The sequence below is a fragment of the Sus scrofa genome, chromosome 6 (genome assembly GCF_000003025.6).
Source record: "Sus scrofa isolate TJ Tabasco breed Duroc chromosome 6, Sscrofa11.1, whole genome shotgun sequence".
In the NCBI taxonomy this organism is placed as follows: domain Eukaryota; kingdom Metazoa; phylum Chordata; class Mammalia; order Artiodactyla; family Suidae; genus Sus; species Sus scrofa.
This window is the reverse complement of record NC_010448.4, coordinates 113,315,238-113,387,326: the sequence shown is the minus strand read 5'-3', so window position 1 is coordinate 113,387,326 and position 72,089 is coordinate 113,315,238.

Below are 72,089 nucleotides of genomic sequence, written 5' to 3'. Positions count from 1 at the left end.
GCAGCCACATTGAATGCCACAGGACAAGAGAGCAATTCCTTCCAGGCTCCCAAGAAGAATTATTTTTGCCTTAGAATTCTATTCACACCCAAACTATCAATCGTGTATGAAGAAAAAAGTCAACAATTTTCAAACGTGTAAGATCTCAAAAAAATCACCCCAACACATCCTTTAGACAGGTACTTGAAAATGCAGCTCTTTTGCTCTGGTAAAAAAAACAAACTGAGGATGGAAATTTAGGCAAAAAATGGATTGAATCCAGGAAAGCATTAAATGCAGTCCATCCACAGGATGACTGCAGTTCAGAAGTATCCCAAGAAGTCAGTCTTTGCAAAAGTTGAGGATATATGAAAATAGAAGAGTGAAGCAATGGGGAAAAATGGCCTTAGAAAAAAATCAGAGTGGGGAAATCACAAAAATTTTATGAAAGCCCATGTAGTCATCATTTATGACTTGGTTTTGTGGTCAACATTCTTAAAGTAATTTAAAAAACACAAACATTGTGAATTCTACCTATCTTGAAATTTTAAATATATACACAAGAACAGGACTGCATTAAGGTAAAGAAGTACAAATGGATATATCTTACAAAATGAGAGATAAAAATACTTCTTGATGAAACAATAATTAAAAATAGTTAAAAAGGTAACCAATAGAGTAAAAGAAAAGTGATGTATCTATTGTGATTCGTTTGCCAGTTGAAATACAGATTATTCAGTTAAATTGGATTTTAAGATAAACGAGTATCTTTTTAGTATAAGTACATCTCATGTTGTCTCAGGCAGTTCTGGCTGCTATAACAGAATACTTTAGACTCATGGCTTAGAAAAAGAGAAACTTATTTCTCACAATTCTGGAAGCTACGAAGTCCAAAGTCAAAGTGCCTGCAGATGGTCTGGTGAGAGCCTGATTTCTGGTCCATAGATGGCCATCTTCTCACTGTGTTCACCATGGCAAAAGGAATGCAAAGCATGCTTGGGCCTCTTTTATAAGGGCACAAATCCCACTCACAAGGGCTCCATCTTTGTGACCCGATCACTTCCCATTAGGCCCACCTCCCAATGCCCTCACATTGGAGAGTAGATTCCAAACTATGAATTTGGGAAGGGGCATTTAGTGTATAGCAGATGTAATACTTAAGACATACATTTTGAAGATATTACTCTGTTTGTAGCAATTTTAATTGAGTTAGGCATTGTGTATATTTATTCATGAGCTGTGGCAACTCTATATTGTCAGAATAGGGGAGGAAATTTGGAGGTTGGTATAAGGGAGCTATATCCTTGCCTATTAAAGCAGGAAATTAATATGTAATATCTAAAGCAAGTCAATATTAAAATGTAAATATATAATACCTAGGAATATTTAGATATCAGAAGAAAAAAATTTAAGGTGATAATAGTCTTGCCTCTGAGGACAGACATTAGGAGGGGCTTAGTACAATAGTGTTAGCTTAGCCATGTGCATCTGTTAGTTTAATCGTGTTACACAACTTTAAAAATTAAGTAACTAACTAATGGGTCCCATTTTACTGGGTATATTAAAGAAAAGGAATAGCAGTGATGAAGAACAATGAAAATTCTTGATAGTAAAACTGTGTCCAATTATAGACTGGAAATGAGAATAGTTAGTACAATGAATCTCCAAAATAGAAAATGACTATTCAAGAGTGTACTGGCCAGGTATACAAGAATAGTATGAGATACTGAAGTTGAAAGGTAGATGCCAAATTTAGACAAGGATAGATTTAAAGACAAGAAAAAAGTGTTTCCTGTCCTATATATGGTAACCATGCTGTTAGTGAGGATAAATCATGGGTCCACAGATATGATTATATTAGATGGATTATGTGTAATGAGTACACACTTTCCATTGTGTGGTGTGAGTTCGATCGGCCACCCTGTGATATTCCTATCTCCCTGGATGAACATTCTGACAACGCTACAGGCAAATACCTGACCCTGAAGGATCCTGCCTGAGAGTTGGGGTAAGTGTCTAATCCAGGGAGGAGGTTCCTCTCAGGAAACTACTTTTATCAGAATTATGTTTGAGCTATTTGTAAGAAGGTATTAGAAAAGTTCCTCCTGCTGTTTCCATTAATGACCCAATAAAAAGAACATTCTCAGTAATAAAGATTCTGCCACTGCTATGTGTAATCTGAGGCCTTGGAATCTGGGAGAAAAATTGGGGGGAAAAAAAGATTTGCAGAACCTACCTAAAGTTTAGACATGTTGTTACTAAATACAAGCTTAGCTATTCTCAAACCAACATAGTTCCTAAATGATTTCCAACACTACCTTTGTCATGTCCTTCATTCATTTACCACATCATTAATTTGAGGTGTACTAAAGTCCACTCTCTGCAAGGTAAGAACTTCATATTCATACGTATTCTTTCTTCTTCCATGGCTTGATTGGATAACAGGTCACCAGCGAAAAAGGCCCAGGCATAACAATTACTGAAACTCAGGAAAATTCTAGAGAAACATGAATGGTATCTATACTATCAGTTCCATATTTCCTTCAAATTATCCCAGCTTTATTCCTAAACAGGATTCTAATTCACAATTCATGCTGCAAGTCCAGATTTCCACAATATAGGAGTGATGCTATTTCAAGATTTCATTGGACAACACAAAACTCAACAGCAGTTGTGTGATAGGATATTAGAGGCAAGTTCATGTTAATTCTGCACAATATCAATAAAAAGCAAATAAGAAATTTTGAGTTAGCTAAGGAAATGCATCTGAATGCCTTTTTTTAAAAAAATCTGTAACATTTTTTTTAAAAAAATCTGAAGTCAAATCTGTAACATAAGTTGACTTCAGAGGAAATTTTCCCTTAGAATATTTTAACAGCCTAAAGACAGATTTAGAAAACAGCTGAAATTTTCTTTTGTCACTAAGATAAGAGAAAATCATGTGATTATTAAGTAAGACAAATTTAGAAAGAAAAGGTAACTCTATAACCACTTTGGAAAACAGTTTGGCAATTTTCTATGAAAGTAAGTATAAACCTTATATATGACCCAGCAATCCCACTCTTAGATACTTATGTAAAATAAATGAAAATCAGAGTTCCTGTTGTGGCTCAGCAGTAACAAACCTGACTGCATCCATGAGGATGTGGGTTTGATCCCTGGCCTTCCTCAGTGGATTAAGGATCTGGTGTGGCCATGAGCTGTGGTATAGGTCACAGATGTGGCTCGGATCCTACATTGCTGTGTCTATTACATCGGCTGGCAGTTGTAGCTCCAACTTGACCCCTAGCCTGGGAACTTACATATGCCATGGGTGAAGCCCTTTTAATTTATTTTATTAAATAAGTGTACTTCATGAAAGACATATATGCAAAAGTTCATAGCAGCTTTATTCTCAATAAGCAAAACCTAGAAACAATCCAGGTCTCCTTCAGTGGGTAAATGAATTTACTGGGTCCCATCCACAATGTGGAATATTACTCAGCAATAGAAAGAAAAAGGACTATTGATTCACCAATTCACACATACATGTAGCTCAGGCACTTTATGCTAGGTGAACAAACCCAGTTTCAAAAGGATACATACCATATGATTCCATTTATTTTGGAAAAGGTCAAAATACAGGAAGAGAGAACAGATCAGAGGTTACCAGGAGTTGGGGTGGATGAGGATCTAAATATAAAGGAACAATTTGAGGAAGTTCACTGGGATAATGGAATTATTCTGTATTCTGTCTTTGGTGGCTGTTACAGACATCTATTTACATGTAAGAACTCATTGAACTATGTTTTGAAAAAAAATACAGTAACAAATTATATCAAGGTTAAATGAAGAAGGGATGGCAGTTCAAAGGAGATAAAGCACTGGAAATAAAAAAAGTCAAATACCAAAAGCAAAAAAATCACCTTTAGGTAAGTCTAAACAAAATGAGTCTGAACCCAAAGAAATATGGCTGATCCTAATTGGAGATAAGTATTGATCTTAAGTAGTGGTGATATACATGTATGTATAAACTATTGTACTGGTCACCAACCACACCACAGCAGAAAACCAATAGATCTAATCAGAAGGAAGCATGGCTCACGTATTCCCAATTTGTAAGAGGTCACAAGGTGTCCATGGAGTTACTTTCTAAAGTGTTGCTGAAATTCTGAAAGCAGATAATTACACATATACAACAAAAATGGAACCTTATTTTAGCTAGAAAGATAACTAAGGATACTGTGCTTTAAAAAAATTTGTTAGTTCTTCAGAAGACTAAGAGCAAGTGACAAGCTGCTCCTTACAAACATCCAAGAGAAGGCTCGGAGCGTGTTGGGTAGGCGAAAGTCAATATATTCAATAGCTAATTTAAGTAATTTAGGGAACACAATTTATATTCTCAGAACCTATTAAAATAATTCTTTTAATGGGAAAAAAATTCTTTTTTTGAAATTGATAACCTATGCCAATAAATGCAAGCGTCTAAAGGTAGGGTTGAACCAGGTACCCCATTTTCCTAAAGAAAAGGAAAGCTGATCTTCATGGAACTGGTAGAGACATCTGATATTTCAAAAGGGGAGGATATGAGATGGAGGTAGAAAACAGGAGTGTCGTTCTACAGTTAATGGAGGGAAGAGTTACGGAAAAAAGCACCACTTGTTGACTACATGGCCCAAGGAGAACTTTAATGAGAGAGAAAACGTGTGTGTGTGTGGTATAAAAAGAAGTTTTATCTTATGCAGTATTACTGCTAACACTATCTCCATCCACAGCCTTCTCCTCAACACAAGTTTCTGCTACAAAATATTCACCACAATCCACAAATACATGACACACTGAAAAGCAGAAGAGACCAGGTCTCCACTCAAGTTGGCACAAGGTTAAACAGAGTTGGTCCATGTAGGCTAGGCTACAGCTGGCATTTGAGTTACCTAAATATTTGAATGGTCGCTGTGAAAGCTTTAAAAAATCAATAAATAAATGACTGCTACAATATTTCTATAAATTACTTTCTGCAGCTGTCCTGATGGATTGCTGACTGAAACGTGTAACCTCTGTCTTTCCATGGAAAGTGCTTTTCTAGGATAAATTTCACGTGGGAGTTTCTCCTGTTCTATTCAGAAATCCCTTATTTTTTCAGGAACAGTTCTCTTTCACCATCAAATGCCTTCTGCTGCAGCTTGAGAGGTTGAAAGGATTTTGCTTGCTGCCTTGTACAGGGTATTAACATGTGTTTTTCCTTTATATTCTGTCTATCCTTTTCATATTATATTGCCTCATTTGATACAAACATGAATCAAAATAAATTAGTAGAGCAGACTTTCCTATTACCAATTAAAATATGAGAAAATTGAGGGCCAAGTATTGATGTGTTCAAGGCCACACTGATTGTAGTTGATAGAGCCACAAATTAAATTCGAAGTTTTTTCCTTTTCCTTTTTTCTTTTCTATTCATTCTTGTGATGGTTTTATTTTATTCACATCAGAATAACACTGAGTTATCAGGACAAGTCTTAACAAATTTAGAAAAGTTCAAAAGAGAAATGCAAAGTGTCTAAAAGTGAAAATATTAGGGGCGAGGTTAACAATAATCTCTGAGGTAGGAATAACATCATATCCTTATCCAGATGTATCCAGGAGCTAAAAAACAAACTGGCATCATATATACAGTATTATATTCTTGGGTTAAGAGTAAATAGCCACAAGGACAAATTATTGCTTTAAATTAAGGGAAAATGTTGTACTTGCATTTTAGTTCAGCAAGTAGGTATTTTTGATGTTGCTTTAATTTTTTCGAGATTTGATTTTTTTAGACTGTTTTTAGGTTCACTGCAAAATTGAGAAGAAGAAACAGAAATTTCCCATTTACACCCTGCCCCACAGAGGCATAGCTGCCCTTCTGTCCCCCCTCTACTCCCATTATCAACTTCATCCAGCAGAGTGTTTCATTTGTTACAATGGATAAACCTACACTGACACATCGGTATCATCCAAAGGCCATAGTTTTCTTTAGGGCTTACTCTTGATATTTTTCATTCTACGGGCTTGGACACATCTATAGTGACATATATCCATATTATAGGATCTTACATATGAAATATTTTTACTTCCCTGTACATCCTCTGTGCTCTGCCTATTCCTCCCTTCCTCACAAAATATGTTTTAACTATATCCATAGTTACCTCTTCCAGAATGTCATATAGTTAGAACCCTACATTATGGAACCGTTTCAGATTGCCTTCTTTCATTTAACAATATGCATTTAAGATTCATCCATGTTTTTTCATGGCTCAATAACTCACATCTTTTTAGTGCTAGAATTATATTCCTTTGGCAGAATGTATCACAGGTTCATTTATCTGTTCACCTACTGAAGGACATCTTGATTGTTTCAAAGTTTTGGCAGGTACAAAGAAAGTTGCTATAAGAAACATCCATGGACAAGTTTTGGGGTGTACATAAACTTTCAACTCTTTTAGAGTGAATTACATTGAGTGGTATGATTGCTGGATAATATGGTAAGACTGTGTTTAGTTTTGTAAGAAACTATCAAATTGTCTTCCAATGTGCATTTTGCATTCCCACCAGCAATGAATGAAAGTTCCTGTTGTTTAATTTAATAACCAGCATTTGAAATTGTCATTGTTTTACATTTTCACTCTTCTAACTGGTGTGTAGTGATATCTCATTGCTGTTATATTTTGCATTCCCCCGATGACATATCATGTGGAGCATCTTCTCATCTGTTTATTTGCAGTCTGTACACCTTCTTTGGTAAGGAGTCTGTTGAGGTCTTTGACCCTTTGATTAATCAGTTTGTTTTCCTTCTGTTGAGTTTTAAGAAGTCTTTATCTATTTTAAATACCAATCCTTTATCAGAGGTGTCTTTTGCAAATATTTTCTACTAGTTCATGGCTTGTATTCCTGCCATCTTTGCAAAGAGCATATGTTTTCCACAGAGCATATGTTTTAATTTTAATCAAGTCCAGCTAATGCATTATTTCATGTTTCAGTATATATAGAGTCATCCCCATACCCAAGGTTATCTAGGTTTTCTCCTATGGTATCTTCTAGGAGTTTTATTGCTTTGCATTTTACTTCCAAGTCTACGATTCATTTTGAGTTAGTTCTGGTAATGGATATGAGTTCTGGTAACAGATATGAGGTCTGTTTTGGGGTCAAAAACCCCCAAAACATATGGGTTTTTTGTTGTTTTTTTTTTTGTTGTTGTTCTTTGTTTTTTGTATTTTTTTCATGTGGATGTCCAGTTTTCCCAGGACAATTCGTGGAAAAGACCATTTTTGCTACATTAACTTGGCTTTGCTTCTTGTGAAATATCAATTAACTAGATTTACGTGGGTCTGTTTCTGGGCTCTCCAATCACTCTGTTGCTCTGTTTGTCTATTCTTTGTCTAAATCCACACTATCTTGATAACTGTAGTTTTAGAGTAAGTTTTACAGTTGAGGAATGTCAATTCTCTTTGCTTTTCTTTTTCAGTATTGTGTTGATTATTCTGGATCCTTTGCCTCTCCTCATAAACTTTAGTTCAATTTGTCATTATCTGTAAAGTAACTTGATGGGGTTTTGATAAGTGTTGCATTGAATCTTTAGATCAAGTTGGAAAGAACTGACATCTTGACAATTTTGAGTCTTCCTATCCAGAAACATGGAATATACCTCCAGTTATTTAGTTTGTTGATTTTATTCCTTAACATTTTATAGTTTTCCTCACAGATCTTTATATATTTTGTTAGATTTACAAAAGTATTTTATTTTTGGAGTGCTAATGTAAATGGTATTATATTTTTATACAGATTCTATTTGTACATTGCTAAAGTATAGGAAATAAATTGATTTTGATATATTAATCTTCCAACCTTGCTGTAATAACTTGCTAGTTCCAGGATGCTTTAATATTTGCAGTTGAACAAAGGATCTGGTTTCATGTAGAAATAATTTCTAAAACACTACAACAATTTAAATTAGTTCATGACATTTTGAAACAACATTTAATTTTTTTAAGGATATCCTTTTCAGATAAATAATACTTGATGTGACTTGTGAAATTTTATTGTTACTATTATATGTTTACTTTTCCTGAGTATTATATGAAAATACATCTTGTTTAAGTGCGAAGGTATGACTTTGTCTGCCCCATATGCTATCCTTCTTCTAGAAACTGCATCTTTCTTTTCAGGAATTGTTCCTCTCCAATTTTAATCATATGGCTCTAAAGTGGTGAGTCAGGTTCTATCAGAGGCCATCTTTGCAAAGATATGATGTTGGCTGATTTGCTAAAATCTCACCATTTTCCAAAATGAATCAGAGACAAGAGTTAGAGAAAAGTACATCCTGGTTATGTCAAATCTCTTATTTCAGTTGTAAATCTGGCTTCCTATCTGTTTCAATCCTGAGCTGAGTCATCAGCAACCACAAAAGAACCAACATAGACACAGACATACACACACAATCCAGACTTTCATACACACACACAAATGTATATACATATATACACACACAAACACACATTCACACTGGTAATAACATATAGAAGCAGAATCAAATGTTCTCTAAATTGTGTTTTTTTAATACAATGTTTTTGGTTATGTTTAGTTTTATATTTTTATTTGAAAAATAATAATACCACTTTAACATACAATATCTGTTTTCAGGGTTGTTAGACTTCTTTCTTTACCATTTTATTTTAAAATAGTTTTAAACTTGAAAAAAGCTGAAAAATATTACAGAGAATTATGCATGCTTCATGTAGCTTCCACTATATAATCTTAGTGTCAAACTAAGGAAATAACAATGATAAAATACTATTAACTAAACTACAGACTTTTTTTTTTTTTACCAGTTTTTCCACTAATATCTTTTGGTTTGTTTTTCCAGAACCTTATGCATTTAATTTGCATTGCATTTGTTTCATATCTTCTTAACTTTCCTTCAATCTGTGACAGCTCCTTTGTCTTCCCTGGACTTTCATGAACTTGACACTTTTGAAGATTATAGATCAATATTTTTATAGGATATCCCTCAATTAGGGTTTTTGATATCACCTTATGATTCCATTCAGGTTGTACACAGGCAGCAATACCACAGAGGAGAGATCTCCTTTTCATGCCATTACATCAAGGGCTACATGATGTAATTACGTTTACCAATGGTGAGGTTAACCTTGATCAAATGTCTAAGAAGATGTTTTTCAGGAGTCTCCACTGTAAAGTTAACATGTTTCCCTTTGCAGTAAGTAATTATTTAGAGGAAGATATTTTTATGTTATGCAAATATACTTCTTCTAATTAAATTTTCATCCATAACATTTAGCATCCATCACTGTATCATGCCTGCAACAGTTATTACTGGGATTCTCTAATAGTGATATTTTTCTCATTCCTTTTATACTTATTAACTAGAATTCTTCTCTGAGTTATCCCTTCTCTCCTTATTATTATTAAATAATAAAAATTTTATTACTTTATAAATAATTTATTAAATTATTTATTCATGTTAATACTGACTCATAGATATTCATTTTATTCTATAGTCAGTATAATCCAATAATATTGTTATTTTGTTTGGTGCTAAAATTGTCAGAGCTTTGGCCATTAGCAGCGCCTTTCAGATTGGTTTCTATGCCTTTCAATATGTTCTCATCATTTTAATAGTATTCTCTTACTTTGGAATCCAAGAAGTTCCAGACTCCTCTTTTGTTTTTCCTGTCCCATCTCTGGAAATAATGATTTATCTAAGGAGTCCTGGCTTCTTCTATTGGAAATAATATTTAAAAACAAGATATAGGCACTATTTCTTGCTACTGAGGTGTCATTGATACTTGGCTTTCTCACAATGCAGGGCTTGAATTTACTTCTGTATGTATATGTGTTCTATATATGTACATATTTGTATATTTAAAGAATAAATTAGTACTAATACTTCCAGTTAAACCTCCAGTGAATGCCACAGGGTTTATTGTGGTCTTCAAGGTTCCGTATTTTTAGCTTTTTTTTTCTTTCAATCCTTATTCAAATATAAAACAATTTTGGAATTACTAAAACAATTTTATTAACTTGGAACTATAGTATTTGTGTGTTATAGTATTTGTGTCTTTATACAGTATCTGGGCAAAACACTCTTTTCCAAAATTGATTTTGGTGTGTTGACTTTGTGTCTTATGACCTTATAGCCTATGACCTTGACAAATAAGTTAATTACTTCTTAGACCTTTCTTGTACTTTGCAGTTTTCTACATAAGTCAGTTATGTTGTGTGTTTTATTTCTTACTTTATTTCTTACTTTGTCTATGCATTTATTTTTGCCTTGCCTATTTGCACTGGTTAGGACTTCCAATAGAATACCGGATGGGATTGATGAAAACACATTTTTTTTTTTTGTCTTTTTAGGGCTGCACCCACAGCATATGGAATTTTCCAGGCTAGGGGTTGAATTGGAGCTGCAGCTGCCAGTCTACACCACAGCCACAGCAATGCAGAATATGACCTACACCACAGCTCACAGCCATGCTGGATCTTTAACCTACTGAGCGATGCCAAGGATCAAACCCGTGTCCTCATGATTACTAGTCGGGTTCATTACCACTGAGCCACAGCGGGAACTCCATGATTTGTGCTCAGTCTTAACAGAATTCAATCTATCACCATGAAGTATAATCTTAGTTATAGATTTTTGTGAATGCCCATTATCAAGCTAAAGGAGTTTTTATCTATAAAAAATACTTTTTGGTATTTTATACATATTATTAATAGTATGTAATACTATACAACACCCAAACTCAACTTTATGTATAATCAGGTAAGGCTTTTGATAAAATCTAACTCTAGGTTACAGCAAGAGGGAGAGAGAGTACAACAAGCATCAAAGGTTAGAGAGAGATCAAGGTGCAGTTCTGCAGGGTCCTTATTCACACAAGATGCGCTTTGTCTCCAGATTAAACAACCAAACTTTGTGCAATGAATCTTGGCCTCAGGAGAGCTCAGAATAGAGGTTTCCAACAGGGACTGGCATCCTTGGTGGCATCTCTTTCTCTGCAGATATCTCCTAACCCTAACCCTAACCCTAAACCCTCTGTACTGTGACCCCCAAGTCTCTGATAGACTCAAAAAAATTCATGAAATTGCAGCCTGTCCACCTATTTTTTAATGTAAGTGTGGAAATAATACTATTTCCAATTCTCTTTATCCCCAGGAGAAACCAGAAAGAAGTATACATCAATCTTTTTACATAATTATTTTTAATTTTCAAACAATTTCCTAATGATTAGGAAATTCCAAATGATATAACCAAATTAAGCAAAATTCTAGTAATCTCAACTTCTCCAATCTCTCAGTAAACCATTTTACCATCATCTACAAAATTGAAACAAAGCTCTCTATTTGTTTTCATAGTTATTCATATTTCAATAATTTCATCTGGGAGTTCCTGTTGTGGCTCAGTGGTTAGCCAACCCGACTAGCATCCATGAGAAAGCAGGTTTGACCCCTGGTCTTGCTCAGTGGGTTATGGATCCAGCGTTGCTGTGAGCTGTGGTGTAGGCCGGCAGCTGCAGCTCTGATTGAACCCCTAGCCTGGGAATTTACATATGCCGTGGGCGCGGCCCTAAAAAAACAAAAGACAAAAAAAAAAAAAAAAAAATCATCAGTCAAACTCTGCCAAGTAGTAAATATGTGCTCTTTAGTGGCTCTCACACTTTGTGTCAATCCTTAAAATTATTTGATGGTGTTTATTAAAATGAAACTTGCCTAGTTTACCCATGGGAAATTGGATTTCCTAGATCTAAGGTGAAGCTAGGCAATTTGCAATTCTAATAAACTTCTCCAATATTCAGATACAAGGCGGTTCCTTGACCATGCTCTGAGAGTCTATGTCCTAAGCATTTATCCTAGAAGGCTGCTGATTTTTCATTTCTTTCTTTCTTTTTTTTTTTTTTTTTAGGGCCACACCCACAGCTTATGGAGTTTCCCAGGCTAGAGGTCAAATCAGAACTGTAGCTGCTGGCCTACACCACAGCCACAGCAACTCGGGATCTGAGCTACATTTGCAACCTACACCACAGCTCATGGCAACACTGGATCCTTAACCCAGAGAGAGGCCGGGGATGGAACCTGCATCCTCATGGATGCTAGTCAGATTTATTCCTGCTGAGCCACAATGAGAACTCCAGCTTTTTAATTTCTTCTATTTGCATTTTTCTAGGTGTCATATCTCTTTTTAGTATTTTGTCCATCTTTCAAAGATATTTTTCTACTCCAAACCTCTACCTGGAATCAGGGTGATGATCAAATACTTAATAATTGGTGAACCTTCTGCATAACCAATCAGAACAGAGGCTACCCCAATCAGAATAGAATTCAACATTAAAGAATATTATATTGAGCCTGTGCCTACCAGTCAATAGCAATCTTCAGAGTCCACTTTGATCAGTTGTATTTCTATAATCAGTTTGCACACAGTGCATTTTTTTTTTTTTTTTGTCTCTTAGAGCCTCACCTGCAGCATATGGAGGTTCCCAGGCTAGGGGTCCAATCAGAACTACCAGCTGTTGGCCTACACCACAGCCACAGGAACTCAGGATCTGAGTCCCATCTGCAACCTACACCACAGCTCACAGCAACGCTGGATCCTCAACCCACTGAGTGAGGCCAGGGATTGAACCCACATCCTCATGGATGCTAGTCGGATTCACCAACCGCTGAGCTATGGCAGGACAACAGGAACTCCTGCTTTTTAAAAATGCTTTATCATGCTTCATTTACAGTTTCTGCTATATAGCAATGTGTGCTTTTTTTAATAGATTTATTGAGATATAATTTGTATACCATAAAATTGACCCATTTAAAGTATACAATTTAATTGCTTACAGTGTTATCTTCTGCTTTGCTGATTTGTGAATGAGTATTAACTTTACCAAAAATAAGATATTTGTCTTCTTATCTTGCATTTTCCACAGTCACTTGCCAAGTCCCTCCACCTAATAGATGGTCAATAAGCACAGCTTTTCCCAGTCTACTTGAGTGTATATTTATGTTCCAATAGCTGCAGTACTCAGGAGTCTGAATATATAAAAACAAAACAACAATGACAAGAATTAAAATAAAAATTTAATTACCAAGTTTAGTGATATAGTCATAAAAAAACTTGAATGAGTCTAGGAGCAGGATATTGGTATTCGAATAAAAACAAAACATTCAAAAATAAAAACATTGAAATGGAAATATTATATACAGACATCCATAAATAGTATATGATAAGTATATAAAGTGTTCTGCATTCCTCGAATGCAACTAAGCAAGATGTATGCTTCTCTAGTCAGTGTCTAAGATAAAGTCTTTGTAGACATTGTGATATGTCACAAATCTTCTGGAAGTGTCAATATTCCAACATAAACAATCTCAATACTACTATTTTGTTATAGTGCCCACACAACATTAAAAAAATACTCCAATAAGCATCACTGAGGGACAATAGCATACTTTGCAGTTTAACAAGTTATTTTCTTCTCTCAACCAATTCTCTAAGGTAATTATAAGACTGAACTATTTGATATACACTCATAAATCTAGGACGCATTCTTTAATCTCCATAACTGTTCTTACCATTCCTCCTAGTTATAACTCTCCTGTCAAGTATACTTTATTCCACTGAGACTGAAATCCTTTACACAATCTGTGTTAAAAATATTCATAAATCATCTAAAACACAGCTGCCTGTATTTTCAGTCAGGAATGACAAAAATACTCTAGACTTAGCTTATATTTTTGTCTCCACCAAGTTAAAAGAAAGTAGAGTTAATCAAAGCAAGTCAATGAAGTCTGTCTTCTGTGTCACTAAATCCACAATCCTCTTGGGGAAAGTTTCTTCTCTTAATATTTACTTCCCTCCACAGTTCAGGTCTTAAGTTTTCTTCAACCTTTATCATTTCCCCTTTGTCATGCCTAGTAGGCATCTAATAGCAGTCATTTAGATGTTAGAGACAGGTAGTTTTAAATGAAGACCATTGTTTCCCCTTTGGTTACACAAACAACTCTGAACTCATAGCTGACCTACATATCCTGGGGATAAATGCTTTAATACTTTTGGTATAATATCCAACAAGAGTGTAAGGATTCTCATCAAAGAAAGAAAAAGAAAAAAATCCTTAGGAGGATGAACTTTGGAATCGTTGAACTTCTGCTCATCACTGAAAGTTGCCAAGGATATGGAAAGAGCCCTGTGTTATTTTTTATGACTTTTTCCAATATCTGAAGCATGTCATTTCTTAACTCAACAAATATTGGTCCTTCATTAAGAATATAGCAGTGATTATGATAGACAAGGTCTCTACTGTTATTTGGTTTATAAGGATAATAAGGAAAAAGATCTTATAAAAGGAAATGAATATGAAAGATAATTTCAAATAAGATGCGTTTTATATTGACACCATTCCCCCAGCTTCCACCTAAATATTAATGTAATAAATTGCTTTTGGGAAGGGCCCAGGGAAAAGCATGGCTACTTTACAGAAAAGAATCATGAAAAAAAATTTTTTTTTTCTGTGAAGCTGATACAGCAGTGACCCTGTATGAACAGAGGGCCAACCAGTACAAGAAACAAAAATCATCCTTTCATAAGTCTTATCTCCAGGGATAGCACAGCATGAAAAAAAATCAAAAACAAAAACAAACAAACAAACAAACATAAACTCAATGTATTGGATTAACAGCGAACATGCCAGTGTTGCTCAAGAATCCTGGACAGGATACAATGATGTATGTATGGGGAGCAAAGCAAGGTGCAAAATCTTTTAGGGTCTTATAAATCAAGATACGAACTTTGGATTTTTTTTTCAAAGTAGGAGATGACAAACCATTGGAAGATATTAATTAGGGAAATGGTATAATTTGATTTACATTTTAAAATATCATTCATATGACTTCAGGAGAAATGCATTGCAGATAGGAAAGTTGGAGATGGGAAGATCAATTAGAAGGGGATTATATCCAGGTCAGAGATCATGGCTTGACTTAAGATAATTCAGTAATGATGAAAGAAGGAAGAGGGGTAAGATATATTTAAGATCTTTCAAAAGATGGATTCAACAGCTTTGGAATCAAATATATCTTGGCTTGAATCTTTCTTTAAAACTGCCTAGGTATAAGACTTTGATCGAGTTATTTAATTTTCTGACATTCTATTCAGGCGACTAGTAGTCATGAGTAGTATCAACATATGATGGAGAAAACTTCTCATTCCAGCATCTATGCTCCTGTGATGTGATTTTACAGGTCTTCCTATTAAGAGATGGAGCCTGTTATTTCATACCCTGCACCCGGGTTGACCATGTCACTTTTATTGGCGAATGCAACATTAGCATTATGATGCAAACAAAGTTGTTGCACAATGGAGTTTTCCCTTTACTTAGGCTCTCTGGACTTTTGCCACCACCACCACATGACAAAGTCCTGGCTGGCTTGCTGTTTGATGGGCAATATGTGGTCCAATCTCTTTTTGTCATCACAGCCTATAGCTTGCCAATCCCTAGCAGCAGAGCCTTTCAACCAACTGACTATCTACATAAATGATATTGGTTGAGACCAAAAGAAAACCCAGCTGATGCCAGACTACATGGCTAACCCACAGAATCATGAACTAAATAAACTTTTTTTTTTTCAAGCCACAAGACTCTGGGGTGATTATAAAGTAATGGGTAACTGACATGTGCAGTCAGTGAGAATTAGGGTTGGCAATGATTAGAATTGAGAAATGGTAATACTGGAAGTAAAAAATTCTTCCTGATAATTCACAATATGTATTAGAAGATGGCAATGGCTTGTTTCATTTGAAAATCAAGGAAAGGAGCATACCTGAATTACAACAGAAATAAATAAAGGAAGGAAGGCAAGATGATGAAACAGTAGGGGGACACGCTTGCCCCTCCTGGAAGCACACACACAAAAAAAACACATCTGCAGGTTAAACGACTTGCACAGAACAGCAAAATCGCTGGCAGAAGAACCTAAACTCCAATAATGGCAAGAATCTTGTGACATAACTGGGTAAAACAAGAGAAGAGAGAGAGAAAGGGAATCGGGTCTGGACGGGCACTCCCGAAAGGGAACTGTGGAGGAGAAAGGGATCCCACACCCTGGAAAGTTACCTACTCCATGTTAAGATCAACCAAATTGGAGGGATCTCCAGATGCAGAGAAGAGCTCAGCAGTAAGTCTGAGATGTGAAGAGCAGAGTGAGAACCAAAGAGATCATCTGAACTGCTGGCACAGTCACCAAAAACGGAGATACTTGGGTGGGGCTGGGCACCAAGACCTCAGCTCTGGAGGTTAGTTCCCAGGAATGGGCTGGGGTGGGTGGTGTGTAGACTGCTTTGGGGACTAGGAACCAGTTGGTCGTGTTGGCAAGACAGAGACCACCCCAGGGGACTAGGAAGCAGTCTGTCAGATTGGCGGGGCAGAGACTGCCTGGGAGACTAGAAAGTGGAGCATCGTGGGTAGAGGGAGCAATACCCTAAGGGCTGGGGAGTGGAAAGCCACATCAGAGGGAACCTGGGAGAAGAGCTGGATCTGCAGGAGAGACAAGGCGCCAGTGTTGGGGAGGGGAGAGGAGAAGGGGTGGGCCACCATAGAATATTCCCCACACCACAGTGAGCTCACTTGCCCACCAGCTATCAGAAAGCTGTGCTTCCCAGTGCATCCCCCTCCCCTACCCAACTCGTGCGTGCTGGACCTGAGGCTGCCTGCAATCCTGGAGGGCTGGCCTCACGATTTGCAGGAAGCCAACCACTGCAGGGGCTTTCCCCATCCTGGCCCGCCTGCCCTCTGGAGGGGCTACACCCCCGTGGAGCAGCACCCAGCACCGCCAGACCCCTGGAAAAGGCCTGAAGCCCAGAAAAGCTGGAACAAGCTCGGCTCAGCTGTGCAAAACCTGCCTCCATTGAGGGTCACTCCTGCCAATTTTGGCTGCCCTGGGGAAGAGCCCCTTGGGTTCTCAGTGGACCAGCTAGCTGCTCCTGCCCTTGGGGGGTGCTGCACTCCCATGGAACAGCTGCCCAGCACTGCCAGCCCCCTGGAAAAAGCCCACCACACAGAAAAGCTGGAACAAGCTTGGCCTAGCCATGCAAAATCTGCCTCCATTGAGGGGCGGTCCTGCCAATTCTGGCTGCCCTGGGGAAGAGCCCCTTAGGTTCTCAGTGGCCTAGCTAGCCACTCCCACCCTCAGGGGGTGCAGCATTCCCGTGGAACAGCTGACCAGCACCGCCAGCCCCCTAGAAGAGCCCCACAGCCCAGAAACACCAGAGCAAGCTCTGCCCAGCCACGTGAAATCTGCTTCCATGTCAGTGCAGACCTCCCAGTCCTGTCTGCCCTCAGGAAGTCCTCCTTTGCTTCAGAGAGATCCTGTCAGCCCCGTCCACCATCAGTTAAAGCCACACTACCTCAAAGAAGACTGACCAACAATGCCAGCCTCTAGGAAACATTCCACAGCAGTGCCAAAGCAAATCCTGCCTGGCCATGGGGAGTACAAATCCACCAAGAAAAAGAAAACAACAAGCAAGATGAAGAAGTTGGGAAACCACCCCCAGTTAAACCAACAGGAAATCTCACCTAAAGCAGTCAACAATGAAACAGAGCTCTGCAGTATGACAGACTTGGAGTTCAAAAGGGAAATAGTGAAAATACTGAAGGAATTAAGAGAAGATATGAACAGTAATGCAGATGCCCTCGGAAAGGAACTAGAAAATATAAGGAGGAGCCAAGAAAAACTAGAACATTCATTTGCAGAGATACAAACTGAGCTAAGGGCAGTAAAACCAGAATAAATAATGCAGAAGAACGAATTAGTGATGTGGAAGATAGAATAATGGAAATCACCCAAACAGGTCAGCAGACAGAAAACCAAATGAAAAAAACATGAAAGCAATAAAAGAGACCTATGGGATAATATAAAGTGGGCCAATCTATGCATAATAGGAATTCCAGAAGGAGTAGAAAAAGATAAGGGGATGGAAAATATATTTGAAGAAATTATCCCTGGAAACTTCCCAATTCTAAAGGATACTGATTTCAAGACACAGCAAGAACAGAGGGCCCCAAACAATTGAACCCAAATAGACCCACACCAAGACACATTATGATAAAAATGGCAAAAGTTAATGATAAAGACAGGATCCTAAAGGCAGCAAGAGAAAAGCAAAATGCTACTTATAAGGGAACCCCCATAAGGTTATCAGCTGATTTCTCTACAGAAACTCTACAGGCCAGGAGGGAATGGCAAGAGATCTTTAAAGTGCTAAAAGGAAAAAATATGCAACCTGGAAACTCTATCCAGCAAGAATATCATTTAAAATAGAAGGGGAAATAAAAATTTTTTCCAACAAACAAATGCTAAAAGAATACAGCAACACAAAACCCAGGCTAAAAGAAATATTGAAAGGGCTTCTCTCAACCAAAAAGAAAGGAAGGAAAGAAAGGGAAGAAAAAGAAAAAAGAAAGAGGAAGAACTAGGATTGAGGAAACCACAATCAGAGAGCAGTCACTCAAATAAGCCAGCATGTAGATTTAATCATAAACATGTTTAAAACAAAATAAAATTAAAAAGAAAAAAAAAGTCATTAAAACCATAAAATGTGGACAAAGGAAGTAAGGAAATAAACAGACTCTTCTTTAAAAAATTTTTTTTCTTTAATTTTCTCTCTTTTCTTTGTTTTTGTTTTTCATTTTTTATTTCTCTTCTTAATTTTAATATAGTAATGAAGTGTTTTGAACCTACAGGACCATCAGGCTAAAACACAAATTATAGGAAGGGGTTAACACACTTAAAAAACAGAGGAACCACAAATCAAAACCAAACATTGCATTCGCAAAAAATGGAAAAAAAAATTCTCAAGCAGAAAATAATCAGAGACCATCCAACCACAAACAGAAAAGAAGAATGGAGAACCATAGAATGAACTGGAATGCGAGGTTTAAAATGGCAATAAATAGTCACCTATCAATTATCACCTTAAATGTCAATGGACTGAAGGCTCCAATCAAAAGATGCAGAGTGGCTGAGTGGATAAAAAAGCAAAAACCTTCAATCTGCTGCCTACAAGAAACCCACCTTAGGACAAAGGACACATATAGATTGAAAGTGAAGGGGTGGGAAAAAATATTTCATGCATATAGACATGACAGGAAAGCAGGAGCTGCAATACTCAGACAAAATTGACTTTAAAACAAAAGACATGACAGGAAAGCAGGAGCTGCAATACTCAGACAAAATTGACTTTAAAACAAAAGACATAAAGAAAGACAAAGAAGGACAGTATTTAATGATTAAGGGATCCATCCAAGGAAAGGATATTACTATTGGCAACATATATGCCTGAAATACAGGAGCACCCAGATACATACAACAAATACTAACAGACATAAAGGGAGATATTGATGAGAATACAATCATAGTAGGAGACTTTAATACCCCACTCACATCAATGGACAGATCCTCTAGACAGAAAACCAATAAAGCAACAGAAATCCTAAAGGAAACAATAGAAAAGTTAGATTTAATTGACATCTTCAGGACACTACATCTAAAAAAATCAGAATACACATTCTTCTCAAGTGCACATGGAACATTCTCAAGAATCAACCACATATTGGGACTCAAAGCTAACCTCAACAAATTTAGAAGCATAGAAGTTATTTCAAGTATCTTCTCTGAGCACAATGGCGTGAAACTAGAAATCAAAGACAGGAAAAGAAATGAAAATAACCTACTACATGGAGACTAAACAACATGCTACTAAAAAAACAGTGGGTCAATAAGGAAAGCAAGAAGGAATTTAAAAAATCCTTGAGACAAATGACAATGAAGACACAACCTCTCAAAAATCTATGGGACACTGCAAAAGCAGTGCTCAGAGGGAAATTCATAGTGATACAGGCCTTCCTCAAAAAAGAGGAAAGATCTCAAATTGACAACTTAACCCTCCACCTAAACAAATAAGAAAAAGAAAACCAAAAGGACCTAAAGTCAACAGAAGGAAGGAAATCATAAAGAGCAAAGAGGATATCAATAAAACAGAGATTTAAAAAACAATAGAGAAAATTAATAAAACCAAGAGCCAGTTCTTTGAAAAGGTAAACAAAATTGACAAACCCCTGGCCAGACTCACCATGAAAAGGAGAGAAAGAATCCAAAGAAACAAAATTAAAAAGGAAAAAGGAGAAATCACTCTGGATTCTGCAGAAATACCAAAAAACATAAGAGAATACTATGAACAACTATACGGCAACAAGTTTGACAATCTGGAAGAAATGGACAATTTTCTAGAATCTTACAGCCTGCCAAAACTGAATCAAGAAGAAACAGACCAACTGAACAGACCGATCACTAGAAATGAAATTGAAGAGGTCATAAAAACACTCCCTACAAATAAAAGTCCAGGACCAGATGGCTTCACAGGCAAATTCTACCAAACATATAAAGAGAATCTGGTGCCCATCCTCCTTAAACTTTTTCAAAAGTTTGAAGAAGAAGGAATACTCCCAAAGACATTCTATGATGCCACCATCACCCTAATTCCAAAACCAGACAGAGATACCACCAAAAAAGAAAACTATCGTCCAATATCTTTGATGAATATAGACACAAAAATTCTCAACAAAATCTTAGCCAATCGAATCCAACAACATATCAAAAAGATCATACACCATGACTAGGTGGGGTTCATCCCAGGTTCACAAGGATGGTTCAACATATGCAAATCAATCAGCGTCATATACCACATTAACAAAAGAAAAGTCAAAAACCATATGATCATCTCAATAGATGCAGAAAAAGCATTTGATAAAGTCCAACATCCATTCATGATCAAGACTCTCACCAAAGTGGGTATAGAGGGAACATTCCTGACCATAATCAAAGCCATTTATGATAAACCCACAGCAAATATAATACTCAATGGGGAAAAACTGAAAGCCTTCTCACTCAAATCTGGAACAAGACAGGGATGCCCATTCTCACCACTGCTATTCGACATAGTTTTGGAAGTTCTAGCCACAGCGATTAGACAAACAAAAGAAATAAAATGCATCCAAATAGTTAGAGAAGAGGTAAAACTGTCACTGTATGCAGATGACATGATACTATACATAGAAAACCCTAAGGACTCAACCCAAAAACTGCTTGAACTGATTAATAAATTCAGCAAAGTAGCAGGATATAAGATTAACATTCAGAAATCAGTCCCAATTCTGTACACCAACAATGAAATATTAGAAAAGAAATACAAAAATGCAATACCTCTTAAAATTGCACCCCAGAAAATCAAATACCTGGGAATACACCTGACCAAGGAGGTAAAGGACTTATATGCCAAGAACTATAAAACATTAATCAAGGAAATTAAAGGTGATGTAAAGAAATGGAAAGATATTCCATGCTCCTGGGTTGGAAAAATTAATATTGTAAAAATTGCTATACTACCCAAAGCAATCTACAGATTCAATGCAATTCTTATCAAATTACCCATGACATTTTTCACAGCGCTACAACAAACAATCCAAAAATTTATATGGAACCACCAAAGACCCAGAATTGCCAAAGCAATCCTGAGGAACAAAAACCAAGCAGGAGGCATAACTTTCCCAGGCTTCAGGCAATATTACAAAGCCACAGTCATCAAGACAGTGTGGTACTGGTACCAAAACAGACATATAGGTCAATGGAACAGAATAGAGAACCCAGAAATAAACTCTGACACCTATGGTCAATTAATCTTTGACAAGGGAGGCAAGAACATAAAATGGGAAAAAGAAAGTCTTTTCAGCAAGTATTGCTGGGAAACCTGGACAGCAGCATGCAAATCAATGAAATTAGAACACACCCTCACAGCATGCATAAAAATAAACTCAAAATGGCTGAAAGACTTAAATATAAGACACCATCTAACTCCTGGAAGAGAACATAGGCAAAACACTCTCTGACATCAACCTCATGAATATTTTCTCAGGTCAGTCTCCCAAAGCATCAGAAATAAGAGCAAAAATAAACCAATGGGACCTAATCAAGCTGAAAAGCTTTTGCATAGCAAAGGAAACCAAAAAGAAAACAAAAAGACAACTTACAGAATGGGAGAAAACAGTTTCAAATGAGGCAATGGACAAGCACTTAATCTCTAGAATATACAAGCAACTTATACAACTCAGCAGCAAAAAAGCCTATCACCCAATGGAAAAATGGGCAAAAGACCTGAATAGACTCTTCTCCAAGGAAGATGTACAGATGGCCAACAAGCACATGAAAAAATGCTCAACATCGCTGGTTATAAGAGAAATGCAAATCAAAAAACTACCACGAGATACCACCTCACATCAGTCAGAATGGCCATCTATAAGTAAGTCCACAAATAACAAGTGCTGGAGATGTTGTAGAGAAAAGGGAACCCTCCTGCACTGCTGGTGGGAATGTAAACTGGTACAACCACAATGGAGAACAGTTTGGAGATACCTTAGAAATCTATACATAGAACTTCCATATGACCTCACAATTCCACTCTTGGGCATAGATCCAGACAAAAGTTTCCTTAAAGAGACACATGCACCCGCATGTTCATTGCAGCACCCTTCACAATAGCCAAGACATGGAAACAACCCAAATGTCCAAGACAGACAATTGGATTAGGAAGATGTGGTATATGTCCACAATGGAATACTACTCAGCCATAAAAAGGAATGACATAATGCCATTTACAGCAACCTGGATGGAGCTAGAGACTCTCATACTTAGTGAAATAAGTGAGAAAGACAAAGACAAATACCATATAATATCACTTATAACTGGAATCTAATATACAGCACAAATGAACATTTCCAAAGAAAAGAAAAACATGAACTTGGAGAATAGACTTGTGGCCACCTGGGGGGAGAGGTAGGGAGTGGGGGAAATCAGAAGCTTGGGGTTATCGGATACAAGTTGGAATGGATTTACAAGGAGATCCTACTGAGTAGCATTGAGAACTATGTCTAGATACTTATACTGCAACAGAACAAAGGGGAAAAAAATGTATACATGTAAGTGTCCCCATGCTGTACAGTGGAAAAATAAAGAAAGAAAGAAAGAAAGAAAGGATATTCCTTTTTAAGATCATGAAGGGATTTATATGCCATGCTAAGGATCTTGCAAAATATAATATTGGGGCCAATGGTTCATAAAAACAGCATATAGTAGTCAGATCAACTGAGATTCCTTAAAACACAATTCCAGTCCATATCACACACTTACTGAAGTTAAAATTTTGTCAAGTGGAAAGTATAGACATACTGTAGAATGTCAATCTAGAAAAATGTGTTAGAAATTTTCTTCATTGGGACTATTTAGATTTATAAGGAAACACTTTAGATTTCAACTTTTTCTTCCTAAAGTTATACAAATCAAAAAGGTTTTTTCAATCCTCATTTCATTGCAGAAGGAAAGATGGGTTTTGGCATGAAAACTTTTATGGACATCTCTGGAGATTTAGTTTTCATAAGCAAAATTCTATTTACAGTAAAAAAGAATAAAATCCCAGAAAACTCTTAAAAGTGTCTTTTGCAATAGAAATATTGTGTGAGGTTTAATTCCTAAATATTATATATATAATGTCAGAAATGCAAAGAATATTGTCTTGATTTCTAGATCTAGGTTTTACCTATTGCTTTGGCTTGTTCAATTCATTTATCTATTCTGCATCTTTGTTTCCACATCAGTACAAGAAGAGTGTTGAATTAGGGTCTCTAAGGTACCTTTTGCTTTCAAGATTGTATGATTTATGACACAGCTTTCTGTTTTCAATTTCATGTAATTCAACGTATACTAAACATTTAATTTAATAATGCCACTATTCTCACTAGAGTATTTCTTGTTTGTGTATGTAATTATGTATACTTAAGAGGACTAATTCATTAAGCCTCAATCTTTTTTTGTGGCTAGAAGAAGTGAATAGCCCAGACATCAGCATAGCCCATCTATTCAACATAAGCTTCTTCCCAATCAATATTATGTGGTCACCTGTCAGGAAAATGCAACCAAGACTGATCACCACAGGTGCACCTTCAGCCTTGTTATCGATTTTCCATCTTTGATTTGTAAACTATACCATGATTTCCAATTAATGTTATTCAGCTGTGTTTGATTGCTTCAATGTTTAAAGAGTTTCATTATTGATTTGTTTTAATGGCAATCGTATTAAGCATCTAATCTATGCTATGCTATGTAAATCTTTAGCTCATGTGAATATATTTTTTTACATTCAAATTTGTAAACAATTCCTATAATGGAACAAAAGCCTATGGAATGATTTTCATTCATACATAAGATTTCGATCCTTGTGATTGCTTGGTATTATTTTAAAGATAAAGATCAGATTAGCCTGAGGGGAGGAGAATTATGATATAAAACCAAATTGAGTTAGACTTCTTAAAGGATGTGGTCTCTAAAAGTGATAATAGATTAGCCACACACAAAAACAATTAATCAAGATAAAAGTATTACTTCAACAAAAATACCTTTTAAAATTGCACCCCAGAAAATCAAATACCTGGGAATACACCTGACTGAGGAGGTAAAGGACTTACATGCCAAGAATTATAAAACATTGATCAAGGAAATTAAAGGCGATGTAAAGAGACATAATGCCACTTGCAGCAACGTGGATGGAACTAGAGACTCTCTCACTGAGTGAAGTGAGTTAGAAAGAGAAAGACAAATATCATATGATATCATTTATATCTGGAATCTAATATAAAGCACAAATGAACCTTTCCACAGAAAATAAAAACATGAACTTGGAGAATAGACTTGTGGTTGCCAAGGGGGAGAGGGAGGAAGTGGGGTGGATTGGGAGTTTGCAATTAATAGATACAAACTATTGCCTTTGGAATAGATTAGCAATGAGATCCTGCTGTTTAGCACCAGGAACTATGTCTAGTCACTTATGATGGAGCATGCTAATGTGTGAAAATAGAAATTAAACATGTATGTGTAACTGGGTCACCATGCTGTACAGTAGAAAGAAAAAATTGTATTGGGGAATAACAATTAAAAAATAATAAACACAGTGACACATCTTTTAGGTCACAAACAAAAAAAGATAAAAGTATTACTTAAACAGTCTAGTTCACAACCTAGACTTCTCTTATTAATGTAATCTTTTGTTTAAAGCATTTTCTCAGAAAAAATTAAACTGCATCCACCTAATCTATAAATGATATATTATCTAAATCACACCTGTTGCTCTAATGGTATGCATAAATTAGATTCCTTAGCTGGAAATTATGTGTGATTTAATGGTTATCAAAAAGGAGCAAATAGACTCTATGAATTAATGGCAATGCACATGTTTAAATATTAGGACTAGAAATTTGACTTGGCAAACTTGGGCCTATTAAGAAGCCAAAGTTAAAAATCAGTGCAACCAAGGAATGTAAAATTTGTTGTGAACATGAATAAGACCAAGCAGGTGAAAACTCACCCTGGATTCTCCTGGTGATGCATCCTGTGCTTTCTGTGCCTGGGTCCCACTCAGGATCTGACTCAGAAGCTCTTAAGATGTGTCGGTAGCAGCTGTGTTAAGATTCAGATATTCACCAAAATCTGAGAACCACTGCTTTGGTCCAATTATCGCAAATGAACTAGAGGAAAGTGATCCATGAAAGGCTGGACTCTTGAGATTAAGTAAAAATAGGGCTCTCTGTTAACACAGCACCTTTCCCTGATGTGCTTCAGAGGAGTAACTGCAAGAGTAAAAAATCGAACCATAGTGAGACGGTATTAAATAGGTGTTTAAATAAATAATCAAAATCCAAGCAGAGTGGCCTTGGGGCTTGGGATTGGCATATGTACAGTGTGGTATATGGAATGATTGGCCAGTGGGGACCTGCTGTATGGCACAGGGAACTCTACTCAACATTCTGTGATGATCTATATGGGAAAAGAATCTGAAAAATAACCTCTGTTTGTATATGTATAACTAAATTGCTTTGTTGTACAGCAGAAAGTATCACAACATTGTAAATAAACTATGTATTCAATAAACTTAAAAAAATATCCAACCAGAAGCAAGCAATATAAATAAAGGAAGGTAGAAGTTGTTAAGAGGCAAATGAGTTAGTTAACAAAAGAGTAATTTTTTGAAAATTTAAAGCATACATATAAACCAGTACAAATGGGGTACCATTCTCTAACTATTCAAGAGTATCTAAGTTGACTTTTTTCCAGGTTGGAAAATAGTCTTTAATGTGACTGGGGGCAATTACAACTTATATTAAATCAATTAATGTAATATAATGATATAATAACAACCTGAATTCATCAATTGTTTGCAACTGTTTTTGCTGTTTTGTTTGTTTTACATTTCAGTATAGCTACTGAATATATGGAAGCTTATCTAACACTATTTGTGTATTGGTGTCTTACTATTGCTCAGGTAGCAGTTTTGATGTAATTGCTAAATTTTTTCTTTTTATGCCTTCTGGTAAGATCAAGAAAGTACTGGAATCATTGACTCTCAAATTTGATATAGTAAATATTTTACAATTATCGTGATATCCTTAGTAGGAAGCCAAGACCAAAAGACATACTTCCAACTAAGCTATCCATTGTAATTCCATCAGTATGTTTTTAACTACTACTTATGTAAAAATAATTTAAAGCTGAGACTTCCCATAGTTCATTTCAATTAAAAATCTGGGTACAAGTGGACCTAAGGAAAATCTTGAAATGGGTATCTTATTTTTTTATTTTTGTTAATTTAATTAAATTTAAATTGAATTAAAATAAATTAAATTAAATTTTTTTTGTCTTTTTAGAGCAGCACCAATGGGATATGGAAGCTCCCAGGCTAGGAGTAAAATCAGCAGGACAACTGCTGACCTACACCACAGCCACAGCAACACAGGACCAGAGCTGCATTGGTGACCTACCCGAAATCTGCCACAATGATGGATCTTTAACCCACTGAGCGAGGCCAGGGAACAAACCTGCATCCTCATGAGTACTAGTCAGGTTCTTAGACCACTGAGTCACAACAGGAACTCCTTATTTTCTTTTATTTATCTTTTTCCAAGTTCTCAAATTTTTTGGAACTTTAAAACCCAGAACTTATCTAATCATTAAAACACATCATGGAACCCTTGATAAGAATATATACTTTCAGAACCTTTCCATGGAAATTCTGATCTGTATTTTGGAAGGAATCTGTGTCTTGCAAGTAAGATCTCTAAGGTGATTTATGATCAGGAAAGTCTGATGAGACAGGTTTATAATTTTCCAAGTTGATATGGACATAGGAGACAGAGAAGATTGCCATGAGTGAAAAAAGAAAGAAGAAAACAGTTTAATAAACATCTTTATTGTTGCCTCTTCCCTGGGGACAACTGACATCAGATACTGGGAACCGGCAATGTGTGAAAACAGAGAAACTGCTGGGCAGGTAAATGTGGTTATCAGTGGTCTGAACCACATGCAGGATTCTGAGATGACAGAGCATCCAGGCTGTCCAGTCTCACTGGGTAAAGGGACCCATCTGTTCCAGCTTCAGAATGGTTGGTACTCCCAATCTTCCAAATCATTTTGACACCATATGACAATAGATATTCAAGTCAACCAAAAGTATCTAGGAGCAAGTACAGTAGAGCAGAAATTGCCTCCTCCGATTTTTTGTATTCACAACCACATAGGAAGTACTTTATGACACGGACTCTGACATGTTTACCACTGGGAATATTTAAGGAACTCATTAAATAGTCGATCCTCATTATTTGTGAATTTTTCATTTGCAAATTTGCCTACTCAGGAAAATTTATTATTATTATTATTATTATTATTTTCTTTCTGTCTTTTTGCCATTTCTTGGGCCGCTCCTGTGGCATATGGAGGTTCCCAGGCTCAGGGTCTAATTGGAGCTGTAGCCACCAGCCTATGCCAGAGCTACAGCAACACGGGATCCGAGCTGCATCTGCAACCTACACCACAGCTCACGGCAACGCCGGATCCTTAACCCCTGAGCAAGGCCAGGGATTGAACCCTGTAATCTCATGTTTCCTAGCTGGATTTGTTAACCACTGAGCCAGGACGGGAACTATTTTTAATTTCAAAACCAGTATGCAAGGAGTTCCCATTGTGGCTCAGTGGCAGCAAACCCAACTAATGTCAATGGAGATGCAAGTTCAATCCCTGGCCCTGCTTAGTGGGTTAATGATATGGCATTGCCGTGAGCTGTGGAGTAGGTCACAGATGTGGCTTGGATTCCGCATTGCTGTGGTTGTGGCACAGGCCATCAGTTGCAGCTCTGATTTGACCCCTAGCTTGGGTATAGCCCTAAAAAAGACAAAAACAAAAAAACAAAAAATCAAAAACCCAGTACACAAGACAATTTTGTAGTCATTTATAGATATGTTCAGAGCAGCAAGAAATTTGAATTGCCAGTGTGCTTATTCCTAGCTGAGGTTGAATGAGGCAATACTCTGCCTTCTTGTTTCAGCTTTCATACTATTATAAACAATTGCCCTTTTCATGGTCTTTATAGTGCCACACTTTTGCATATCTATGTTTTTCTGTTGGTGATTTCGATGTTTAAAGTAGCCCCCAAGGGAGTTCCCATCATGGTGCAGCAGAAACAAATCCGACTAGTAATCATGAGGTTGTGGGTTCTATCCCTGACCTTGCTCAGTATATTAAGGATTCACCATTGCCATGAGCTGCGGTGTAGGTTGCAGACGCAGCTTGGATCCTGCATTGCTGTGGCTGTGGCGTAGGTCAGCAGCTACAGCTCCAATTAGACCCCTAGGCTGGGAACCTCCATATTCCACAGGTTCGGTTCTATAAAGCAAAAATAATAAAATAATAAAATAAATAGCCCCCAAGTGCAGTGCTGAAGTTCTGCCTAGTGTTCCTAAGTGCAAGAAAGCTCTGATGTGCCTTAGAAGGAAAATACATGTTTAGGTAAGGCTTACCCAGCCTGAGTTACAGTGGTGTTACTTGTGAGTTCAATGTTAATGAATCAATAGCATATACCAAATAAAGTATCTTGAAGCAGAAACACATGTAAAACAAACTTATATATTGATTGGTTAAGGAGAATGTGACCAGAAGCTTGCAGGTACCTAACCTTTTGTTTCTCCTAGGAGCAATGGTTCAGTATTTGCGAATTCAGTATTTGCAGTGACTTTATAGAATATTACTGAGAATTGACTATATCTGTGGAATACTAGTCTTTGCAATGATAGGAAGGGAGGATAAAAATGGCTTCAGACCCACAGGAAATAGGCTAACTTGGTTGCAGAGCTATACCCTTCTCTCCCAAAATATCCCAACCTTCTATCAAGCAGCTTGTTTAACTGTGCGGTCCAGCTTTGGAGGATAGTCTGGAACCAGATAATACATATTTTCTTCCTCTGAGATGGAGATGAAAGCAGAAGCTGAGCCCTTTATTCTGGGTAAACATAAAAGGAAGAGAATGCTACCAGTCTGTTTTGTGAAAACCCAAGTGTCAGCTATAGAGGATAGCATCCAAGATGCAAGAAGTATGTCTTAACTCCAAGCTCTCGAAAGAAAGAGTGACAGAGTGATGAGGTCATACTATGTGTACACATTCTACTTGTATTAGTTGTCTATTGTTGCAAGGGATTATCCTATACTGTAGTAGCTTATAGCAAAAAGCATTTATTATCTCAAAGGGTTTCTGAGGGTCAGAAATTCAGGAACAGCTTAGTTGGATGGTTCTGGCTCAGAGTGTTTTGCAAGGATACAGTCAAACTATAGGCTAAGACTTCCATTATCCCAGGACTCAACTGAACCTGGAGAATTAGCTTTCAAATTTCCTCAAGTTGTTGTTGGTAGCTTCCATTCTTTGCTAGCTGTTGGCCAGAGGCCACTATTCTTTGCCACATGGTTCTTTCCACAGGCTACTTGAGTGAACTTGTCTGCTCATTTCCCTTATATATGGCAGCTCACTTTCCTTAGAGCAAGTGAAAGCACACACACAGAATCAAGGTAGAAGCAATAGTCTCTAGAATCAAGACTTCATAATGATTTACTTCTGCTATATTCCATTGATCACATAATCTTTGGTACTATCTGGAAGGAAACTTCACAAAGGTGAGACTACCAGGAAGTGGAGGTGAATGGGTAATGTCTCCCTTAGGCTGGCTACTACAATGCAATTTTTTGAATGTTTTAATAAGATCAGATCTATACCTGAAAGCAGGAGAAAGGGAAAAATGGGTGCCCATCAGCGAGAAACTATAATAACAAAGTAGAGAGGGCAATATCAGATAAATACACAGAAACAGGCCAAAGAGCATCCCCACTAACAAAGTTTTTAGTCAGTGACCTAATGACCTTGGTACTGACTAGAGTCAGAACCAATTCAGGTTCATCTGCATATAGATCAAAAGTCAATGTTTGAGAGACCAGGGTTGGTGGAAAAAGAAAAAAGCTTTCTTTAAGAAGCTGGAAACCTGGAAAGATGGCAGATTAAAATCCTCCAAACCATCTCCTAGTTGCCAGTTTGAGGGAAAAAAAGGTATTATAGGGAAAAACCAGAAGTTTTCAGGGGTGTGTGGTGTGGGAGTGGTTAGAACAGCACAGTCAGCTCCAACAGTCATCTGGAAACTGGTCATGAGGTGATCTAATCAGCATCATTTTGACTGTTTTAATAGATATGTTCCCATTTCCCTGAGGCCAGTTCCTGCGATTGTGCTAGCCAGAGATTCAGTATTGCTCAAGATGGAGTAGCTTATGTCAATGGCTACAGTCTGGTCCTCAGGCAGTTAGATTTTCCCTTCTGGCAGTAGTTTTAGTATCTGCAAAACAACTCAGGAATGTGCATCAAACACTGCTAGCTATGTACTTCAGGGAGGAGCTAAAGATTCGGAGATGGCTATCTGACTGATCCCTTGTTTAAATTGTTACCAGTTTTCCTGGCCCAATTGATATTTTTTATTGTTCCTATATGTTCCCATTTTTTCAATTCTTGAGCCAGGCTTTTTTGACTCTGGGGAAGCCTGGAAGACTAAAACTTTTCCACAAACAAGAGGCAGGTAGAGGACATGGGTAGGGGAGTTGTCTGTTCCAGGAAGGCGCCATAGTGTTCCTGCTCTGTTCTAAGCCTTAGGAAATTCATTGTCTACAAAGTGTTGTTGAAATGAGAGGAGAAAGACGAAAGAATTGAAAAATATATATATAATATTGGTCCTTTATTTAGGGGAAATCTGATCCATGGAGAATCACCTGTCCTTGCCAAGCCCAATTAAAAACAAAAAAACAAAAAAAGGAGGATTTTTTTTAATGAGTGGGTAAATGGTTTAAAATTCTGAGAGACTAAAATCAAAGAAAAGGTTTTTTAGTCAAATGCTTCTACTTTTACTCAAGAAAACATCACCGTAATACCATATTTACCCAAACTAGTTACCCAGGTCTTAGATGAAGATATTTTTCCTTTAATTTCTGAAAAGACTGATTCTCATGCTCAGAGAGAGGGCTACAAGATGTTTTTGACTTTAACAAAGTACATTGGACATTATTTAGTTCTCACTTCCTTACTAATTCCCTACCTCTCTTTTATACCAAAGATGCCATCCAACTATATTTTCCTTTCTCATTTGGGACTTTGAAGGGGTGCTTCTTGAATTATCTATCATAGAATAACCAGATTAAGAAATGTAACCTATAATGACCTAGAAAATACCTAATGCTTAATTCCACTGCCTCCAAAGTTATAACTTAATGAATTTCCTAAAGCAATAGCCTGTTTTCCAATGGCTTCCTAGATTGTTTTCCAAATTCATGTTCATAAAGAAGCATTGCTACTAGCAAGTGGCCAAGAAGTCCTCACCCCAGTTCTGCAAGATGCTCCATTATTGAGTTTTACTAGATGGCAAACTATGCTAAGTGATAGGTAAACACTTATATACCTACAGGAAGGTATAATTGGTTTCATTTGCTAAGAACAGCCTTGACTTGAAACAAGGTTTGAAACTTATCTATTATATTGCCTGGGGCAAGGTGATAGTTTGCTCAGCTGTCACTCACTACAGCTATACATTTTGGAAGAAAGTATTTATCACTCTCATCTGTTGCAAGATTGGAAGCTTTTGGAGGTCAGAGATATTGTTATCTCTGCTCTTCCATAGCATACTAATATACAATAGGTGATCCACGAGGTTGAGTAATTGCCGCAAACCTCTTCTACCCTGTCATAATATTAATTACATCCAGTAGTGTTCTATTCAAATCAGTTCAAAAAATACATATGGACAACTTCTCATTTTTCAAGCATGAAACCAGTTATCATTTTGAGCTTTCTGACCTAAGGCAAATTCTAAAATATTTCCCCAAATTGAAAGTAAAATGTATCAGATCCTTTTGCCAGATCAGCAGGAGCCAGGTTGGAATTAGCAGTAACAATGAAAGCAGCACTGAAAGTGCAGCAAGCATTGTTTTCTCTGAGCTAAGTTTTCCACTTCTGGCATTTTTTCACTCCATTACTTGTCCAGGCTAACATAACCAAGCCAGGGCATTAGATTGGCTAAAACTGCATCTTCTGGCCACAGAGTCAGGTGAAATATCTCTGTGGCATATGAATAAGTGGCTGCCACTCACATGGTGAGATCTCTGATAATTTACTATTTTACAAGGTTTGTCTTTAGTATTTGGTATACTCTTGAATAGACCTTACTTGTGCAAATAAATATATTCATACTCCTAAATAATGACTTGGAAAGTCTGGCCACAGGTTATTCTAATGATGTCACCTTTTGAAAGCTCTTTCTCTAGAACTACTTTCAGAACTAGTTTGTGAGGTGTAAAGCAAAAGTAAAACAAGCACATCTTTTTTTTATCAACTATATAAAAAAAGCAGTTTTCTTGCTCTGCTATCATAGTTTATTTTTCTTAATAAATATTATTATATATGACTCTCAACCTTAATCACCTTGGTTGATAAAATTTGGCTATTAAAAATAATAACAGCAAAACTTGTTCTCAAAAGATAAGATTTTGGACATATCATATGATTTTTAGTTTGTGAACATCTGCTTATCACTTGATCTTCATAAATATAGCTAGTCCCACTAGGAAGGACAGAAGAGGTTAAAATTTATTCAGGCACTATACAAAAAAGAAAACTAAGCATAGAATTCAAAGAAAACAATAGATAAAATTCTTTCAGTTTAGCAAAAGCCAGTAAATACAGAAAGCCATAAATAGATGATTTTCAGAATATATATGATGAGATCTATTAAATCTTTGACTTGTTAAGAAACTTAAGAAAAAACTCAGTCTGGACTGGAGTTTAGAGCAAGGCAGAAATAAAAATAATTTCTCAAGGACTCAAGGGAAGATGACCTTGTATAGGTAACAGGTTAGACATGTGTCAATATGAGATTAATCAGTGCAAAAACATGAAAGTTGTTAGCTTCAGATGAAAAAATAAAGTCAAAGTGAAGCAAGTCTGCTCTTTGCAATGGAGTCTAAATGGAGTCATTGCAGAAAGAATGGGATGAATTATCAGAAGGCAACCAGAGCAAATACTTTTGGCCCTGTTCTCTCCTTCTGTGTTTGTAACCAGTGTAACCACACCACCCTATTTTCACCACTGCTTGAAGCTGATATTTCCTTTCCATTCCCAGCCATCAGGGCCTGTCATATCCACAGTGGATAACAGTAATCTCCTCTCCCCTAGACTACCTAGTGTGAACAGATGCTGTGATATCTCAAATTGTTATCTGTTACAATCAGAAAAAAATACAGTGATGAAATATACTTTGCTGAGGGAAAATAAATTCCAGATCTTTTTTCTTTACCAATTGAAGAATTGTATGGAAGCTGAGACCATTAGAAAGTCTTACTTGAGAAGACCTCTGGTATAATAAAACCTCATATATAAAGATGATAAATAATCTTAATTATGGAGGGGACAGAAGTAAACATAGTCTATACATAAATGTTCACAGGGACCCAAATAAGAGAAGGAATAAAAAGAAGTTACATTCTGAAAAATATTTATTAAGATTCTACCATTTGCATAGACGAAAATCAAGATAAATGAAATATCATTACTAACATCAAGGAGCAGTCACTTTAGTTGAAAGAGATGGTTTTTTTTAAAATCCAAAGTGACGCGTGATTTTAGCTAATAGATGATTAAAACTTTAGAAGGAAATGTCTAGGGAAAAAACCCAGTAGATGTTGACTTCTCAGTTGTCGGAAGAAAAGGCAGTTTCACACTAAAGCACTAGCAAACAAAATATCAGAGCGCTGTATGAATCTATTTTTGAAGAAAAATCTTGCAGTTACCTTGTACAGGATTTATCAGAGCAGGGCATGGTCTAGGACTGGCTCTGATGTAAGGCTGAGACAAGTGCAAAAGACAGGAGAGTAAATTAAAAATAACCTAGAAAAACAAACAAACAAACAAGTGAAGTAGTTTTCTAATTAAACTTTTGAAAAGGTGCCACTTGGTCAAATAAGTTTACAAAATGAAACATAGGTTGTTTTGCCACCCTTTTGGAAATGTAATTCATACAGCAAATTAAAATATCAAGAAATCTTAGTAAAGAAATCAATAAGTTTCTTGAATCCAATCTATATTTCAAACTTAGAGCAGAGTTGTTTTCATCTTTTTCTGATTATTAATAACCAATAAACTAATTTACGCAGAGTGTACAATTTATGTGCGATACTCCTGTAGCTCTTAGGAGCAAAGGTGTGATCAGTTAGGACAAGGATGAAATCCCAGGCTTGCCACTTATTAATAGTTTGATCTGAGAAAGTGTCAAAATCTCAAGCTTTTGTCTGTTTCATTTCAAAAAGTAAAAGTAGGAGTTCCCATTGTGGCTCAGCAGTAACAAACCCAACTACTATCCCTGAGGACTCAGGTTTGATCCCTAGCCCCACTCAGGAGGTTGAGGGTACAGCATTGCTGTGAGCTGTGGTGTAGATTGCAGATACAGCTCAGATCCTGCATTGCTGTGGCTGTGGTGTAGGCTGGCAGCCGCAGCTCTGATTCAATCCCTAGCCTGGGAACTTCCAGGTGCCACAGGTGCAGCCCTTAAAAAAAAAAAAAGTAAAAGTAGCATTCACTTGGATTGAGAAGGAGTCCTGAGCTCAGTTCCTGTTAATAAACACTGATTATTATATTAATTACACATGAGGCACTTAATATTATGCTAATTAAAAAGTGTATAAAAGTCTTGGAGGAGCTTGGCTCTCTGGAAATCATCCTACCTTTTCCACATGCACAATATGAAGCAAGACATTGAAAAAGAAGGCTCTGGGCTGCTCTAGGCAGACTGCCAGTCTCTAAGAACTACGTACCACACCCATTCTCCCATTTTCAACACTTCCTCCTCCATTTTATAATATACTCCAATATAAATTCTTGCCTTAAAGTTTCTTCATTAACTTCTCTTCTCAACAACTCAAACACTTTTAAACAATGCATAGCTACTGTATCCACATTTTACCCAAGACAAAAGCAATGAAAAATTGAACTAAACCAAATCCTCCCAATTGCATGAAGTCCAGGAAATACTGCAGTGAACTTCACTACTAGATCCTGGATTCTGGAGACAGTAACGTCACACCCAAACCTTGGTAAAGATATTTAGTGTATGTGAACTACAGATGCTTCACATATAATATAAAGCTATCTGTGTTCACCTTTCAAATTCATAACAACTGTCAATTCCTCTCTGCTTCTCTTACCAGAAAAATAATTGACTTTTTAAAAACTTGTGCCCTGATTACTGAGTTTACACATCTAAAAATTCTATACTTAGAAAATGAAATTAATTCTCTTTTAGTCATAGTTGTTAAATGAATACCTCTAGCTCCATGTGATGACGCTATGCATTTGTGGACACCACATATTACATTGTCTTTTTTTGATTTTATGCTTATGAAAAGCAGGGCAAATGATGCTTTTCTTTGAATTTCATAGCACCTGAACTAACATCACACATTTAGTGACAACTTTAATAAAGCAATGAAAAAATTAGCAAAATAGAGACTATCTAGAAAAGGTTTTTAAAATTCAAAACTTTTTTGGGGGGCACACTTGCAGCATGTGGAAGTTCCCAGGAGAGGTATCGAACTCTTGTAGCAGGTGGACCTGCATCGCAGTTGTGGCAATGGCAGATCCTTAACCCACTGTGCCACAAGGGAGGAGACTTCCTAAAAATCAGAACATTTTTTTCCAGTGTTTTTTTCTATTTATCCTGCCATAAAGCTCTTATCTCATAATGAAAGTTGAGATATTATGGAAACCTAAGGAAGATTCAGAATTGTATTTCAAATCTTATCATAGTAGAAATAGCATATACAATAAATAAAAATATATTATTCTTTTCAGGATATATTTTAGAATATCTTTAGAATACATTTTAATGTATAATCTAATTTTAGGATATCTAAAAAATAATATTGTTTCTGCCATTGGCCATTTTAACTGTGAATTAAAATAATAACTTCCATTCAGCATAATAATTATTTATCTTTTTAATTCTATGATGACTAATATTCCTTAATTATTTCATTAAATATATTTGAAGGTGCTGAAAAAATGTAAAGACAACATAATCATAGTGTGAGCTCTCAGATGCTGGCATCACACTATGCTTATTCGATATATACAACCTCTAGACATTATCAATATTTATATTAAGAAATCAAACCATCAGAAAAATATTACATTTCTGAATTCCTCCTTTATAAAAAACATTGTTATATATCATAAAATGAAGATGCATTATAATTAAACTATCACAGAGTAACTTGCCCAGAAGAGTTTTTCACTGGTAGTTTAAGCAAATATCCCAGAAGAAGGGAGACATTTAAAGAACCAAACCAGACTGCCTCTTTTACAGATTAAACCCAGAGAGGCTGCCACAGCTGGTAAATTGTGGATTTAGAAATAGAATCCCTGTCTCTTGGCTTCATAATCTATACAGCATAATTTACTCCATCCTTTGTCTTATAGTCCTTTGAATTTAAATTTTCCCACTATAAGATATATCTGTTCAACTCCTGAAATATTTTAGATCATGCAGTTCCCCATATTTAAAGTTTCCATTTGCATGGCTATTCAAAAGTAACATTGTTTCATTCAGTATTCACCAATGGTGGACTGCATAATGCTTCCCATTTAAACACAAGCCCTGTAATAGCCAAAACATTTATTGAAGAAAAACCACTTTCTACTCCACTGTAATATTATATTCATACACTGAGGGTTTTCTCCCCAGGCGAAAGAGTTAAGCATTCTGATAGAGAGAAAGCAATTTAAAGACCATTTAAAGTGATTTAACTTTTTTTAATGTTCAGTTTAAATATGAAGGGGAAAAACTCATTCCCCAAAACTAGTATTTTAATTAGGGCAAATTGAGAATTTTGTTTCCGCCATTAGGAGAAAAGTTCACGGAAATTGGCAATAATGTTTAAAAACTTTCTGATCACAAAATGAAATAGGTCACTGTATGAAAGCCTAGGAAAAGGGCTAAATCTACTAAAACAGCATCTCTCTATCTCTCTTTCTCTCCCTATCTATTTCTTTCTCTCTCTGTCCCAGTCTGTGTGTCTCTCTCTCCAACTGTCTCTTTTTCTTGGCTCCTACATCAGCTATTGTGAGCTGATTGTATGCACAAGGTATACGTGAAATATGTTCTTTGGTTTTGCAATGAAATGCATTCCTCCAGTGACTTTCAACAGTGTACTGTAGACTGGCAGCTTGCCATCTGGAAAAACTGACTCTTGGCTCCCTTGGGCCCACTGACAGCAATGCTGCAAGATAGTATTAGTAGCTGAAGAAAATGAAAATGGGAAGCACAAACTATTTGACACACATAAAGTGGCACAGCTAGTCTGCTTTTAAAGTAGAAGGAGGGGGAAAAAAACAAAAACAGGAGCAACAGACATTTCAAAAGAGTTTTATTCAATGTCTTTTCTCGAAGAGACCATTTAGAATTTAAGAAAGAGTGCAACTAATTTTTATTGACTTACTGAAAAGAACAAACTGAGTAGCTCATTAATGGGGAATAATCTAAAGCGATTGGTGTAGATACAATACCGTTTGAGATTATAACAAGAACTGTGGGTAGTTCATTTTCATTTCTACTATTAAAGACACATGGAAATTAAATTTTGATTTTTTGATTGATTAATTTTATACGGTGTGGTCTTTGTTGCTTTTATTTTCAAAAACTTTAATTTTCATGAACTATTTTCCTCAAAGATAAAAATATGGCATTTACATATTTCTTTAAATTTAAAAAAATTACTCATATTTTAAATATTCAATAAATTCACTATTCGCTTAAACAAACAAAAACTATTTTATAGTAAAATTAAAAGTTCTTAAAAGTACTGCAAACTGTTTACATTGCAGTACTTTTCACCTAGTTAATTTCATTCAAAACGTGCTCATTTCCTAGATTTTGCAAAGTTGCTCTTATTGATAACTATTGTTTATACTATTAAAATTAATCAAACTATCAATTCCTCTTTGATTAAATACTCACTACAAAAGAAACATAAATACTATGATATATGATACCTATATCTAGATGTTGGGTCTGGACTTTATATCAGGGCTCTGATGTTAAAAACACATTGTTGTTTTATAATGCTCTAAAGTTTACAAGCCAGGAGTTCCCTGGTAGCCTAGTGGACTAAGGATCTGGTGTTGTCACTGCTGTGGCTTTGGTCACTATTCTGGCATGAATTTGAGCCCTGGCCTAAGAACTTGTGCATGATGTAGGTGTGGCCAAAAATAAATTTTTAAATTAAATTTATAAGCCATTTAATGATCTCTAGTTCTAATTAAGTACTTGTTCGTAAAGTAAATAAGTACTCTACATGGTTATAATTAAGTTAATGTCCTCATGATCTATGAAATTGTAAATGGTATATAAGTAAGCAAAAATAACCCTCTGAGAATACTTAAAGAATAGACAGAAACAGGAATCTGAGCTAGGTAGTTATACATGTTTCTTAATATATACATATAGTTATATATAAAATATATATAGTAAATATAAATATATAAATATAAATAATTGAATGCCTGAGTATACCTTTCCATGTGTTCCATCTCTGTAGTTCTTACTTGGATGAATGAAGAAGAAAAGAGCAATTTAAGAGTTATAAATATGAAAGTACCCAAACCTCCAAGAAGTACCACACTCTAAGATTATATTTTACACTCAAAATCTAATTTTCCAATCTGGTGTGTACCTCAATAATTTTGTCAGGTAAGGTTTTTTGAGCTCATGTTTACTTGGAATTCACTTTGACATACTAATCTTTCACTTTCATCTTTAAAACTATTCAATAATGGTAACTTGGTACAGCAAAAGGGGAGCATTCCTTGATCCAGATAAAATTATACAATTTGTATCAAGCAATAACAGAAATAATGGGTACATTCAGAAACATGAGGAACTCAACTCCAGTGTTTCTTCCTTTGTGGAAAAAAAAATTTAATTATTTTATTCCTGTGGTTCTATAGGAGTCATATGTCATATTTCAAAAAATATGTGTGTGTGCATATATCCTATGCTATTTCAAAGTTCCACATAAAATCTGGTGGAAATAACTACTCCTACGTAAATATTAATTGATGAAGTGTGATAATTCTCAAGTTCTGGTTCAGTGGACTGTAACCTTGGCTAGAGTATTAATATAACCCTGGAAGCTTTTTAAATCCCAAGACTCAGGCTACACCTCATTTCAGTTATATCAGAATCTCTGGGAGTGGGAAAGATTGTTTTTTAAGTCCTTTCAGGTTGATTCCCTTTGTACAGCCAGGATTGAACACGGCTATCTAATTTGACTTGACTCTGCTCACTCTATTTCCCTAAAACTACCTTAATTAGGCACTTACCTCCAGGTTCCTGTCTTAATCAAGACAAAGAAGCAAAGGAGCAATGAGCCATCAGACAGGTAGTAGGGGGCGCTAGGACTTGGAAAGGTGAGATTTAGTACTTGGAAAGGTACAATGTTTGCTAAACTCATCTGTAGCTATAACATGACCAGCTTAGCTGCTTAAACATTTGGGACTCTAGATATATTGGATCTTTTCTTCTTTCTTTTTTTTTTTAGCATTTGGTAAGGCACCAAAAGTAACTTAATAGGAAATTTCAGAATTAATGCCATAATTTTTTTTAGCGACATGTTACATGTATATGTATACATATATATTACATATATTTCTAACATGAATTTCACATCCTAAGGCAATAAATATATTTTTGATTAATTGTAAGCCCCCAGAAAGTAAAAAAAATGAAAACAAAAACAAAAACAAACAAAAAATTCTTGAGTGCTGTATAGCTGGCAATAATCACTTTGAAACATAACGTCTTTATCTCAGATTAGCTCAGTATAGAGCAATTTTTTAAGAATGCGCCCAAAGTTTGACAGGAGAGCCCTCATGAAAAGAGAGTAAAAGAAGAGAGTGATTTGTAATATGTTAGAAAAAAACAGATGCAATAGTAGATACAAGTTTCCCTGCATATTTTATCATATTACTTCAGCCCTGAAATCACCATTACTACTGAGCTGGTACTTATTTTCTGAAAGGAGTCAGGTAACTAGCAGGAAATATTTGTTAGAACTTCGACTAAGAGAAAGGGCTAAAACCAGAAAACCCTGAAGGTTTTTAGCCTCTTAATTTTCTGCTAGGACTACAGGTTAAGAAAGCAAGACATCGTGGGCTAGTGCATTTGTGTTACTAGGTAAAGTTTGGGTCCCCGATGATACCTTAGAGAAACCTGTTTAGTCTAGATTCAGGCTTAGGTAGCTCTCTGCAATTTACCTGTCCCTGAACCCCTCCTGGTTCATTTCGGGCCTTCTATGGGCAGTGGTCATGAATCCCATACAGGATTTTCCCCAAGCCGGGCTGTAACACCGGCAACCAAGAGATGGGTTGATCAAAGGCCATGTGGATGTGATCCAAGAAAAATCTATTCAAACCTGTTCTATTTATGCTCCTATAGCTCCAGCTAAGAGCTTCCCCTGGCAGAGTGGTGAAATGCTTATGCCTAGAATAGAAATCTTGCATTTAAATATAATCAGCTTCCCTTTTCCCTGGGGACAGAGTAAGTTTGAACTTCCCCAGAGTTTTGAGTGTGCTGCTAATAGCATTTACTTTAACTGTTAGTTGATTTACTTTGGTAACACCTATTGGCAATAAAGAGAGAAAAATAACCCAAATTTGTCAAATATGCCTTTATTTAAGGCACATGACAAAACTGAAACCCTTCAAGAAAGGTAGATTTTTCTCTTTCCCGCTTGAACCATTCATTATGAAATCTTTTCCTTTTAACACAATTTCTAGCTTCAGTCTATTTCAACTCAAAAATATAAGCTGAAAAATATAGTGTGTTAGAAGACAAGTATGAATAATACTACTAATTTTTTTTAAACTTTCCCTTGAGGAGCTTCCAGTATAGCAATGCAGAAATAATTTATGCCATGGTAAAATGGGAAATTGAGAACAGTTTAAAAGCAAAATTTAAAAGCAGGGACTATTAATTAAACTGTCTTCAAGGATCAGTGGGCTTAAACATTGTGCCTTGGTTAACCTCCCAATTTCTCAAAGGATTGATGAGGATTTAGAATATAGGTAAGCTCTGTTTTTCTCAAACCCCCAACACTTCATTTAACATGAATAGAAAAATTTCCCCATAAAAGTTGAATGCGCTTTATAAGTGTCAGACAATCTATTAGGTTTCACTGGAAATATAAGTTTTTTTCTGTAAGCACATCAGTTATTAATTTCCTACCAAAATATCTGTCTTTCCTTGCTTATTGCAAAATGACCCATGGCCAAATATTACCCTCTTTACTGACCATCAATAGGTATTTAGTCTGCAATGGGATCACCCACTGAATGACAAGGGTGCTTTAGTTTCCAGACAATTTACTAAAATCCTAAATTTTCAGTGTCTTCTTGTCAACCGCTCACTAGCAGCATTCGAAAGTGAATTAAATTTTGAAAGTGGAGATATCTATTTTTTAGGACCTGAATTTAGAACTAACTCATGATCTACCAAAGTGTACTTGCATGTATTTTTACTAAAGGAAGAAAAATGTGTTAGTTAAAAACAAACAAACCAAAAAAAGAAAAGAGGCCTAGATTACAGGAAAAGTTCTGGCTCTCTCGATTCTTCAGTAAATCTCTGATGGTATGTTGAAATTACATTAAAGAATTGATCACTTGTAAGGTAAAAGGAAAAAGATTGGAGACCAGTTAGTACTGACAGAATGGATTCTATTCCTAAAATAAAAGTCATCTTGCATGAAGAGAGGTAGGCAAGGGAGGAACCAATGGTAGGTAACAGCAGCTAAGAATGTCCTTACATTAACTTTAAAAGGCTCAGATAGAAAAAGATGACTCAAAATACTGTATGAAGTTAGCAAAATCACATTAATTTCTATCCTCATAACCTTATATCCCCAAGCAATACATGTATCCCAAATATTAATTAGGGGATTCATATCATGTGACTATAAATGTAATAAGACAGTCTGGGCGTGCTGGTGACAGAAACAGGACTGGGAATATATCTGTTCATCATAAGAAGAGGGACATGATAGGCATATGTGATCCTGAAAGCCATCTGATGATTTGAGAAGTCCCTACTGTATTCCACCTGTTGTCACACATGCCAGGAGATGCAGCAAATATAAGTTTGCCTGATAAGCCTTAAAATGTATCCTTGAATACCCAGGGTGGTTACAACTCCCAAGTCAAAAGGGTGGACACTAATGGCTCAAGCTGTGTAGATCAAATGACATAAGACACATTTTTGGATATTTGGAACACAAACAGTTTAAACAATGAAAAATCCTTTCAGTATTGAGATTTATTTATTTATTTATTTACCTTTTAGGGTGGCACCTGGGGCATATGGAAGTTCCCGGGCTGGGGGTCAAATTGGAGCTACAGCTTCTGGCCTAGGCCACAGCCACAGCACTGTGGGATCAAGCCTTGTCTGAGACCTACACCACAGTTCAGAGCAAAGCTGGTTCCTTAACCCACTGAGCGAGGCCAGGGATCCAACCTGCATCCTCATAGATACTAGTCGAATTTGTTTCTGCTGCGCATCTACTGGAACTCCCAAGAAATTTATTTATGATACCATGAATTCCCTATTCTTTCTCTCCCATTCAAGACCAGAATTATATATAGACTACTATATAACCCAGCAATCCCACTCTTGGCTATATATCCGGACAAAACTTTCCTTAAAAGAGACACATGCACCCTCATGTTCATTTCAGCTCTATTCACAACAGCCAAGACATGGAAACAACCCAAATGTCCAATGACAGACCATTGGATTAGGAAAAGATGGTATATGTACACAATGGAATACTACTCAGCCATAAAAAAGAACGACATAATGCCATTTGCAGCAACATGGATGGAACTAGAGACTCTCATCCTGAGTGAAGTCAGTCAGAAAGACAAAGACAAATACTATATGATATCATTTATATCTGGTATCTAATATACAGCACAAATGAACCTTTCCACAAAAAAGAAACTCCTGGTCTTGGAGAATAGACTTGTGGTGGCCCCAGGGGCAAGGGGGAGGGAGCAGGATGGATTGGGAGCTTGGGGTTAATGGATGCAAACTGTTGCTTTTGAAATGGATAAGCAATGAGATCCTGTTGTGTAGCACTAAGAATTATGTCTAGTTACTTATGATGGAGCATGACAATGGGGAAAAAAAGAATATATACATGTATGTGTGATTGGGTCACCAAGCTGTACAGTAGAAAAAAAATAATATTGGGGAAATAACAATAAAAAATAATAAATAATAAATAAATAAATAAAAATACCAGAAGTATACACAGAAGCAAAACTCCTCATTATTTCATGCAACTATTGTCTGGGTGCATATGTAATTCTAAAAAACCAAAAAATGAAATATGTAGTACCTACCCTAAGAAAGTCTTTTTCTAACAGTTGCAAACTGCTAGAGGAAAGAGGGGCATGATTTGCTTGGTGTTTCTAAATATATCGTCACAGTCCTAGGAGCGCTCTAGTTTTTATATCATCCCTTCACTTAACCAGCAGCCTCAGTGGGCATGCATAATGCCATCACTCTCTCATGTCTCCCCCCTTCTATATTTGATGTGTCGGAATTGCTCCATGATCTCAAGTAGCCAACAGCAGGACCTTTCACACAAGCAGTGGAACTCTGTATATTTGAGTGACTATTACAGTGGCCCTTTATTAGTCCAGTGACAGAGACATATGATGAATGTTTCTGAAATAACATTTGAGATGACAGGGGATGAAAATCCCCAAATCAGAGACCAGAGTTTTCAGAATCTCCAGAGCAGCATTGTTGTCAGTAAAACTGGAAATGTGGAAAGATGTTGCAACATGGACAGCCCCCAAATCAATTCATCATCACAGGCTATGAAACTCACTTGTGGCAAAATCAGTATAGAATTCCAGGCTTCCTGATAAAGAATCAGAGAGAACTTTATTTTAATCTTTTGCTTTGCAAATGTTACCTTTATATCCAATGAGAAAAACCGTATGTGGAACTTTTCTATAAAATTGAGCTACAACTTTAAATTGTGCCCAAATACTATCGGATACCTAGAATGTTTCCAGCACCTAGAAACTCACCATTTCAGTGTGATGCCTTTGATACAGAAATCAGGATAGGTTTATCATGATAAATAAAACAACCCTGATAAGTTAAAAATTGTACAGTTCCAAAATGGAAAGTTCTGAAAAGTATCATTTATATAAAAACAAAAATATTATTATGTTATTTCACATTCATGAAATTCAAGCATTTTAATCACTGCAAAATAGTTATTTTAAAAAGTATAAGGAATTTCTGATTTCTGTGAAAAACCTGTCATTAAAATATTTTGCTTAAATAATAACAAAAACTAACAATATCCATTTTGAGTCAACATTTTGTTAGGAATGTGCAAGGATTGCATTTACATAAATAAATTAATCATTGTAACCAATGAGGTAGACACTTTTAATATCCTCATTTTACAAAAGAAGTAATTAAAGGACAACAAAAGTAGTAAAAGCAAGAGGATACATAGCTAGTAAGTAGTTGAGCTAAAATAGGAACCCAGGAAAGCCCAACTCCAGAGCCGGTGCTTGTAAACACTAAGGAATTCTCATGAAATTCAGAAGGAAGCCATTTTTCTTCCCTAATTAACAGTAAGACTTTTGTATCCTAAAGTCAAGAATTTTGGGGAAATTCCCTGTAAATATGGCCAGATCTTCTAGTGGCATTTGATATTGTTAAAAATATTGCTATAGCCATCATCATACTATGTGTTAGCTCTATGTACTCCTTGAAATTGCTTAAGTGGTGATAAAATCAATGAGAGTGTTCTCCAAAATAAAACATGTGTATCTATACTCACCTATCATCAACTTTGCTAATTCCAGAAAAACTCCAAACCATTCTCATCTAAGCATTGGTATGTTATACTTTCCAAAATTAATTCCAATGGAAATTGCTTAAAAAAATAACCAATTTCCATTAATTTTAACAGCCTTGACAATCACACAGAGACATACATATACACATACACACATACACAAACATATTGAATCTAAATTCTAGGTTTTATCTGTGAATGCTACCTAAGTTCAATTGCTCAAATTAAGCTAATATTGATTTACTATTCTATTACTGCCCCTTTCACTTTGAAGCTTACAAGTTAATTGTACTTGTTTACTAAGTTAAAAACTGTTTGCACAGGGGCTCTGTTTAGAAAACAGATGGATTCAAATCATATAAAAAACAGTTCAAATTTATTCTGGCACTCTCTACAGAATGAATGAAGAACACAGCATAAAATGCATGCTATTCTGTGTAGAAACAAATCAACACACATCCCATAAGACATCAGTCTGGACTTTGTGGTCAGAGAATTTCTGCAGAGAAAGTCACCTTTGCCATGCTGACAAGTGTTTTAGAAATTTTAGAAGAATAGTGTATGTTTCCTAACTGGACCTATCACCATATTCAGAGGTCTAGATTTCTGATCTGTCTAATACTATTCTAAATTTTAGTGGAATTCAAGTGTTGAATATCCATCCACTACCAAAAAAAAAAAATTGTTATAAGTACAGCTTACTAGTAACGTATGGAGACAAAAGAACACTACAAAACTGCAATCAAGCTACTATCTCTAGTATTATACCCAAGGTTATAGCTGAGTGGAATTTAAAATCCTAAAGTCAATAGTATATTTACTCTTTTCGAGGAACATAAAATTTACAAACCTGCTGCTGTTTCGATTCTCAATTCTTTTAGGACAAGATTCAGCTGTAGTTTGTTTTTTTGTCTGTTTATTTTGCTTTCTGTAGAAAAGTTGAAAGTTCATATATAGTACGTACATAGAATGAATTCACTAGAGTATGACTTCTTTCAACATGGACATAGACAACAGGGTTCTAAAAAAATGTAAGGAAAATTTTCTCTTCATTTGAGAGAATCCCAATCTGCTATTGAAAACTTAGATTAGAAAAAAAACACATGTTCTGTGTTTATAATTACAGCACATATTTTAATGTCTACATCTATCTATGTATAGATAGATAGATAGATAGACATAAAATAGAGTAATCGAGTAAAAGAAAGAGTACCATAACCTTATCCCACTAATAAATGTAAGCATTGTTACACCGATAGTTATTTCCTTTCTTTCTTCCTAGAACCTCAGGTCAAGTGTTCTTGACAGCTCATCTGCAGAGCCCCACTGCTCAGGCAGCGTGAAGACTGCCTCTGCTATTTCATTTCAGAATTCCTTCCTGCAGGGATATGCTGGTACCAGCTGGGAATCATGTATGCAATGTCTGCCTCCTCACATCTTCCACCTAGGATGACTCTAACCTTCTTCAGAGAGAATATATTTTAGTTTTTCCCAGTGAGGAGCCTACTTCTCTAGCTCATATTGATAGATTATTGTTAAAGATTAAACTTGGTACAGTGAAATACTAACATGGCTTCAATTTCTCTATTGTTATGATCAAAATAAAGTGTGTTGGTGAAATCTGGCCATAGGATTAGTCCAAATTTGGACCAAAGAACAAGGTAGATCGTGTAGTTTAAAGGATTTCTGAGAATCTATATGATGTCAAATTCTAACCCCAAATCATTTTACTCAAAGTGCAGAGAATTGAATTAATACCAGAAAGCTATAGATAATATATTCCTACATATACAGGAGCTAGCTGTGCAAGTTCTTTAACATATTTCATATTTAGGATAAGGCAAGAAAAATTAGATTGGGCTTTTAGTTAATTGAAAGTTAATTAGATTCAAGATATGATGTGAGAACCAAAACCAAAATTTTCAAAATTAAATTTTAAAATTAAATCAAATGTATACATTTGTTTTTTTTATAAAAAATGGTAATTGAATATTTACTAAGAATAGAAAGTTAGCTAGGCCTTGGGTTTACAGTAGTAAACATGGTAGATATTTTTTCCTGCCCTTGTGGAGTTTGGAGTTTTGCAAGAAAGACAAACAGTTAAACAGGATATTGTAACGATAAATGATAAGTTTTAAGACAAAGAAGTGCATGGGTTATGAAACCTCCATGCTGCAGGAACTGGCCTAGGTAGGGAGAAAGAAAAAAAGAAAGAAGGAAGGAAAGAAAGAGAAAAAGAAAGAAAGGCAGAGAGAGGGGGAAGGGAAAGGGGAGGAAGGAAGAAAGAAGTGATGGAAATTTAGGAGTTATGAGTAATCCAAGAAACAGAAGGGAAAAAGAATGATCTATGAAACAGAAACAGCTATTTAAAGACCCAGAAGCAAGAGAGCATGACCTAATCAAGAAACTGAATGAAGACAAGGATAGCTGGAATACAGAATATGAAGGTGAAAGTTAAAGGATCAGAAAGAAGGAAGAAGTAGTGGCAGCATCTAGTCAGAACTCCAAAGCAAAATTAAGAATGTTTAGCTTTATCTGAGGAGTAATAGGAAGTTTGTTAAAACTGTTCAAACACAGATTTAAAAACTGTATAGTAAGAAGATCACCATGTTTGATAAAGATCTAGACCTAGGCTTGAAGACTAAGAATCTGAGATTGAAAGTCAGAAAGAGGATATGTAAACTTTGATCTGAGTGTGAGAGAGAAGTTTAAAGCTGAGATCCAAGAAAGAGACCTCATTCCTAAAATAATAAAACAAAGAATGATTCCTTCCCCTCTCTCTGAAAACTCATCTCTGCCCCAAGACTCCACGTGGGGAAAAGAAATTTAACAAAACTGAACCCAAGCCAGACACAGGAATAAGTTCAAATTTACACAAGAGCATGAAACTAAAATCCTAAAATGGTATTTTATGTTTTAAACAGATTCCATGTCAGCGAAAACCTTGCATTACCACAATATTTTTTTCTTTTAAAATCACACTGTAAGTTAAAAAAAAAAAAAAGAAAGTTAAAATCACACAAGAAAAATATCCAAAAGAGAGACAGCATCTAAGTTTTCTAAAAAAGATTACAAAATTTGTATATCTAAAGTGACTGAAGAGACGAAAGAAAGATTAGAAACCATAAAGGCACTTTTTATTACCTTTTTATTACATCTCACATTTGGACACATAGCATCAAGCTGTTTTATGGACCTTCCTACTCGGAAAATCTTACCTTATTAGGGAACTAAAGTTAAAATAAAATCTAAATTTCTTTAATCTTTCCCTTTCCCTGGACAAATCCTAAAATAGCCAGTGATGGCAATTCTGGCAGTAGTCAATGAAATGTCTCAGGCTTTACATTATTACATCAGCTTTCTCAGGGTTTCAAATTGATAGCAAATTTACTCTATCAGGGACAATCCCAGTTGCTTTGAAAGCACATTAACATTGAAATCCTTAGAAGTGAATTGATTGCAAATCTAATCTAAAATAGTTAATTTAAAGCACATTTAAAAGAAAGTGAATGTGCTTTCATTTAGTGTTTGGCTTTAGCATCCTGGCAAAGGATGAGAAGGAAAAAAAAAGAGAGAGAGAGAAGAAAGACTTGGTCTCTAGTTCTTAGGCAACCAGCTGGTTCCATAAGGTTTTTTGCTATTAAACCTATCCCAGCTCAACATGGTCCACAGATTCTAATCAACATGAGAGTCCCCAGACAAATGAAGAGGAATGTGGCCTGACCTACTCTTATAAGTATAAAGTGATTTCCACCTCATCAAGTATAGCCTGGATGCTAATGGTTTGGTAGAAGTAACAATATACTTTCAAAGTTTAACGTTTCAAAAATTTGTCCTTATAACCAAAAATAAATAAATGTAGCAGTACAGTTCTGCCTACCTTGCTCTGCAAAAGCCTCAATTGGCAAAAGTCTCAATCAGGCACATGAACAATCAAGAGATGCTCATTTAATTAATGCTAGCATAGACTTTTAGTGGAAAATTTTCGCAATGGATTGGATTTTCCTGCTCATTCTTTTTACTTTTCATTTTTTTTTTTTTAAGTTTAGAGAGCCTTTTGAACCAATTGTTAAGTCCTTCATAATTCAGTAGAGCATGAAAGGCCAAAATCTAATAAAACTTTCCATTGATAACTTTGCCTAATATCTGGAGGTGAGGAGATAGGGGTGGGAAGAGGGGACACCTCTCAGTATTCTGCTGGAAAGGAGAATTGATTGTGAAGATGGTTTAACATTCAAAATTCATCAGTAACTGTAAGCAACTGCTAAATTGGTAAAGTTATCATCACCAAGTTATTACAGAAGCTTATCTTTAGCTTTTATATTGTGTCAATTTTCTTCACCATCTGAGTGGTTGTGAGCAGATAAACTTGTGTGAGTTCCAAGGAATGCATTGAAAGATAAACTGAAAATATACAAGGGAGCCACATTTGAAAGTCCTTGATCACTATGTTAAGGTGTTTGACCTCAATTTCATAAGCATAGTGATCAGGATTTAAGGGAAAATAAAGCATATTTACAGTTATGGTTTAAGAAGAGTGGTTTGTCAGACTGTAACAGAAACAGTAGGAATATATTTAGGAAGCCTCTATAAAACATAAGATGAGAAGTAATAGGTCAGAGCTTTGTTTCTGAACTTCTGCACCTTCAGCAAATCTCTTGCTAGGAGCTCCCTTTTCTAAAAACAGTAACACTCAGATATAACACTTACACCAAAGGTTCTCAATCTTAACTGTGCACAGGAACCATCCTGGGTTTCTTTTGAAAAAGACATGTTCAGGATCTTTTTATCAAAATTATTTTTAGATTTAAATTTTATTGGAGTATAGTTGATTTACAATTTATAGTTGATTTATTAATTTCAGGTGTCCATCAGAAATTTGAATCAAGAATTCTAGGATGGGAGTTCCTGTCGTGGCTCAGTGTTAACAAACCCGACTAGTATCCATGAGGATGTGGGTTCAATCCGTGGCTTTGCTCAGTGGATTATGGATTCAGCATTGCTGTGAGCTGTGGTGTAGGTCACAGACGTGGCTCGGATCTGGCGTTGCTGTGGCTGTGGCGTAGGCCAGCAGCTGCAGCTCTGATTCAACCCCTAGCTTGGGAACTTTCACATGTCTCGGGTGGGGCCCTAAAATTCTAGGATAGGACTCATGGAAGTCTCAGCATTTCCCAAGCAATTTTGATGTCAGTGACCCTGAGATTATAATCTGAAAAGACAGTTTTAAAGAAGTAAACGTTTTGTTAATTTTTTTTTCCTCAGATGCATCCTCCTCCGAGTAGGAAGCCTTCCAAAAATAACCAATTGCAAAAAGTTCTCGATGTAATTTGGGATGTACTCCAGTTTTAAAGAAAATGAAGTTATATAAGGAAAATGAAGTTATTATAGTATGAACCAATTGTTAACTCAACCATTACATATTTATTACTTATAATAAATGAGAAAATGTGCATAAATTGCAAAGGCATTATATATAACATTTATAGACAATAAATTTCACTTAGAGTTTACTTGTTCTAAATGGAAAAACAGATTTGGAGGGGATTTTTCTTTTTTTTCCTGCTTCTCAAGACCACACAGGAAAACATAAAGCCTTGATGTAAGTCTCATAAATAGATGGTGTATGCTTGGTAACAAAACCAATGAATACTTTTCGTACTTAACTTCGAAGCAGTCCTAACAAGAAATAGTCTTGTCATCCTATGATTCTTGACTGACCCCACGTAAATCACAAAAACCATGTATAGTGGACACTGTTCATGTGCAGGCTGGATTCCTATCCCCTTAACTCCTGTGGTCTTTGCTTCCTTCAGCCTACACCTTCAGCTTTTGTAGGGATATTCTTGGGTTGCCAAACACGCTGTGCCCAGAGGCACAGGGAGCAACAGATACCTAGAAATTTATGTCCTCCTGGGATAGCTCTTTGCCAATGACTGACTTGTATAGATTTATGAAATTTCAGCTCCCTTGACTGAACTGGGAACCAATTCTGAGGCCCCATCTACACTCAAGAGCTTCTCTGAGGAATCAGGCTGAGACTGGGACCTTGCCTGAAACCTCACCTTTTGGCTTCTTCCCATTTTATGTCCTGCTTTCCCCCTTCCCTTAAGGGTTTCTCCTGGGAGCACTTTCTTTGTAAATAATGTGTAGTTAATTCTTTATTTCAGGGTGTGAGCGTAGGGAACCCCCCCTTAGGCGTAATGTTAATCACACTCCCAACCAAGGACTCCTCCAGGAGGAAAACAAATGAAAACACAAGTGAAACAAAACACAGTGTAAACTACACACGTGTAACCACAATAAATGAAAACACATCTTGGTGTTTTGTTGTATACAAGGAAATCAGTCAGAAAGGGTCTTTGATCTTACATTAAAAGGGCAAGGAATTATTAATGAAGTTTAAATAGGAATGATGGTTGCCAAGGGGGAGAGGGAGGGAGTAGTATGGATGCGGTGCTTGGGGTTAATAGATGCAAACTTTTGCCTTGGGAATAGATTAGCAATGAGATCCTACTGTGTGGCACTGGGAACTATGTCTAGTCACTTATGATGGGGCATGATAATGTGAGAAAAAAGAATGTATACATGTATGTGTAACTGGGTCACCATGCTGTACAGTAGAAAATTGACAGAACCCTGTAAACCAGCTATAATGGAAGAAATAAAAATCATTATATAAAAATAAATAAATAAAAATTTTTAAAAATAGGAATATATGTTATTCTACCTTCTCACCTCCAGATTTTTCTCACCAGATTCAAAATCCTCCCCTTATTCACTCCCATGGCTTAATATTAAACACAGACATTGTTCTGTGGCTTGTTGTTCAGGACAAGTGTTTTCTTAAGCAAGATCTATGAAATGACAGTACTTGAGGATAATTTAGGGTAATATGAAAAAGAAAAAGTGTTGGGTAAATGATCCAAATATAAAACTCTTTTGAGAAATGCTAGTTTAAACAAAGTAAAACAGGGTACTTGATTCAGAGTATTTCAAACCTTTAATATAATAATGCTTATTGTAAATGCTCAGTAAAGTGGTAGCTTTTATTTAAGCCTTACTAATATATCCTATTCAACAAACAAATCCTTTCCCCTATCTTGTCATAGCTTTATTGATATATAATTGACATATAATAAAATGCAAATATTAATACACCCATAAAACTATTGCCACATTCTATTTAATGAACCCATCCATCATCCCTAAGAGTTTCCTTGTACCTCTTTGTGTGTGTGTGTGTGTGTATGTTTTTAGGGTGTCACCCATAGCATATGGAAGTTCCCAGGCTACGGGTCAAACTGAGCTGTAGCCACCTGCCTATGCACAGGCACAGCAACGTAGGATCTGAGCCACATCTGCAACCTAGACCCCTGCTCACAGCAACGCCAGATCCTTAACCCATTAATCAAGGCCAGGGATTGAACCAGTGTCCTCATGGATACTAGTCAGTTTCATTAACCACTGAGCCACGACAGGAACTCCCTCCTTGATGTTGTTGTCTCAGTGTCTTACTGACTTCACTTAGCATGATAATTTTTAGGTCCATCCATATTACTGCAAATGCCATTATTTCTTGCTGTTTTTTTTAATTGTATTTTTTGTTTTCTTCTAAGTTTTAAGTGTGCTTTATATACTCTGGATAAAATTTCTTTGTCAGATATATGATTTGAATATATTTCCTCTGCCTTTAGTTTTTTCTATTCTCTGAAAAGTGTCTTTTGAAGGACAGAAATCCTTAATTGTGATAAAAGCCTATTCATAAACACTTTTTTTTTTAATTGATTCTACCTCTGGTATTAGAGCTGAAAAAAAAAAAAAAAAAAAAAACTTTGTCTAAACCAGTGGTTCTCAACCAAGATCAGTGTTCCCACAGGACATTTTGCAATGTTTGGAGACACTTGGTTGCCAGAAATGAGGGAGGTAAGGAGAGACATTACTGGCATCTACTAGGTAGAGCCCAAGGATGCTACTAAATTCCTAGGATGCACAGGAAAGCCCCTCCTCTCTCTCCCCCATTTAATGTTTACTGAATTAAACATTTCAGTAGTAAGAAAGTTGAAAAACTCTGGCTTAACTCTAAATCATAAAGATCTTATATGTTCTTCTATAAATTTCACATTTTTAGTTTTCACATTCATATCTGTGATCCATTTTGAGGTTTTTTTGTTTCATTTTGTTTTTCTTGAGAGAAGTGGTTCATATTTTTGTACATAAATATCCAAGTTTTTTTTAACACTTTAAATTAAAATAACTATACTTTCTGCACTGAATTATCTATGCACCTTTGTTGAAAATCAATTGGCCATACGCGTGATGGTCTATATCTGACCTCTATTCTACTTCTTTGATCTATTTTCTATCTTGACACAGTATCTTCATTACTGAAGCTTTACAATAAGTCTTGAAATTGGTAGTTTACATTTCTCTTTCAAAGTTCCTTTAGCTATTTATTCCTAAGTAGTTCATATTTCTTAATGCCAATATACATGGGTATTATTTATTTTATTTTGGTGAAATATACATAACATAAAATTACCATTTTAATCCTTTTTTGTCTTTTTTTGGGGGGGGGCACATGGCATGTGGAGGTTCCCAGGCTAGGGGTTGAATCAGAGCTACAGCTGCTGACCTACACCACAGCCACAGCAATGCTGGATCCAAGCCGCATTTGCAACCTACACCACAGCTCATGGCAGTGAAGGATCCTTAATCCACTGCCCAAGGCCAGGGATTGAACCAGCATCCTCATGGATGCTAGTTGGGTTCGTTAACCATTGAGTCATGACAAGAATTCCAGCATTTTAAGTTTAAGCATTTTGAAGTGTGCAGTTCAGTGTCATTAAGTTCACATTGTTGCGCAACCAACACCAACATCCAACCATAGAATGTTTTTCATCTTTCCAAACTGAAAATCTCTATCCATTAAACAATAACTCTCCCTCCATTCAGCCCCTGGAACCCATCATTTTACCTTCTTCCTCTATGGTTTTGATTTCTTTCAGTATCCCATATATATAGATTCATAGTATTTGTCCTTATATATAAAGAAGCTTCACAAATTTACATGTCACCCTTGGGCAGGGCCCATGCTAATCATCTCTGCATTGTTCCAATTTTAATACATGTATTTATGAAGTGAGCACTACTTTTTATTTTTCATTTCAACTTCTGATTATTCATTTCTAGTCTATAGAAATACAGTTCTTTGTGTTTACTGATCTTGCATCCTCTAACCTTCTAAGCTCAGCCAATACAGAGATGAAATTATAATTACGATCATTTTATTTATTGAAGTGGAGACTGACAATGAGAAGCACTGTATAACAGGGCGTACTAGTAATTTGTGACGTATTTGAATTTCCAAGTCATGCCTAATTTGCAGGAATCAAGGAATAGATTCACAGAAACAGCATTTTGGGTGGAGCTGGGGAAAACATTGAGATTCATAGATACCAGATGGCTTGTTCAAGAGAGGAATGCCCCCTTATCTCTGGCTGCCAATGTACACTTAAAGAGATTATTTCTAAAGAGCAAAAACTCTCTGCTCCAAAACTATTTCTCTCCACCAAAAGCCAAATATTTTTCAACAAATTTAATGTTTAACATAAAAAAGAGATTTTACAATGTATCTAAATACTTAGACATGTGCCTAAAACTAAAGGAATTGATCAATAATAACAATATTGGTTAAGGTCCCAACTCTCTACCAGAACTAGTACATATAGACCTCTCTATTTAAGTGTAAGAAAAGGGGGAAAATCCAGAAATACAGAAACACTTAGCATCAAAAATAATAGGAGAAAATGAGAATTGAGAGCAAATGATACTTTGTAAAAATAGTCTTGAAAGGAAGATAATTCTTTTGTTTTGCAGAAAATTAGAAAGCATGCTGCATTGGTAAATCTAGAGAAGGCTCTTATGAAAATGGAGTAATATCAAAACTAGGGAGTTCTTATGAATGCAAATCATGATTGCAAGGCTTTGAGAAAAAAGCAGTGAATAATACATTGAATAAGGCAGAAAAGCAAATTATTGAATTAAAAGGGAATCCTAGGAAATTCTCTGAACTCCAAGGAATAATAAAAGGCAAATATATGGAAGTTAGGAAGAAAAAAAGAAAGAGATGGTAAGGGTTAATTTTGGAAATCTTATATATGAAGTTCATATGGAAAAGAATAGAAAAAAAGGAATAATCAAATAAGAATATATTTTTAAAGATTTTCGGGTATAAGACAACACTTTTTGTAAACTAACTCACTAAGTATCTGGTAAATAAGTCATTAGCTTGTAACAGTACTAAATTGGAAGTGTGAGTGAAATCAATGTTAGAGAAGTGGGTTATTCATGAAGGGAAAATACTTGATGACTAATTATCTACAAAACTAAATTATAAAAGAAATGGGGTAATTTCAAACATATATTGACTCAGAAACTATGTCACTCACATTCTCTTTATGAAAAAGTATGTATTATAATTATGTCTGTATTTCCCTGAATAATACTCCATGTACTTCTGGCCAACTGGACATTCTCTTCTTTGAAGTGCCTATACAAAATGCTTGCCAGTATTACTATTATATTTTTAATTTTTCATATATGCACTCATAGAATTCTTAATATATTCTGAAAATGCTTTATATTATGTTGCAAATGTGGATTGTCTTTATACTGTTTTATTGCATATTTTGATACACAAATTTTCATTTTAATGAAGTTGAATTTAGCAATTTTTTTCTTTGTGATTTCTTCTTTATTTACCAGTTGGAAAAAGAAAACATTTCTTTTTTGAGGTTGTAACAATATTCTCCTATACTGTCTCTTAAAATTGTGTAGATTTTCCTTTTACATTTAGATTTTTAATCCAACAGGAATTTATTTTTATGTATGGTGTAAATAAGAAATTTAACCCTCCCCTTTGTATTACATAGAGATAATCACTCATTCCAACACAACAGGATAAAATAAATATTGCTTCTCCACATTGACCCACTTTTATAAAATATGAGTATGTGTATGTGTGTAGCTGCGTGTCCATCTCTGAGATCTGACTTATGCTCCATTTGTTTGTGTCTCTGCACCAATACCATACTGTCTTGGTTACTATAGTTTTATCATAAATATTGATACCTGGTAGAGCAAGTCTTCCCAATGTATTCTTCTTTAAAATTATCTTAGCTCCTCTTGGGTCTTTTGACTCTGTATAAACTTTAGGTTAAAATAATCAGTTGAAATACATACACTCAAATGGATTTTGATTAGAATTGCATTGAATCAATAGATCAATTCTGAGAGATTTTTATATTTCAGTTATTGAATATCTCAAAAAATATTCCTCATTTATTTAGTTTAAAATTTTTTCAATCGGGTTTTTAAATTTTAAAAAATAATTTTTGTATAAGAATTTGTACAATAAATTCCTAAAATAGCTTGGATTTTTGTTATTTGAAATGGGGTTTATTTTTTAATATTTTAAAAAGCATGTAAATGTGTATATAATGCTTTCTATTTTTAACTATTACGCCTATATTCAGCAGTCTTACTAAACAATTTAATAAATTATTAAAAGTTAACAAGCAATTTATCCATATGTTCTGTCAAATTGCATTTACAATGATATGATTTGCAACTATTGGCAGGTTTTTGGTTGTTGACTTTCTGTTTCCAAACTTTTTCTTTACCTCTCTACATTGTTCAATTGAAAAAATGAAAATTGAAAAAATGTTGTGATAACAGTAACTTGTTTCTTGTTCCTAAATTTATAGTGAGTACTTTCAACTTTTCACTATAAAATATTGTGTTTACTGTACTTGATATAGATAACCTTTATCAGACCAAAGAACAAAATAGTGAAATATTTCTTTAAAGAAGTACCATCATAGCCAAAAAATAAAAATGACCAATAAATTATTCTGTTTCTGCCAGAGGAGAAAAAAATAAAAACTAGAGTTGCCATCATTACCAATTTTAAATAATAAATTATCAGAAAGTATTCTTATGGCTCTCAAGTGGTTTTCAGGAATGAAGTTTGCGTATCTCTAGAGAGCATATTTGTTAAGGAATAGGCTTTCCAGAAAATGACTTACCATCTCACAGAGATTCATTTATATTTAAAATCAGATCATTTACTCTTTTAGCAAATTCTCACTCTACATAGAGGGGTCCTACCACTATAATCAAGGTTAGAAGGCAGTAGAGAAACATCATTGTATGCTATGCACGAATTTTGACAGCCCCTTTGGAAATTGTGTGCATACTAATTAAAATATTGTTAAGGTATAATTTTATATTTAAGTATTTGGAAGATGTTGGGTATAGTTCAGAACCTAAGGTTATGAAAGGCTGTATCAAGCAAATGAAGTATTTTTTTTTAAAAAAAAAGGATATTTCAAATTATAAGATATGGTCACAAGGAAGAATAACAAATAGATTTGGTGACTAAAATAAAGGCATTATGGGACATGAAGAATAACAAATAGATTTGGTCACTAAAATAAAGCCAATAGCCATACTATTTGGCTAATTAAAAGAAAAATTGAATATGCTGCTACCAATCATGTAAGTGGTAAACATCACAATTAATATCTTAAAAATATGTAAGCAATCTACTTATTTTAAGATTATTCTTTAGATACTGGCAGGAAGTATTTCTGTTTTCATTGTTATCTTCTGTGTATTTGGAGTATTCATGAAGTAGAAGTTAAATAAGTGAGTTATATGTGAATATATATATGAATATATATGTACACATACATATATATATATAATTTAGCTTTTTTGAAAAATGATGGAAAGGAATTTGCTTCCAGCTACTTCATTTCCTAAGTTCAGTTCCTATAGTATTTTCACTATTGGATTTCTTTCCTATAGATATTGTTGACACTGCCCATTGATTCTTTACAACATCCCATCTCAGTTTTTCATTAGATCACAGAATGGGTTTCTATTCCTTGTAAGTAAAGCAGTGTTGTTGACAAAATCCAGCCTACAAAATTCACTTAAATTTTTTGCCATACAAATATTATTTTAATGATGCCATAGAAAGGGATGTTAATTTAGATTAAAAATATATAGATAATATATGTTCAATGATCACATAAGTAAATAACAGTACAATATCTGATCAAACTTGATGCTGAGTTAAATAAGCATATCTCATACACTCAATTTTAGAAAATAAATAATAGTATTTATTGGAAGGACTCATATATAGAATTAATAAAAGCCAGTAATTTTGTTTATGCTCCTTGAGTGTATTAATGCCAAAAAAAACTTTTTAAAAAATTTCAGTGTCCTAATTGCCCTCTTGCAGGCTTTCACTGTCTTTGACTATTGCATCTAAAATCTTGATTTTTAATTACTATAGCCAGGATCCTTACAACTTTTAAGTTTTTTTAGACTCTTCTAAATATCGTATTGAGAGTAATATATGTAAGTTAGCAGTATCTTATTAGCCAAGTTCCGGGTATTCATTCCACCCATTTTATTGAGTTCAAGCAGCTGATATTGATAAGTACCTTTTTTTTTCTTCTCAAGAGGAAGTTATGTCTCTGTGATTTGAAAGTTCACACAGGTAAAGTCTCTGAGCCCAAAGGACATAATTTTTATTAAAATGGAAGAAAATACTGATACCACTGCTAATAACAGATAAAGTTTATGAATACTTACTATAATTCTGACACTATTTTAAACCCTTTACTTATTAACTTATTTCAGAAGAGTAAGAGTTTCCAAAGAGTTGACATAAGTCAGGAGAAAACCAGTATGAGATGGTACTTAAGAAGATCCTGTGGGAGAACTGGAAACTCTATTTCATGAGTTTATACTACTCATTAATAATGAATAAATAACAACTCTTGCATTTTTTAATTAAATTTAACACCCCTTGATTTTTGTGTGTTGGTCCTAATTATAGCCTCTGGAATTGTGTATCAGGCTAATCCCTTTCTCACATGACACATCTTCCTTTATTTAAAGTCAACCATCATGGGACCTCAATCTTTTCTTCTCCAATCTAAACTCTGACAGTACATATATATTTCTCATTGCTTGCGAGAGATAAAATTGATAAGCCAAAAACTGGTTATAGTGTCTGCTTTCAGAAAAAATGAGGCTCCTAGAGATAATCCAAAAAGTGGATTTCCTAGATCATTGTCATAGCTCATCTCTGCCCCTTCTCTACTAGGGAAGCATCACGTATGTTCATTCTTCCAGCCCATTAATTTGTCACTTACTCCTATATTCATATTAATTTCACCCTCACCTAAATTCTCTCCATTTGCTTCTACCATTCCATATTTTTAAATAACATTCAGACTATTAACATTCTTCTCTCTGCTATATTCTACTGAAGACTATTAGTCTTCTTTTCCATTACAGCCTTCCTTTAAAAATTTTAGTTATATACATACTTTTCTAACATATCTTTTGTTTTGAATTTAATCCTATTCATTTCTTTCCTCTCTCCTTTCCCTTTTAATGTAGAAATTATTTTTCAAATACATTCTTCTTCAAGATATTATAGAAATTCCCATATTTTACAGGTCCAACCTTGTTTTCTGAAACACAGTGTGTGAGTTCACCTAAAGCGTGATTGAGCAACAAAAGTTTCTATGGTGAATGTATTTCACTTTACCCACACCGGAATTATAAATGGTTTCCACTGAACGGGTAGTATTTGTAAACTCAGCTGCAATCATAAGACTAAATCCTAAGTACGATATTAGTAATTTGAGTCATGCAGGTGTGCTGCATTTCAGAATAAGCAAATGCAAGCAACTTTGAAGCTGCAAATAAGTTGACCTTCTTTTTATACTTAGGTTTAAATTATTTGGTTGGAATCTGATATGAATTCTCCTCCCAAAGGAACCATTCTTGTATGTGGTCATGCATGTGGTAGCTTCTTTGGCAAATCAGCCCGCAATCTGCATTTGACCTATTTTATTTTTATTTATTTATTTATTTAGTCTTTTTGCCTTTTCTAAGGCCGCTTCTGCAGCATATGGAGATTCCCAGGCTAGGGGTCTAATCGGAGCTATAGCCACTGGCCTACGCCAGAGCCACAGCAACGCGGAATCTGAGCCACATCTGCAACCTATACCACAGCTCAAGGCAATTCCGGATCCTTAACCCACTGAGCAAGGGCAGGGATGGAACCCGCAACCTCATGGTTCCTAGTCGGATTCGTTAACCACTGAGCCACAACAGGAACTCCATTTGACCTATTTTATAAATGAAACACTGTATAATTTTGGTGAGCAATATCTGTTAATTGTCCAGTTACAAATTTAATAAGTTAAACCAAAAGAACTTGTAATTATTTTATTTATCCCAAAGGCTATTATTAAAGGAAAAGATTGAAAAGAGGTCTTTTTTGCTGGTGACTAAATATCCTATAAAACATTTCTAAGTCTTAAAGCCTGAAGTCAAGCAGAACAGCTTGGCTATTCTGAAAATTGATGGGCCTGTCTAAAACCAGAGTGTAGCACAGTCTATTTGAAGTATTCCTAGTATAAACTTTATTGTTTTAGATACTAAATATTAACATTTATTAGTAATATAAACAAATATTATATTACTGTATCTAGCTCTCCAGTAGTTAGCTCCATTGGACACTTTACTTGAAGATCAATTTGGACCCAGTTTCTGAACTATTTCTGGCTATCAGGAAGGGGCCTCAGAACATAAAAACCTCATGTTGAAGCCTTGACATTCCCTCCCTCTCCTTCCTCAGCTGGCCAACGGCAGCTTCTATGTGTTTTTTTTACCTTTTTGTCATTGTTTAAAGTTTTATGTAGTTGATTTACAATGTTTTGTTAATTTCTACTGTACAACAAAGTGATTCAGTTATATGTGTACACACATCCATTCTCTTTCAGATTCTTTTCCCACATAGATTATCACAGTATGTTGGGTAGAGTTCTCTGTGCTATACAGCAGGTCCCCACTGGCAAAGCATTGCATATACTTCAGTGTGCATATGCCAGTCCCAAACCCCCAGTTCATCCCTCCCTATGCCCACCTCTCCACTTTGGTAACCATTCATTTGTTTTCAAAGTTTGTGAGTCCGTTTCTATTCTGCAAATAAGTTTATTTGTATCCTTTTTTAGATTCCACATATAAATGATATCATATGATGTTTATCTTTCCCTGTCTACCTAACTTCACGTAGTATGATAATCTCTAGGTCCATCCATGTTGCTGTGAATGGCATTATTTCATTCTTTTGTTATGGCTGAGTAATACTGCATTGTATATATGTATCATGTTTTTTTTTGCCCATTCCTCTGTTGATGGACATTTGGTTGCTTCCACATCTTGGCTATTGTAAATAATGCTACAATGAACACTGGGGTGCATGTATCTTTTCAAGTTACAGTTTTCCTTGGATAGATGCCCAGGAATGGGATTGGTGAATTATATGGTAGTTCTATTTTTAGTTTTTTGAGGAATCTCCATACTGTTTTCCATGGTAGTTGTACCAATTCACATTACCCAATATTGTAAGAGGTTCCCTTTTCTTCACACCCTCTCTAGCATTTATTGTTTGTAGGCTTTTTAATGATGGTCATTCTGGCTGGTCTAAGGTGGTACTTCATGGTAGTTTTGATTTGCATGTCCCTAATAATTAGTGATGTGAAGCATCTTTTCATGTGTTTTTGTTCATCTGTGTCTTCTTTGAAGAAATCTCTACCTATCTTCTGCCCATTTTTGGCTTTGATTGCTAGATAGATAGATAGATAGAGCTATATGAGTTGTTTTTATATTTTAGAGATTAATCCCATATTGGTCATCTAATTTGCAAATATTTTCTCCCATTCTGTGTGTTGTGTTTTCATTTTGTTTATGGTTTCCTTTGCTGTGAAAAAACTTTTAATTAGGTCCCATTTGTTTATTTTTGTTTTCATTATCATTACTCTAGGAGGTGGATCTGAGAGGATATTTCTGTCGTTTATGTCAGAGAGTGTTCAGACAGAGAGTCTTCCTCTAAGAGTTTTATACTTTCCAGTCTTATATTTAGGTCTTTAATTCATTTTGGGTTTATTTTTGTGTATGGTGTTAGAGAATTTTCTAATATCATTCTTTTACATTTAGCTGTTCAGTTTTCCCAGCACCACTTATTGAAGAGTCTGTTTTTTCTCCATTCTATATTCTTGCCTCCTTTGTCATAGAGGAGTTGACCATAGGTGTGTGGGTTTATTTCTTGGCTTTCTATCCTCTTCCATTGATCCATAATTCTGTTTTTATGTCAGCACCATACTGTTTTGATGATGGTAGCTTTGTAGTTTAGGCACAATGTTCACAGGGGCTTCTTGGCTCTCCAGATCTGAGGATCTCATCTCTCATTCCCTGGGGCTCTCTCGAGCCCCGTTTGAAATGAAGTTTTGTTTATCAGCATCACTAAGCTCACAATAACTGCAAACTTGCTACCTGATCTCTACTTTATGCCCTGGCAAGGACTAAACCTTCCTCTGTTGCCAAACACTCTCTGTGGAGACTAAGATTTTATCTAGAAACCTAAGCTTTAGTCTTGTTATCCTTATATGAATTTCTTCTTTGCCCTGTTTATCTGGAAGGCCATAACTAATAACACGACCTAGATTTCTGAGGCTATGTGAAATCCCTGTTTTTCCATTAGACTTAGATACTTTCTTTTACATTGACCATCTTTCCTAAAAATTAGCCTTCATTCATGTGTCTGCTTGTTGGAAATTCTATTGTTAGCATCTGCTTCAATTCTTCCAATCTCTTGGCACATGTGATGCCAATCCCTCCAAACTATCCTCCTAGACTTTTTGGACAAATTATCATGCTTATACAATAAGTCATTAGGTATAATACCTACATCCAATTTAATGCAAAAAAATACATGTATATATACACACATCTACATGTATCTATATTCATACATATTTATGCATGCCTATATATGTATACATTTATTTATATTAATGTATACAAATATGCATGCACTTTATATTTGCATATGTACTCTTTTCTTTCTTTACACACTGAGAACTCAGAGATATCATATAATGTATTATAATTACTATTTAAGGGAAATCCAAATTTAAAAACAAATATTTTAAAAATGCACTGATCTTTAGAAAAGTTATTCTTGGAAAGGGACTGAGAACAAGCCCACATTAGGCTTGGCAATAACTAATGCTACCTGTCTGTCATTTTTTAAATAACTAGAATTGCTTGAATGTATCCTTGCAAGGAAGCAATACTATGACACATTTTCACAAGGGGTACATGTAGTAAAATTGTTAACTTGAAATTAGTGAAGTTTGGTTCTTCATTTTTATATGAGATACACATAAAAATGTGGAAGTGCCATACTTTCACCTATGATAGTGCATTAATAGCAACATGTAATGGTTTTGCTATCTGACAAATGAAATACCATAAAAATACAAGCCTTCTGAATATTTTACATAGATTTAGCCATCTTCCGCATAGAACCCAAGATCTCTATTAGCCCATGAATTTAAGCTGAATCATTTTGAAAATAAGTTTCATAAATTTAAGCCATGAGTTCAGCAGCAAAAACAAGCAGAAAACTTGTTGAGAACACTAAAACCAGTGTGTCCCTAGTAGGCAATCACCATGATTTGTTTTTTTAATTTTTTATTATAGTTGATTTATAATATTCTATCAATTTCTGCTGTACAGCAAAGTTACCCAGTTATACACACACACATATATATGTATATATACGTTCTTTTTCTCCTCCATCATGTTCCATCACAAGTGATTAGATATATTTCCCTGTGCTGTATGGTCATAGTTCTCAGCATATAAGTCTTTTGCCTCCTTGGTCAGGTTTATTCCTGGATATTGAATTTTTGGGGGTGCAATTTTAAAAGGTATTGTTTTTTTATGTTCCTTTGATACTATTTCAATGTTAGTATACATAAATGCAACCGATTTCTGAATATTAATCTTGTATCCTGCTATTTTGCTGAATTCATTGATCAGTTTGAGTAATTTTTATGTGGGGTCCTTAGGATTTTTTCTATATAGTATCATGTCATCTGCATAGAGTGACAATTTTACCTCTTATCTTTCAATTTGGATACATTTTATTCCTTTTCTTTGTCTGACTGCTGTGGCTAGGACTTCCAATACTATGTTGAATAATAGTGGTGAGAGTGGGCATATACATTCTTTTCAAATGCACATGGAATATCCTCAAAGATTGACCACATACTGGGGCACAAATATAACTTCAAACTGAAGACTGTAGAAATTATTTGAAGTGTCTTCTCTGACCATAATGCCATCAAACTAGAAATCAACAACAGGGAGTTCCCATCATGGCACAGTAGAAACAAATCTGACTAGGAACCATGAGGGTGTGGGTTTGATCCCTGGCCTTGCTCAGTGGGTTAAGGATCCAGCGTTGGTGTAGGTCACAGACATGGCTTGGATCCGATGTTGCTGTGGCTGTGGCGTAGGCCGGCAGCTGTAGCTCTGATTCAACCCCTAGCCTGGGAACCTCGATATGCTGTGGGTGCAGCCCTAAAAAGCAAAAAAAAAAGAAGAAAGAAAGAAAGAGAGAAAGAAAGAAAGAAGGAAGGAAGGAAGGAAGGAAGGAAGGAAGGAAGGAAGAAAGAAATCAACCACAGGGAAAGAAATGAGAAAAAACTGACTACATGGAGACTAAACAACATGCTGCTCAAAAACCAATGGGTCAACAAAGAAATCAAAAGGGAAATTTTAAAAATACCTCGAGACAAATGATAATGCAAACACAACCATTCAAAATCTATGGGATGCCGCAAAAGCAGTGCTTAGAGGAAAGTTCATAGTAATACAAGCCTTCTGCAAAAAAGAAGAAAAACCTCAAATCAACAAGTTAACCTACCACCTAAAAGAATTAGAAAAAGAAGAACAAGTAAAATCTAAAGTCAGCAGAAGGAAGGAAATCATAAAGATCAGAGAGGAAATCAATCAAATAGAGATTCAAAAAATAAAATAGAGATTCAAAAAACAATAGGGAAAAAAAAATCAATAAAACCAAGAGCTGGTTCTTTGAAAGAGTAAACAAAATTGACAAACCTCTGGCCAGACTCACCAAGAAGAGCAGAGAAAGAATTCAAACAAAATAAGAAATTAAAAAGGAGAAATCTCAATGGATATTGAAGAAATACAAAAAAACTCAAGAGAATACTATGAAAAATTATATGCCAACAAATTTGACAACCTAGAAGAAATGGACAACTTTCTAGAGACATACAGCCCACCAAAATTGAATCGAGTAGATCAACTGAATAGACCAATCACTAGAAACAAAATTGAATATGTAATAAAAGCACTCCATACAAACAAATCCAAGACCAGAGGGCCTCATGGGTGAATTCTACCAAACATACAAAGGAGAACTTTTACCCATCCTTCTTAAACTTTTCCAAAAAGTTGAAGAAGAAGGAGCACTCCCAAAGACATTCTATGAAGCCATCATCATCCTAATACCAAAGCCAAAGATATTAACCAAAAAAAGAAAAATTATAGGGCAATATCTTTGATGAATATAAACACAGAAATTCTCAACAAAATTTTAGCCAACCAAATCCGACAACATATAAAATAGATCATACACCAAGACAAAATGGGATTCATCCCAAGTTCACAAGGATGATTCAACATATGCAAATCAAACAACATCATACACCACATTAACAAAAGTCAAAAACCATATGACCATCCCAATAGATGAGGAAAAAGAATTTGAAAATCTAATAGCCATTCATGATAAAAACTCTTACTAAAGTGGGTATAGAGGGAACATACCTTAACATAATAAAAGCCATTTATAACACACTCACAGCCAATATAATACTCAATGGAGAAAAGCTGAAGACCATGATTTATTAATCAGCCCTATCACTCTGGAGACCACTAGAGATGCAGTCAAAACTCAATTCTTGGAGTTCCCATGGTGGCTCACTTGTAAAAGAGCTAACTACTATCCATGAGGATGCAGGTTAGAGCCTTGGCCCCACTCAGTGGGGTAAAGATCTGGTGTTGCCATGAGTTGTGGTGCAGGTCGCAGATGCAGCTTGGATCTGGCATTACGATGGAGACTGTATGCATTGTCTATTAACAGTTGACAGATTTATTTATTTGTACACTTATAATACAAAAGCATAAATGCAGAGACACACACCAATTGTTTTGACCAAGCAAACTACATCTGTGAGCTAGATTCCATAGATCTGCAGCAAACTCAACAAAAACAAGTGGAAAAAACCAGTAGTTTCTATTATCAAGTCATATATACTTTTTAAGAATTTGTTTGTTAAAATGTAGATGGAGCAATAAGATCTTTCAGATTGTGAAAGTAATGATAAAAAATTCTGACGCTTTCTCCAAAGGGGGAAAAAAATAGTCAAGGAAAATACAGAAAAAAGTAAGTGTTAGTAATGTTTATGTGTCATTTTGCGATTTGATCTAGAAGCAGATATGTTGTAGATTTGAATCTAAATACATTTTCTCATTAGGAATCATTTCTGAATGTATTAAAACAACATTCTAAAATTATTACAAAGTTGTGCTTCATCATTTCTGAAGTTACTTAAGAACAATTACATAATGAAGCAAGTATTCATGTGGGGGTGTGTGTGTTTGCACATACAACTGTATATATATATATATATACAGAATATATATATATATTCTGCAATTCTAGGGCAAGATTTAAAAGTACAAAAAGCAACTATCATTCGTATCCCTCAAGTAAGAATGTGAATTATTTCCTGGCTTACAGAATTAAATTGTTGATAAAATATTTGTAAAGTTGTAACTATAGTAATTTATTTGAAACAGTTCATCTTAAAATCTATAACTGATTTATCTGAGTAACTCTTATAAGCCAAGTCATTTCTATAAGTTTTAACAAGTTAAATGTTCCACATTATCTTATTTCACAGATGAAGAACATGAGCTTTTGAAAGAATAAAAAGCATTTCAAAATTCACCTTATAAGTAGGATATATGGTTAGAATATGAAGTATGATTCTCTTGATTTCCAAATGCATGCTTTTTATCTTTTCTGACTACCTTATAATATTTGGTTTGCTATTCATCATATTAACTGATTTGTTGGTGCACTTTTTCTCTTTCCTAAGTGACCTAAACTAGTGATCTTTAACTCAGACAATGACAGTTTTTTGGGTTGTTGTATGTATTGTATTCTAGATCTAATTAATTGGACTTTACTCAATAGCTTGACATATTTGATAATGTTTAAGCTTTATAAAGTTCATGTATTTCTGAAGTAATTAAAATAGAAATAATTAACTTTGGAAACCTGAATCCAGTGTTAGTGATAGTATTATATGGAGGCTGTTGAGAAATGGAAAGCTGCTTTCTTTAGGGACAAATAAGTGAGATTCAGTGAAAAATTCCTTACCTCATTTGTATGTAATGAAAGCACTAATCTTAAGACAAATTTATTTGTACTAATTTTATAGTCAGTTAAGAATGTTGGAACTAGTTGCCCCTCTCTGATTACTTTTATCTTTAGAATTCATATTTTGGGCCAGATAAAAAGAAATTATTTTCTTTTTTCCAGTACTCTGAACATAATTACCCCAGGGTCTATTCCTTTTTATAATAGGACTGCTGATTTCGGTGTTTAAAAGAAAAAGATGGGTCCTTCAACATTGCTGGTGAATCTTTTTTGCTGCTGCTTAAAATTATATCTCAAGAGCTTTTTGAGATGGATTTTTTATTTTAAGTCAGCCTTATTGGGCAAATGTGACCTTCTTCCTCAGAAGAAATGGCTGTCAAGGGGGAAAAAAATGTATATTCAGTTCAGCAGAATTTTAAAGTTTTAAAGCTCCCTAGGAGTTTATGAATTTTGAATGTAAGTAATATCACCTAAGTCATATGAGAGAATGACTCGGCAAATAAATCAGTGTATGTATTGCATTTTTGAGTAAATAAACATCATTGAGTTATGCTAACTTTTCTTTTTTTAATATATTCATTTAATCAGGAGTTGGATAGCTACACTCCCATTCCCCACACACGAAAACAGAAGTGTTCGAAATGTACACCATGACCCAGATCACAGCAAATCAAAAACAATAGCTGAATTATGGTAATTTCTTTCCATTTCTGCTAATTAGCTTAGAGTTTTAAAAACTGTCTCAGAATCTGATGTCTTCTAGCACTTCCTGAGTGACGGCTTAGAAATGCAAAGAGGAAAAAAAAGAAAGAAACCCTCCAAAGCCTCTTGTTGACTATTCTCTGGAGAATAACTTCAGGCTTAATCTCTAGAGTACTAAAACAGATGTAAACACTTGATATTTTTCCACAGGTAATAACCACATAATTGTAGAATGAATATTTTTTAAAAAAACAATCACAACCTAATCACATTAAATCTCTCTTAGGTCAGTATAATTTAAATAGAATGAAGGGAGGGAGTAAATGGGTTCAATTCTCACATTAGCAATCACATGCTGGTGCCTATTCAGGGGTGGAATTAGTCAAGGAGCTCCAAGCTCAGTTTCTCCCTAGAAAAAGGTGTAAGATGGACAACAGACATTTCCCCCTATTCATTGACTTATTTCCATAATGTTATACTTGAAGGCTATAGGAACTTTGAGGTTTGAGTTTGATGTGTTTATTAATATACATTTAATTAAATTTAAATCCTAGTTCTACCTGCCTTTCAAATTAATAAAAATCTCTATATAATAAGTTTATTCTTCAGAGACCAGAGTGCTTACAAACAAATTATGTTATCAGTTGTATATTTTGTATATTATAAATGACATTTTTTTAACATTCAATGTTTTTCTTTCTAAACAAATTAACATAAGGTTTTATGTTCTTAATTATATTGTATTTCAATATAATTGTTTTATCAGATTCATTTGATGATAATTTTTCCAAATGTATACCACATGAGTAACAATTTTTTTTTTATCTAAAACATAAAAAATAATCTCACTTTTTCTGTTTGTTTGTTTGTTTTGTTGTTTTTTTAGGGTTGTGCCTAGGCATATGGAAGTTCCCAGCCTAGGGGTCAAATGGAAGCTGTAGCTGCTGGCGAACACCACAGTTTATGGCAATGCAGGATCCTTAACCCAATGAGCGGGGCCAGAGATTAAACCCTCATCCTCCTGGATACTAGTCAGGTTTGTTACCACTGAGCCACAATGGGAATCCCTGAATAATCTTACATTCACAAAGTAAAGCAAAATAAAACCTTTCTACAAATATTTAAATCAATAAAGAAATACTCCCTTATAAGTAAGAAAATTAATATTTGTTAGTAATTTTAATAAATGTCCATGTGTAAATTATGGAAGTACTATTTATACTTTATAAAATGTTGATTTATGAGCCATTTGGAGAAAGGAAGGGTTCATTTATTATTTATTTATCAGTGATAGAGGCAGAGTTGCATTTTAGACATTTCAGAAATGGTTTTCCACTTGAATGGTAATGGCAGTGGATGAAATTCTTGATTATATTTTCCTGCTTTCTGGCACTATGTGCTGTATTTATCTTTTGATGCATAGAAATGTAACTGCACAACAGCTTCTACTCGCCAATCATTTTTTGTGACCGGTAATGCAGTTAATACATTTTAATATGAAGGAAGGGAAGGAACCGAGGTCAATATTTCACGTGCCTGTATGATTCAGCAATTCCTTTGAAAAAGACAGCATGAATAAATATGTAATTTAAGAAGCTAGTGAATAAAACAGCAAAAGAGAGCAGGAGAGGATTCAAGAAATAGGGCTGGAAATGACATTTAGTGAAAGAAAGTAAAGTTGAACTTGAGCAGGACAAGGTTCGTTTAGTCCTGATTAAAGCGCTTAAATTCTGAGAACTCCCCTCCTAACATGTACCTGAATACTGTCATCGATTAAATTAGATCTATAGATAGATTAATAGAAAGATGATAGAGGGATAGATAGATAGACTGACACATATGTATATTTATATGCTTAACCAATATTTTGAGCTCCCATTATGCATAAGACATTGTCTTAAGCACTAGAGATATATTACATTAAATCACCAAGTAATTAAAATAGATGAACAATGAAAACCTGAAGACATGAAGAGGAAATGAGTGATAACTTTTCCAAGGATATCTGCTTAACCTAGACAAAAATCTCAGAGCACTCTGCAGAGAGTTAGGAAATGATTTAGGTGTATAATTTTTTATTATTCAATTTCTACTTGCTCTTTCATTTAAAGGTATAAATACCATAATAAAAGCTTCCATGTTAATAACTTATCTGTACTGGATTCTATTAAAAAAAAAAAAAGAAAGAAAGAAAAACTGTAGTCCCTCACCTACTGTTCTCCAGAGGACATTGTTTCTTTTATACCATAAACAGAGAATTGCTTCTTCATTGCTAGAGCTCTAAAGGAAAAGAAACTGATCTTTCTAAGGTCATGGTTTAATAATAGTCAAAGAGAAAAATATTAGCTAAAAAAACTTGCTGCTCTTTGTAAAAATTTTTTCAACTTTACAAAGTTTCTTTTTAAAAATGTCTTTTAACTACTAGCTAAATCTGGAACATGTTTTAAGGAAGTCTAAGAATGTCCGATGGCTATAAGTTTGGAAGATCGAAAGAAGTCATTGTAGATCTTTTCCATACCAGCAGATAAACTCAAATGTTTTTGGTTATTAAAAAGTGTTCTTTAGGAACCTTTAAGGTTACTATTCAACAAGGAGAGAGAATTAAATTAGAGTCTTATTTAAGGTTTTCATATCAACTCAAATAAGACAAAAATAATCTGTGCTAGGCTCCTCTGACTTCATTAGTGCCTGGTTTATGCCAATAAATGATAATTTGTGTGAATTTCTGAAATGCTTTAATTTTATAAGTTTGTACTTTATGCAACAAATCACATAAAGACAATGTTTTTTTTCCAGAGAAAAAATTTGTAACTTAGCGGTAGAATCAGTAGTCCTCTGATAAATATTTAACAACCAGCTCTCAGGGAGGGGGGTGCTTATTTTTAATCATTTCCAATTTATGTGATGTTAAAACTCCCACCATAGCTAACTTCAAGCAGCCAACTTGATGCCACTGTATGTAGGGTTGGAAAGAGATGCAAATACTCTACTTCATGAGCCAGGAGGAGCTGACTTCAGCACATCACTGGATAATTTGGTCAAATACAACTTGCTGTTGATTAAGCAACATCATTTAAGTACCACTAAGAAGAAAATAATGCTGTCAATTAAATTGTGACAACATGTCCTCTTATCATTGATTTATTTTTATTTTGCACTTATTAAAAAAGCTCTTTTAAAGACTCTCTGGTCCCAGAAAATCTCCCTATCCTCTATTCAACTAAAGAGAATGAGAGAGACAAAAAGAAATACACAGAGAGAGACAGAGACAGAGACAGACAGAGCCAAACAGACATTCTGGATGGAAGTGATGTCATAGCCAATGGATACCTAAACTGGGTTGTGACCTAGAGAAAGTTGAGTTTCTTCACAGAGTGTTAACCAGGTCTAAAAGTCTAGAAAGGTTAAGGTTCATGTTTGACAAAGAGGAATAGGTACAAAAGGACCACATAGATACCACCCTCAAGTAGGCTTGTGGTAGAGATGGGGCAGAGATGACACTTGCAGACGCTGAAGCAGCAGGAATCAC